The 72,089-nt window shown below is 39.6% G+C and overlaps 1 protein-coding gene across 1 annotated transcript; it reads left to right on the top strand.

Annotated features, from left to right (window-relative positions):
• Positions 1-28,297: 28,297 nt before the first annotated feature.
• LOC131404297 (monocarboxylate transporter 1) lies at positions 28,298-66,644 on the top strand. The gene is made up of 5 exons (XM_058538803.1): positions 28,298-28,371; positions 52,340-52,600; positions 56,930-57,073; positions 61,206-62,072; positions 64,705-66,644. The coding sequence occupies exons 2-5, from the start codon at positions 52,384-52,386 to the stop codon at positions 64,980-64,982; spliced, it is 1,506 nt and encodes a 501-aa protein (XP_058394786.1). The 5' UTR covers positions 28,298-28,371; positions 52,340-52,383; the 3' UTR covers positions 64,983-66,644.
• The last annotated feature ends 5,445 nt before the right edge of the window (positions 66,645-72,089 follow it).

Here is a 72,089-nt window from a genome sequence, read left to right as displayed (position 1 = left end):
CGGATGTTAGCTCAGGGCTGATCTTCCTCACCAAAAAAATAAATAAATAAATAAATAAAAATAGAGGAAGATGGGCAACAGACATTAGCTCAGGGTGAATCTTCATCAGCAAAAAAAAAATTTTTTTATACCATATTATCTGATAAAGAGCATAGGGATCTATGTAATATGTTTTAGGACATTTTTTTTTTTTTTTTTTAAAGATTTTATTTATTTTATTTTTTCCCCCCAAAGCCCCAGTAGATAGTTGTGTGTCATAGCTGCACATCCTTCTAGTTGCTGTATGTGGGACGCGGCCTCAGCATGGCCAGAGAAGCAGCGCGTCGGTGCGAGCCCGGGATCCGAACCCGGGTCGCCAGCAGTGGAGCGCACTCACTTAACCGCTAAGCCACGGGGCCGGCCCAGGACATTTTAAATCTAATATGTATAAATTTGTTGGTACTTAAAGAGTAAGCTTCAAATATCTAGAAATTTCATTTATATGGAAGAGAAAGGACAAAGCCTTCATTTATTCAAGTGTTTGTTCAATGAAGGTTTGATTGCTTATCTTTTATGTTTGTCCCAACCATGGCTTAAAGAACCCATTTATTTACAATTCCTTCAGCTCTAGGATGATTAACTCATTGAGGTTTGCATGGAACTTTTCCTAGTTTTAGCATTCTAAGTCCCACACCCCAAGAAACCTCAGTCCTGGGAAAATCAGGATGGTAGGTCACTCTAGCTTCACAACACAAATGGGTGCTTTAAGGTTGCTTTCGGATGATGGCGATGACTACAAATAGGATCTGATAGGCTTGAGTCCTTTTTTGGGGGAGAAAGACAGAAGTTGTTCAGGTTCTGTTTCTGTGGGAGCACCTCAAGTGATGAGGAAACTTTTTCCTGAAACCTCATCTCATTTTAGTTTTCTGTCACTTTTATCCATTTCTTTTGCATTCTGAACTCAAAATCTATCTCAATGAAGCTTCCACTCACATTTTTTATTCTATCCCTTGCCTCCCTATGGAATGAAATGAATCCTTTCCCCATGTGATTGCACATTAAATATTTAAAGAAATCAATCTTGCCCCCCAATATTTTCATCTTCAAACAACACATCTCCTAACCATTCGACATTTCTCATATTCTTTTACCATCATGATTACTCTTTTCTGAATATAGTTCAGTTTGACCATATCCCTCTTAAATTGTAGTTTCTAGAAATTTAATCAGCAGAGTAGAGTGGATACATCACCTCCTTTGTCTAGAATCTATGCTTCCTTTAATTTAGTTTAATATCTTGGTATTTTCTTAGCAGTCATTAACTTAGATTCTAAGTTCCTATCTACTAAAACTTCCATTTTTCTCATGTGCTTCTGCTAGGCTATACTGTTTATCCTGTACATGCAGTTATTTTTTTCTAGCTTGAAGTACAGGATCTTACTCTTAATGGTGTTAAACTTAATTTTCAATCTCTCTTCTTTTTTTAGGTCACCCATTCCCAACTTTGTTTGATTCACAGTTTTGATGAGCATACTTTCATGTCAATGACAGAACTGTTAAAAGGACAAGACCTTCCTTGGCAATCCTTCTTTACGTTTATATTAATCCACTAATTAGCCTTTAGTTACAATAATTCAATCCATTTGTAGTTAATCTAATTTATTAATAACAATACAGATGGTCCCCAACTTAAGATGGTCCGACTTAATTTTTTTATTTTGCCATGATGCGAAAGCAATATGTATTCGGTAGAAACTGTACTTCGAAGTTTGAATTTTGATCTTTTCCCAGGCTAGTGATATGCAGTCCAATACTCTTCTGTGATGCTGGGCAGTGGCAGTGAGCTGCAGCTCCCAATCAGCCACGAGACCACGAGGGTAAACAACCGATACACTTATAACCATTCTGTTTTTCATTTTCAGTACAGTATTCAATAAACTACATGAGATATTCAACACTTTATTATAAAATAGGCTTTGTGTTAGATGATTTTGCCCAACTGTAGGCTAATGTAAGTGTTCTGAGCACATTTAAGGTAGGCTAGGCCAAGCTATGATGTTTGGTAGGTTAGGTGTATTAAACGCATTTTTGACTTACCATATTTTCAACTTATGATGGGTTTATCAGGATGTGACCCCATGGTAAGTCGAGGAAGATCTGTACATATTCCCTTACTTCATGCCATACAAGACCAATGTAATAGGAAAGTGAAGTCAGCAACAATAGAAAATGCTTTGAGGTGATGAAGTATTTGCTACTTCTGTCAAAACTGTGGAATTGCTTTTTAGGCCACATGTTTTTCCACCAAAGATGGCATTTCCCACTGTAATTCTCCACTTTATTTACTGGGCTTGGCACCGAGTAAGTCTAAGTTATTAAGGAAGATCAAATCTTCTCTTAAAGAACAAAGATTTGCCCTTGGTAAGGATGTTCAAAAAATATATAACAGATTTCTCAGGTAAATCCAAAAGAGGAGTTCCAAATAGGCTTAGGAATAAGTATACGGTCTTCAGATTTATTCCTTTAAAGGAGACAACACTTTTTAGAAGCGCAAGTTTTGCTGTGTTTGTTAAACCACCAAAGACGGTTTAACCCAGTAGTCAAATACATTAGCTTTGGCCTGGTTCAACTCCCAGTTCTACCACTTGCCATCTGTTTGACTTTGGGCAAATATATCAATACTTAGCACAGTGCCTGGCATCTAGTGAGAGCTATAAAAAAATAAGAGTAACTACTACTTATTAAGCATCATTTTGTGTTAGGTACTACATGAAAGTGCTTAACATACTGTCTCATTTTTTCCTAACAATTTTATGAAGTAGATACTTTTGTTATCCCCAAATTACAGATGAGAAAAATTGAGGCACAGAAAGATTATGTAATTTGCTTAAGTTAAAAATAGAAGAAAGGATATACATGATGTCTATCTGACTCCAGGATCCCAAACACAATTCTATCCTGCCAGTCCCTAACTATAGATAAAACCTTCACTAGGCCTGACAACTTTAGGAACCTGAGCAAGAAGGATACTGACCACTACCCAGTCAGGGAGTTCCCAGGGATCCTAACAGGTCCTCCACAGCATGGTCTTACCTTGGTGATTCACCAGGGTGAGGTTCTGGCCCTCAGCCCTATAGGCTTAGAAATCCAATCTGTCTGGGGCTGGTCCCATGGCTTAGAGGTTAAGTGTGCACATTCCGCTGCTGGTGGCCCGGGTTTGGGCCTCCGGCGCGCACCAACGCACCGCTTGTCTGGCCATGCTGAGGCGGCGTCCCACATACAGCAACTAGAAGGATGTGCAACTATGACATACAACTAGCTACTGGGGCTTTGGGGAGAAAAAAGGAAAAAAAAAAAAAAAGTAGGAGGATTGGCAATAGATATTAGCTCAGGGCTGGTCTTCCTCAGCAAAAAGAAAAGGATTGGCACGGATGTTAGCTCAGGGCTGATCTTCCTCACAAAAAAAAAAAAAACAACAAACAAATCCAATCTGTCAACACATAGATTGTGGATTCATCTCCCAAAGCAGACTCAAGCTCCCAGAGACTGGTATTCAAAATCAGAACACTAGTTTATTCATAATATAAATTATGAATAGAAAGAGAAAGAAATATAATAGCCAAGGGCCAAAACATTCATGTCTTGTGACCAGCACTTGGAAATCAGATGGTAAAAGTAGATTGCTTGCCGAGCATGGAATGAGAAACAAGGGAATCTGTTTTATGTATAAATGTTTGATAGAACCAAACTCATCCAACTCCTAATCAGCAATTTACCTGCCCCTAGAACTGAAAAGCCCAGTGTAACCTCTCACCTAAAAACACTTGGATACACACCACCAGCATTTGGCTCTCAGATCCTCTTTCTTCCTAAGTTTTCAGGGCTGACCAGCCCTGACTCTGATATATTCTTTCTTGAATTTAGGTTAGGAATTTCAGGTTACAACATAATTCTTCTTTACTAAGATTTTGAACAACTATACCTTGATCCATTGTGCATTGTTTTGAAGGTTTAAATCCAAAAGGGTAACTTTAGTTTCAGCTTCTTGGTGGACAGTCTTTTGACTGAGGCCCCAAAGTACCGACAGCAGCAATAAGAGACAAGACTTCTCTAGTGGAAGCTGCCTTCTCCTTTCTGAAGGTTCTGCTGGTTGGCTCTCCAGCTTCAGAAACAGAAACTGTTGCCATCAATTTTCCCCCATCTACTGAAAACTAAAGGGTAACAAACACTGTTGCTGTAGCTACTGAGGAGACAGTCCACTTGGAGGAAGATATCCGTGGCTCTGCAGACTCCCTGGCTGTGCCAGCTCTGGGGGAGTCAGTGCACATGGTGCGAAGTGATTTTTTTTCTTGGCTCTTTGCTGTAGGTCCAGGCAGCTACAGCAACAGCAGCAGTTCCTACTCTCATGCAGAGATTCCAGAATGCCTGGGAGTCTCCTGCTGATAACAACAAGAATGCCTGGAACTAGTCAGAAAGCAGCCAAGACTTAAAGGAGGGCAGCTGCCCCCCAAACCTTTGGGTCTAGGGTAACAGCAGAACTTAAAGTGAAGGAATGGATGCTTCACTGCCTGCACGTGCTACACAACAGCCGTGCACAGCAGATCACAGGGAAAGAACAGTGTGGACAAACTCCTCTCCTCTCCTTCTGCAGGTGAAGGGTTTATACAGCTTCAGTGTAAAAGGAAAAGGAGGAGGGTCCTGGGGGAGCAGAATTTTTCCAGCATTATTGGGAAGGCACTGATTTTCAAGGCCCACCATTCCCAGTTTCTTTCTGCAGGATGGAAAGAATCTCAGGCAGACCAGAGCTCCTGGTATCTGGATACAGAACACTGGATAGATTCAATTTTACCCACAGCCTCTCCCTGGAGATCCCTAGATGATGCTGAGAGAGAGGGGTAGCGTTGAGCCAGGAAGTCAAGCTACAGTTACTGATTGTCTTCACTGAAGGCCAACCAGGGGACTAGACTCTCAAGTCCACTCACTCAAGATACAGTGATTTCTTACCATACACCACCTCTCCCCAACATTCATACATTAAAAAAAGCTATCATCAGTGTTCAGGGGTTAACAAAGTAGGAAGACTTGGCCCCTTTATGACTCCAGATTCTTGCAAGAAGTTTGTTTTCTGAACATTCCCCTCTGTGCACTCCCCTCCTGTCTTAATTGGCCCTATCCATTGAGGGAGATTCCAGCTCTTTCTCCTGTATCTTTGGATTGGCTCAAGCCTCTGACCCCTCCACTGCAGAGTCTGAAAGCAGGGAGATGGCCAAAATAGGCAGTCAAGGAAGAGCACAGGCATTCCTATTACATCTGCTCAGTCTCTCAGCAATCTTCATGTCAGGGAACGACTCAAGTTTACAGGATGGGGCCAGAGAGAGTCTCCCCTTCCTCAATCACTGTGTGAGACACAAAGCAAGGTCTCTCGGAGGCTGTCTGCTGAGTGCTGAAAGTCAGAGATACTGTTATTGAATGTGGGTGTTCTTCAGTGACTCCGCTCTGGACGTAATTCTTCAGAGCTGTTTCCTGGGTCTGTTCAAGCTAGAGTCTGGATGACTCTGCTCCCAGCATGACTCCTTGCCCTTTCTCTTGTTGTCACTGGCTCTCAAGGGAGTCGCTATTCATGGGTGCCACAGGTAACTCCTACTATTGTTGTCGTTGTTATTTTTAACACTTAGCAAGCTGGCACACAGAGTTGAATGACTTCCACAAAGCCAGGCAATAGTGACAGGTTACCACTTTAGCAAGGTTTGCTTCACTGACTGATTCAAAACCATTTGTTGAGCATTGACATGTGTAATGTACCACTTGATGATGTGAAAGGGAACAAAGGTGAATGAGAAAACACATTCTCTCCTCGAAAAGGCCACATTCTAATGGAGACACAGGTGCACACATAAATCACTGTAATGTAAGGTAAGGAGAGAAGCTACACTCTCCACATCTGGAAAAGTTGAAGGAGAGCGTTTTCACCTACCAGGCCACCAGCCAGATGCCTACCAATCTCCTGGGGTAACCTGATTCTGTTTTTGCCTACACCAAGATTAATTATAACATGTTAATAAGTACCATAAAGCCAGCCCTGGTGGTCTAGCGGTTACGATTCAGTGCTCTCATCCTTGCGGCCCAGGTTTGTTTCCAGTCAGGGAACCACATCACTCGTGTCAGTTGTCATACTGCAGCAGCTGCATGTTGCTGTGATGCTGAAAGCTATGCCACAGGTATTTCAAATACCAGCAGGGTCACCCATGGTGGACAGGTTTCAGCAGAGCTTCCACAGTAAGACAGACTAGGAAGAAGGACCTGGTCACCCACTTCTGAAACACTGTCCATGAAAACCCTGTGAATAGCAGTGGAGCATTGCCTGATATAGTGCCAGAAGGTGAGAGGATGGTGCAAAAAGATCTGGCAGGGTCCTGCTCTGTTGTACACAAGGTCACCAGAAGTCGGAATCAACTTGGCACTAACAACAAAGCACCATAAAGTAAATACTTCCTAATGCCCTCTGTGCATATAACAGGAGCTCAGTGTGTTATCATTTTCTTTTAAACGGATTTCTTTTAAAATAATGAAACAGTTGACCGCCATTCGCTTCCCTTTAATAGTAAGAGAAATAGAAGTGGCACTTCCCTTCTCTGTTCCTCAGGGCAACTAATAAGAGAACAAACAGGGTTCAGTCCCAGGAATAAAGTTGACTCATACTCTTAGGCTTTCTCTCCTTTTAGAACACATTGATTGAAGACTTGGAATGGGATAACACTCATTCTCACAGGGAAACAGATGAAGTCGCCAAGAGACAGAGGGTAGGGAGGGAACAGGGAAAATGAGGTGAAGGAATAGGAGACAGTGGCTAGCTATTACACTGCTTTCAACAAAGTCTCTTCACCTCAGAAGGAAAGGCTATTCCAGGCAGAATGATGAGGATGAGTAGAAATCATATATATTCTGGCCCAATGTCCTAGGAGAAGAGAGTAAGTCTTGTGACAACATGAATAAATATATCTTTGTGGTCTGGTCCCACAAAGGTCCCCAGGTCTAGGAAACTTAAAAACAATAAGAGTATAGGCTCTAACATACAGAATTACTAGTAAAGAGAGGAGGTAACTCTTGCCCAAGGCAGGAATCTCAATGTGTGCCACTGACTAACCTCAGGTCAAGAGGTGAGAATCTAAAACCCAGGAGGTGGCCCAAGGCACACAAAAGCTTTGTATGGGACAAGGACATATCTTTTCCTTAAGTGCACTTCAAAATAGTGACGAAGGGAAACAGGACATGCAGAGCTCCTATACTGGGCTCTTGGCTTTCTAGATAGAAGGGGTAGAAATAATGTCTCATCCTCCAGTGAATTCTTATAGTCATTTTTTCTGTGTCACTGCCTTCTCTATCCCTTCTACTATGCATAACTGTCACTTAAGTCTTTACCTGATATTTAAATATTCATGTTTGTTTTTATACAAACTATAAACTAGTTGAGGGCAGTGATCATATCTTTATACCTTTGATGACAACCAGTTCAGTGCCTGTTCTTACTAGGTCATTAAGAAATGTTGCTTCATTTGATGTTACAGGAGAATTGGACTTCAAGGGTCAACAGCTGCAAGGGCTGGCAATCCATAGGTCTGGCCAAGAATTTTCATGAGGCAAGGCAACATTTGGCAATTACAAGGGCATTCCAGTGAAATGGAGTGTCATATTTTGAAATAGTTCTGCAAATAAGATAGATATTCTGGAGTGGCTGGGTTTGTAGAAAACCGTGCTGAATGGCAAAAAGTAATCTGGGTTCTCACCCTTATAGAGATCATGCAAGATATAATCTCTGCCAGATTTAAACAGGAAGGAGTGACATTAATAAATTTTCTTAGCACCATATAGCATTATGCTAGGTATTGCATACGCAGAATATTAAAAAATGATGCTATTACAGCCCTCAAGCTTAAAATCTCAACAAGAAGTCAATGTGTATACACATAAACTAATCAGAGAACAATATGACTGTTATATTGAGTCACAAATTAAACATTATAACATTGCTGTTGGGCAAGCCGTCCTAAAAAAGGTGGCCTTGAGATGGGTCTTGGGAGTCTCCCAATTTTTGTGGGTCTTTGCCCCTCTGAGGCTTCACAAAGTCCTCTATCCTGTGGACATTTGAAATATAATAATGTTTATTGCTTTAAACTCCCCACCCACCTCACTCCCACCTGTTAGTATATCAAGACAACATTTCCTATACCGGGTATAATACTGAGTTTAGCTCTTAATCTCATATCCCTCTGGCCTTTGAGCTGGAATTAATAACCCTAACTTATAGACTAAGCTTCACTCCAACTCAAGGACTCCAACTCTTCCTGCTAGAAAAACATGAGGAGTCTAGGTCACTAGTTCAAAGAGTCAGTCTTAAAGGTAATCAGGCTTTGAGGGGGTTCATGTCTTATACTTCCATTCCTCAGCACTAGATTTCTTGCTGGTACCTTTTCCTTCAACGAATAGAGTTACAGCCCCCAAAACTATCTCCTTGTCACTAGGGCCTCTGGTTTCTATGGCCAAGTTTTTGGATGACAACTTTCTGTGCACTTGAATCCATATAAATTATCTAATGCCTGTTTAGATCAACATCCTGAATCTTGGATTCATTTTGAACTTTTTACCATAAGTAAAAACTTTCTGTATGGTCCTCAAGGGCTAGTTTTGGCACCAGAGTCACAAAAGAGGTGGTACACTAATAGCCTAAGGGTCTCTTATTTCAAATGTTTCAAAGGCAAGAGCAAGTGAGAGGTTGCAGCTCTGTGATGGACTCACAGTCCTCAACTTGTTTGTGATCCAAACAGTAGCCACAGATTTCTGCTTTAAAGTGTAAGGCAAGGAAAGGGGTATTTTGGAAAAAAAAAAAAATACAACAGAAAATGGATTAGATAGCAAGGTGACCATGAAGACACTACATGCCTTAGCATTTACATCAGATCAAATGAGATAATGCACACAAAGTATCCACCACAGTTCCTGGCACTTAACAAATGTTAGTTCTCTTCCCTTTGCATACAGATTTTATAGTTTACAAAGTGCTTTTGCATACATTAAATTCCCCCAAAAACTCTGTGAATTAGATTTATTTCCCCCAGATATAGATTTGACTTGACCTCAAAAGTAGTACATCTGAAAAATTGCAGGGCTGAGAGTGACACTCAGGTCTTCAGACACCAAAGCCAGTCCTCTATACCCCCAATTTTTTTTTTTTTTTTTTTTTGCTCAGGAAGATTTGCCCTGAGCTAACACCCGTTTCCAATCCTCCTTTTTTTGCTTGAGGAAGATTAGCCTTGAGCTAACATCTGTGACAATCTTCCTCTATTTTGTATGTGGGACACCTCCACAGTGTGGCTGGTGAGTGGAGTAAGTCTGCGCCTGGGATCCGAACCCATGAACCCGGGCCACCGAAGCAGAGCATACAGAACTTTAACCACTTGGCCACGGGGATGGGCCCCCCCAAACTCTTCTTATTGCATTGTCCTAGATTTAAGATTGTGAAGACTTGGATTAGAGTGCTAACAATGGGATGGAGATCAAAGAATGATCTGTGGGCTCCTGGGTAGCTAAGCTTCTTGGGGCCTTATTATTGTATTTCCTTACTTGTAAAAAACCAATACTTTATTCCAAGATACAGATATTTTCACATTTTAACATCTCTGAAATCAAGACAACTGATGGTGTTTTTCAGTTGTTTCCGCGGCTCAGCAGTTTCAATGTAGTTGCTATTGTCTGTTCATCAGCAAACTTAGTTGTTATTCTTTGTAAACCCATGGACATTTCAGTCAACAAACCATTTAAGCACCATTTGCACAACAAATATGAATCCTAGTTGTTGCCTGAAAATTTCCCATTGACACTTTTCGGTAAGATCAAGAAAGCACCAGCATCAAAACTTGCAGAATGGATGTCAGAAGCTTGGAAGAAAATCTCAGAAAAAAATGGTGGAGCCTTGCTTAAGGAATGCTGCATCACCAGTGCTTTTGATGGCACCGAGGGTAATACATACTGAAAAATACAGACATCAATGACTCAGAGTTAAAAAGTGATTCAGGGGGACGGCCTGGTGCCGTCGTGGTTAAGTTCACATGCTCTGCTTCAGCGGCCTGGGGTTTGCAGGTTTGGATCCCGGGCACAGACCGACGCACCACTTGTCAAGCCATGCTGTTGGCAGTATCCCATATAAAGTACAGGAAAATGGGCATGGATGTTAGACCAGGGCCAATCTTCCTCAGCGAAAAAAAAAAAAAAGTGATTCAGAGGACAAACTCTGAATGTGAAGACATTCTGAACGACCTTAACTGAATTATTTCTCTTAATGCACAAGTGTGATATATGATATATGTTTAAATAACCTAAATAAACCCTTTAATGAGGGCTGAGTGATAAGAAAGCACTGTATCATAGATTAACTTGTAGCATTATTTTCTTTCTTAATGGTATATAAAATTATGGTGTGCCCTACAATCAGTGGTTTCTTAGATTCAATGAGAATGGTCATATTACATTTGTATAAACGCTTCACAGTTTATATATTAACTCCTTCTGGTCATCATAATAACCTTATGATAGTAGGATCAAAATATTAGGCCCAATTTTATCTATGGGAAAAATAAGACAGATTAAATAACGTAACCAAACCACAGTCATAGAATCAGGATAAAGATTCATCTTAATTCATTCCTCTAGAATAAGCGTAAAATTCTTTTTCTCCCTCTAAAATCACAAGTCTTGTATCAATCTTAGGGCTACTGTTTTTTTGTTTTTTTTTTTAAAAAGACGCAGATCTGGGCCGGCCCAGTGGCTTAGCGGTTAAGTGCGCGCGCTCCGCTACTGGCGGCTCGGGTTCGGATCCCAGGCACGCACCGACGCACTGCTTCTCTGGCCACGATGAGGCCGTGTCCCACATACAGCAACTAGAAGGATGTGCAATTATGACATACAACTATCTACTGGGGCTTTGGGGAAGAAAAAAAGGAGGAGGATTGGCAATAGATGTTAGCTCAGAGCCGGTCTTCCTCAGCACAAAGAGGAGGATTAGCACGGATGTTAGCTCAGGGCTGATCTCCCTCACCAAAAAAAAAAAAAAAAAAAAAAGAAGCAGATCTGGTGAGAATGAATATGGTAGTTCAGGATAAATATTGAACATGCCTCCCTTTTGGTAAGGAAAGTGAATTATCAAGGTTTTAACAACAATAAATCACTATTATAAACAGCCTAGTACTGAGCCCGACACTTAAAGGGGTTAAGTAATAAGAGTTGTATTACTCAGGGTAGTTAATGCTCGCTGTCCCAGCAGTCAAACTCTGAATTCTTAGTGGTTTCACCAATAAAAATCTATATCTCACACATGTAATATATTAGCATAGGTTGGCAGGCAGTGAGGGTTGTGTGTTGCTCTACTCCCCTCAGTAACCAAGATGACTCAGATTCCACCACCTTGTAGCTGTACCATACGGAACACGTAACCTTTGAAGTTGCTGTGACAGGAAAAAAGGATTAGGAAAGGCACATCAGCTTATACCTTCCTCAGCCTGAAAGTGATACAAGTCACTTCCTTCACAGGCCACTAGCCAGAAGTGATCACATGACCCCAAGCTACCTAAAGCAGGGCTGGGAAAAGCAGAGGAGCAGTAGAATATCTGGTGAGTTGTGTCTTTACCACAGTAGTTCTATAATTATTTCCTTGAGGGTAAGAACCTGTTTTCTTTACTGATATTCCCAAATATATAGGATAGTGTCTGGCTTATAGTGTTCACTAATAATTCCTGAATGAATAAATAAGTGAATTAATAAATGGCATCTTAAGCTGGTTTTCCTCCTTTCAACTATGAATCTACTCTGAAAAGTTTCTAGATATAATTAGATACTCAAGTTCAGTTAATATTCAGAAACACCTAGTGTTAAGAGGTATTTTGGTAAGAATTTATTTGAAGTTGGCAAACGTTCTCAAATGTAATTACAGATTACATGATATCTTTTCTATGGGAGTTTAATGATTCTTTAAATTGACTAAAATATGAGGAAACACAATACTCAACTCTAAAAGCCAGTTGGATTCTTGGTTTCATTTAAAAATGAACACAGGGCCGGCCCCGTGGCTTAGCAGTTAAGTGCGCGCGCTCCGCTGCTGGCGGCCCGGAGTTCGGATCCCGGCTGTGCACCAACACACCGCTGCTCCGGCCATGCTGGGGCCACATCCCACATACAGCAACTAGAAGGCTGTGCAACTATGACATGCGGCTATCTACTGGGGCTTTGGGGGAAAAAAATAAATAAATAAATAAAATTTAAAAAATAAAATAAAAAAAATAAAAATGAACACAGACTGCAATCTTCCTAGACGTGATTGCTTAGGGAGTTGGGAACAACTTGCTATGATGATAAGAATTTAGATTATGGTGATATGAAAAGGCAAGCAGCCAGGCATGAGGAATTGTACAATAGGTAGCAGTCCTTTTGACTCTAATTCAACATCTGTTCTTAATATTACCTGCCTGATTAGGAAGGCACATAGAGTTCACTATTGCGTTTGTACAAAGGAATCTTAAAGTGATTATAAGATGTAACTCATCATTCATTCAGTCAACAACTGTTTATTTAGCACCAAATAGGTGCACAGCTCAATGTGTGGTGCTGGGGATTCAGGTGCAAAGACAGATACCATTCCTACCCTAATGGAACTTATAGTCTAATATGGAAGATAGACACTGAACAACTATCATAATAAGCATGACATAGGTTGCAAAAAGGGAAGTACCAGGTGCTATGGAGTGAACTGGGGGACTTCCTGGTTTTGAGCAGTTAGTAGGGCCAGAGAAAATCTCCTCAAGAAACTGATGTTTCAACTTAAATCCAAAGGATTAACGAGGATTTGGCAATGGAAAAGGGAGGGGAAGAGAGTTCCAGACGGAAGAAATAGCTTGTCTTTACAACCCCACTATGACATCACACAGGATTACATGCTTAATTGTATAGCTGGAGAAGTGTTAGAAGAAAAAAGTGACTTGTTCAAGGGATACTGTTTAACAAGTAACTTAATTAAGACCATAGGTCATATTCCTTCCCTTTCAGGGCAGGCACACAATTGTCTCTCTCACGTAGACTCTCCCTCTTGACTCAAACAGGAGCTGAGCCAGTCACTCTTATAGCCCATCAAGTACATCAACCAGCCACGAACTAGACTGATGTAACAGATACAAATTTACAGCCAGTTTCACAGGATGCAGGATGAGAACTAAAGAGCTCTAAATGGCTTTCCTACAGGAAGAGGGTAGGGTGCAGTGGGAGAGGAGGAAGCTCCATCCACGAGAGCCAAACACTAAAAGCAGCTGCGTGTGACATTTCCATCAGCAGTCCTCCCTCCCTCATTGTGTATGAGACACACATCAGATGTTCTGGTTTATGATTTCAGCTTCAGAGTACGTACCCTTTGAGATCCAAGCTCATGTATCTCTTCCTGGAGTGGTGCCTGCTCATTAACTGGACTCTAAAGCCCATCTGAGAGTGATAACCAAATGCTGAGGATATTGGGACTCCTTTCTCCTACCCTCAACGAGGTCTGGAATCTCATGGATTGCTTGAGTCTTAGGCCCTGGTGCCTAGTTTCTGTACTTGCTAGAAAGTGACAAAGACAGGCTACCAAAAAGATTCTGTCCAGACACCAGAACCATATCAGAACACAAGGTCAGAAACAGCTGCTGTCTTCCCCTGTTTATATCAGCCCAGAGGACAATCTATTCTCTTTCTCGTGGAAGACACAGTAGACGCTAACTCTTGGAGGTCTCAGGTAAGCGCCACTTTATCTATTAGGTACAACAGACCAAGGGAGGGCCAAGTCTTTGCCTTTCCTTACTGTGTTTACCTCCCCAGGTAAATTAAGGTAGAAAATCTATTATTTATAGGGAAGATAACAGGAAAGCCCTTATAGGCTTCTGCTTCTTTGATTCAAGACCCTGACTTGACTGAGGTGTCAGCAAATCTTTGGTTTGCATGCCAATTAACAATCTCCAAAAATTTAAAAGCTCCTGATATTCTGATCATTTAAAAATACATTACTTTATAGGGGCTGGCCCGGTGGTGCAAGCGGTTAAGTGCGTACACTCCGCTGCGGTGGCCCGGGATTCGCTGGTTTGGATCCCCAGCGCACACCGACGCACTGCTTGGAAAGCCATGCTGTGGCGGCGTCCCATATAAAGTGGAGGAAGATGGGCATGGATTTTAGCCCAGGGTCAGTCTTCCTCAGCAAAAAGAGGAGGGTTGGCAGATGTTAGCTCAGGGCTAATCTTCCTCACAAAATAAATAAATAAATAAAAATAAAATAAAATAAAATAAAAATACATTAAAGATTTCCGTTAAGTAATGGGGTTGAAATCTGTTACTTGCTTCCAAAAATGCTGGATCATATATAATCTCTCAGATTACTATCCCAAATTATCTCATGCAACTTTGAAACTATTGTAAAATAAATATCAAAGGGTTTCCTTTTTAAAGAACAAAATTACAACAATGATGACAATAACCTGTTCTAATCTAAATGATAGCAGTCTCTGACCACCAAGGCTGCTTGATTTATCATTGGGTGGCCAAATTTAAATGAACTTTGTGTCTGAAATCTTTTCCTAACCAGATATTAGACCCAATTTTGGGTGACTTGAATGATGGGCTGGCTTTGGAAGGAGCATGCTAAAGTCAGTAGTGAGATGATATCAGGGCTTCTTAGTCCACATTATTTTTCAACTCCCACAAGTACACGTCAGTGGTAATAATAACCAGTTCTTAGTTTAGGGCAAAGTAACCCTAGGTAAATTCATTCACTTAGTCTACAAATATTCAAAGAAAATCTACTATATTCAGACCGACCAATAAGACATGATTCCTACTTTATAACATATAATTCAGCAGAGATTATTATACACTGGACTGAGCTCTAAGGTCAGAGTTTGGGTCTGTTTCGATTACTACTTTATACCCAGGCACAGCACAGTGTCTGTCTCATGGTGGGAGCTCGATAAATATTGGTTGAATAAATAAACGTATGAAAAAATATGTACATGGTGTTACCTTTCTAATACAAGTGTGTGTTACATTCTTTGACAACCACATTTTATTTGCTGATTAAAATTGCATCAAACATTTCAACATCAGCCATTAATAACTCAGATTTTAGCAGGGCCCATGGGAACAGTTGATTTTAATTTTTACTTCTTGTAATTAGTCTGTGGTCTTGAGGAAGATTAACAGCACTGGCTGGGGAAAAAGGGAGGATGTTAAGAAAGAGAGGGATATTTATTTATTTTTTATTTTTATTTTTTTGTGAGGAAGGTCAGCCCTGAGCTAACATCCATGCTAATCCTCCTCTTTTTGTTAAGGAAGACCGGCTCTGAGCTAACATCTATTGCCAATCCTCCTCCTTTTTTTCCCCCCCAAAGCCCCAGTAGATAGTTGTATGTCATAGTTGCACATCCTTCTAGTTGCTGTATGTGGGACGCAACCTCAGCATGGCTGGAGAAGCGTTGCATTGGTGCACACCCCGGGGGGGGGGGGGGGGGGGGGAGGGGGGGCGGGGATCCCGGGCCGCCAGTAGCCGAGCGCGCGCACTTAACCGCTAAGCCACAGGGCCGGCCTGGCCCCGGAGAGGGATATTTAAATCAGCATTATAAAGTTGTATTTAGAGGTTTTATTTCAAATTTTTTATTTATTTATTTTTCCCCCAAAGCCCCAGGAGATAGTTGTATGTCATAGCTGCACATCCTTCTAGTTGCTGTATGTGGGACACGGCCTCAGTATGGCCGGAGAAGTGGTGCGTCAGTGCGCGCCCGGGGTTCCGAACCCGGGCCGCCAGCAGCAGAGCACACGCACTTAACCGCTAAGCCACGGGGCTGGCCCTCGAGGTTTTATTTCAAATGGGTTATTCTGAAGACGAGTACAAAGTGTGTGTATTTTTTTTGTTTGGCCAATGCTAATTCAAAAATAGGAAGAAAAGCTGTTACTATTTTTTAAGATACAATTTTTCTCTTTATCCTAAAATTTTTCCATTTCTTTTTTCAGACTTAAAAGAACACAGTTGCCAACTACTGCATTATACATAAGTAGAAAGGAAGAAAGCTGAGATAAAAATTCTAGGAATAAAAAAATCCAGTTATTGTTTGGATTCTAAACACTATCTGTGTGGCCTTGGATAAGTTTAGACTTTATTTTTTCATCTGTAAAATAAAAGGAGTTTGATTAAATTATTTCTAACGCATCCTCCAGTTTGAATATTCCATGATTTCATCTGACAAGCAACCTTTACCCTTTGTCATCCTTGTTGTCTGTGGAATGTTCGCTCTTTTCCAGTTAAAAAAAAAATCACCACAGATGCTTAAAATAAAATAGCTTTCTCCATATAGAACGCCTGCCTTTTTTTTTTCAGGTAGTCACAGCATCACTTAAAAATTACAAAAAATATTCAAATAAAGATATAAAAAAGAAAATAAATACCACCCTATAATCCCACCACTGAGGGATAAACATCCTTAACATTTTTAGTTATGATTTTCTAATTTTATGCCCATACTTTTATGCATATTTACTGAAAAAATAAAATTATGATCATTTCATACTTAAATGTTTTGAAACCTGCATTCTTTATTTAATAATGCATTATAAACATTTCTCTGTATTCTTCTAAAGCATGATTGTTTTTCACGGCTGTATTTGTCATCCATCATTTAGAAATACTACAATTTAACTCACCTATTATTGCTAGACATCTAGGTTATTTAGTCTTTATTATAAATAACACTGCAGTGAACAAATTTGTACAAGAATATCTGATTACTTTCTAAGGATAAATTCTCATAACTAGAATTACTCCTACTAGCAATGTATGCAAGTGCCTGCTTCCAGAAACCCCTGAGGGTTATAAAACTGGTTTTAGAATTTAAATAAATCTTTGCCAAATATGCCAAGTGAAAAACCCTTGAGGGCCTGGGCTTTATAATTTAGATAAACCCTTGTCAATATCCATGTCTGATTATTATTCAACATTTTTCTGTGTTTTGTTTTAATCATTTGCGTTTCTTTTTTTTGGTTAAATGTTTATTTCACCCCTTTGCCCAGTTTTCCACTTGTTCACCACTTTTCTTTTTGAGACACCTCAAATGCCTCATTATTTTTGATGGGGTTGATTTTACAAGGTGCCCTGCAGATTCTCAAAGTTGTTTTTGAAGATCAAAGTTACCATAATTATGATCCCAGACCAAAACTTCAATTAACATCCTTTCTTTTACAGTTTTCCTCTGGCCTATCCACAAAGCATTTTATGATTTTTGTTTTGTTTTTTAACTCCTAAACCTTCTAGTAAATCATTTTAGGGCTCTATGCTGGAGCACCTTTTCCACCGTTATTTTAATAATGAATATTATTATTCATTTGAATAATAATTCAATATTTGAATAAAATATTAAGACCATTAATTTTATGCATTGAAATGTTAATAAATCTTAAACATTGGTAGGCCAATCTTGGATAAATTGGCAGAACATCAGCATTGCAGGTATTCAATTTTTAAATGTACAACCTACTAGAGTATATATATCAAAATTATGGTGGCAGAACAATGGATTTACATTCAGATATGTCTCTACAGTTTGACTCATCAGATTCTGTGGGTGGACTAGCCAGGTAAATAAAAAGGTGAACACCTTCAAGTGACTACTGTATTCGAACTTTCTAAAAAACAAAACAAAAAGCCTTCAGTGGTCTGGACAGATGTGGTGCTCTTTACAGCCCTTAGAAGAAACACTAAGCTACAAACACTGGAAACCCACGTAACATCGTTGTGTCCCCACCCCCCCGCCCCCTCAGCAGGTTATTGTTGATAGTCGATCATTCAAAAGAACAACTTGTAACTCGCTGGCCATGTCCAGAGTAACAAAGCTTATCTTCACATAATTTATTGCCCCTTGACCTCTTTCTGAGCCTATATCTATTCTTTTCTGAGCATATAACTGTTATTATTCTCTTTTAATTTCCCTTTTTTGTTTTTGCATTGTTGTTTCATGTGTATAACTATTTTTAGAATTCGTTTTTTAGAAAAGGTAAAAGTTTGTGACAACTTTTTGGTTCTGCAACAAACACCGTCCTTATTGACTTTAAGGAAATCACTTCAGGGTCTTTTCCGGGGCATCGTTTTTTTTTAACTAACATTTTAATATTGAAGTGTGTTGGTTATCTAATCTAATGTACCGAAAGAGCAATAAATCTTAGAAACTGTTAAGTGAAAAAAGAAGAGGTTCAGAACACTATGTACAGTATGCTACCATTATATGCAAAACATATATATATCTATGTATATACTTATCTCTTGGATGTAAAAGTAACATAAAAATGTTACTGGTATGTGGAAGATAAACCAACACATGCACAGATAGAACTGTTTGGTGGTTACCAGGGGCTAGGGGGATAGGGGGTGGGCACAAGGGATGGAGGAATGCACTTATATGGTGAATGATAAACAATAATGTACAACAAAAATTTCACAATTAAAAAAAACGTTACTAGTAATACTGGTTGACTCTGGGGAGGTGAGGTGAATGCGTGGGGAACTGCAGTGCAAGATTTCCTTTTCAGTGTATATTCCTTCATACCTCTAAAATTTTGTTCCATGTATAGGAATTAACAATTTTAAAATAGAATTTAGGGCCGGCCCCGTGGTTTAGCAGTTAAGTGCTCGCGCTCCGCTACTGGTGGCCCGGGTGCGGATCGCAGGCGCGCACCAATGCATCGCTTCTCTGGCCATGCTGAGGCCGCGTCCCACATACAGCAACTAGAAGGATGTGCAACTATGACATACAACTATCTACTGGGGGCTTTGGGGGATTAAAAAAGGAGGAGGATTGGCAATAGATGTTAGCTCAGAGCCGGTCTTCCTCAGCAAAAAGAGGAGGATTAGCATGGATGTTAGCTCAGGGCTGATATTCCTCACAAAAACAAACAACAAAATAAATAAATAAAATAGAATTTAATAATAAAAATCATACTATACCTAGTAGGTATTCAATAAACAGGGCTGAATAAATGGATGAATTAAGTAAAATGAATGAGTATCTTAAACTCGCACTTTGATTACCACAGTCTTGTGGAATCCATGAGGTATAGCAGTGGCGTTGTTAGGAATAGGCAAAACTGTAGCAAACTTTAAGGCTATAAATGATCAATATCTGTAAATGTCTTCAGTAATGGCAGACGTGTGATACAGCTAAAAGAGTTGTGGTTGATAGAAGAACAGTATTTTTATAATTGGTTCTAGGCTAGCACTTTAAAAATTCCTAAGTAAACAAAGCCAGATTATGCTTCATTCCCTAAATCTGTGGAAGAATTACTACTCACTGGCAAAAACACCCCGTATGGTCTAGAAGAAAATGCACTATTCTATTATTAAAAAGTCAGGTGCCAAGCTTGTCTAATGGCAGTTTTATCAACCTTCCTCTCACTGCTAAATATGTAGTGAAATTTCATAATTGCATGACATTAAATGGCTTTTTAAGAACAGAAATAAAGTCTGAATTGAGAAATAACTATTGTCACTTTGTTAGATTTCTAAATTGAACCAATCCATTACTCTATCACATTAGAAGGGATAAGGAAGTTTCATATATGTATATATCTATCTATCTCCCTACATCTGCTGAGGGAGCTGGTCCTAACCAATATTTTTCTGAAAAATGAGGAAAGATAGAGCAACCAGACTTCAAACCAACATTTTTATTGCACCTCTTACTTCAATGAAGCTAATCAAGGGTTTACACCAAGTGCAAAATTACTCCAGGTTTTTTTTACTGCTTTATGTCCTAAGATAAGCAAAGCAGCTACCTGTTATACATTCAGGTCAATCCTTGGGGACAAGCACGGATCTAAAATGTGACAGTTTCTTGGAGTCAAAATAATAAAAGGAAAGACACTGGAATTCTAGTAATTCTTGTTGGGGAGGTGAAGGCTGAATTTTGGAATTTACTGCAGCACAGATTCTTAGAGTTGTGCCAGAAAAATAAAGACAACCAGATAAAAGTAGTTTTACATTGAGCAACTCTATGAAATGCTTACGATAGTGCAATGTTAGCTGCTATTTATCATCATCATTATTATACTGACACCTCTTTGAAATAATCAACACATTTTTATTAGCCATACAGAGGTGTATCTATACAAAGCAATCTGTATGATACCAAGAGAAGAAATAGTCCCTGTTTGTAAGGAGCTTATAGTGATACATTTTGAAAAAGAAAAGATAGAAAGTTAAATTGTTAAAGGAAAAAAAGACTTAGTTTCTTAGACACAATGTCCTTTGCTAGTTCAGCTGGAGTCCTGCATCAAAGGTTGAAAAAAGTTCATAGTCTACTCTTTCCCAAATGAGTTAAAAACAGAGGTCATTAATATTTAAAATAAACAGAAACAAATTACACAATAATAATTTATCACTTTTCAACAATTCTGGTGTCACAGAATTTAACTGAACCAAACTCCACATATACTTTGAATACAAGAATCAAAATTCCCAGGGAAGTCAGGAACTTGAGCGGGGGCATATAATCTTTTTTTTTTTTTCCTGATAAGTATAGAATGCCAAGAGGAAAAGGCCAGGAGGAAGACTGCTGAATATGTAAGAATATCCTTAGCCTTCATCAATGTGTGCCTCCATTTCTGAACACCTTTATTTTTGTATACCTTCCAGTCTACAAAAACAAAGGTAGGAGAGATAAAAGGAACTGTACTACCGTTGTACTGGATAATCGAGAGTTGGGAAATGTTCTTCGGTGAGTTAAAATTGTCCTGCCATCTCTTTGAAAAGGAGTAGGCAAAAATCTTTTTGAAAAGAAAGTCTCAATTTCTAGTAGAGATTGTCCTAGAAAGGTTAACTTTCCAAGTTGACAGGAAGTCATACCAAACACTAACACATAATTTAAACTTCTCTCCAACATATAAATAGGAAATCTACCCTTGGGGCATTAGGCCTTTCTTATCTACCTTAAAATATACCCTTTCCCTACCCCCCCTCCCTCCAGCTTTCTCTCCTCAAGTGAAAGTAAAGGAGAAATTCAATTTGCTTTGCTAACCTGAGGAAAAGTTTTCTACATGGAGAATGTTTGTTAGATCACAAAATGTTTATATGGCTATCCAATACTCAAGATAATTTCTGAATTCTGCAGATTTTGCATTCTTAATATAGTAGACACATTAGGAGTTTGGAATGCCTGAATTTTATGTTATTTTTTTTGTGAGGAAGATTAGCCCTGAGCTAACATCTGATGCCAATCCTCCTTTTTGCTGAGGAAGACTGGCACTGGGCTAAGATCCGTGCTCGTCTTCCTTTACTTTATATGGGACACCGCCACAGCATGGCTTGACAAGTGGTGCATTGGTCCACGCCTAGGATCCGAATCTGCAAACCCCGGGCAGCCAAAGCAGAGCGTGCACACTTAACCGCTAGGCCACCCGGCCAGCCCCCGGAATGCCTGAATGTTAAAGTACAAAGACTGCATACAATTTTGCTTGAGGTCCTTAATACTTCAGGAGATCCACTAATAGCCTAGAAGAGCCCTTCCCAAGGATTGGTAATGCTTATGAATATGTAATGTTAAAAAAAACAAAAGGAGAGAGGGACCCATCCGCTGGCGCGAGCGGTTAAGTGCGCGCACTCCGCTGCGGTGGCCTGGGGTTCGCCGGTTCGGATCCTGGGCGCGCACCGACGCACCGCTTGGCAAGCCATGCTGTGGTGGTGTCCCATATAAACTGGAGGAAAATGGGCATGGATGTTAGCCCAGGGCCAGTCTTCCTCAGCAAAAAGAGGAGGATTGGCAGATGTTAGCTCAGGGCTGATCTTCCTCACAAAAAAAAAAGGAGAGAGAGATCTAGGTCTTCCAGATGAGGTAGAAAAAGATAGGGAATTTAATTATCAAGCCAATGCTTTTTCAAGTACCATCGGGAAGGAAATAGGAAATGAAACACATTATATTTAATTTGGATTTGGAGGTGGCCTTCCTAAGCAATTTATTAAAGTGTAAACAATAATTATGTAGGAAGAACCTGGTTAGTAAATATGATAATTATGAAACCTTATTAATTCACATTAATTAGTGGGGAAGCTAAATTGGATTATGAAGAGGTTTGAATTATGTAACAGAATTACTAAAACTGCTCCCTTGTTAATCTGCCTCTCTTTCATCTCCATGTGATTCTGTACACAGCTCACCAGGTAGAAAGTGCTTTCTATGAAGAAGAAACAGCATGTACAAAGGCTAAAGATTCAGGGTTGGGACTATGAAACAGCCCTGCATTTCCTGCCTCTCATCATCCTCCTCATCCCCATCGTTCCCTATGACCTCAGGATTTTGAACAAAATAAATGAATGAACAGGGGCTGGCCCGGTGGCGCAAGCGGTTAAGTGCTCGCGCTCCGCTTCGGTGGCCGGGGTTCCCGGGTTCCGATCCTGGGCGCACACCTACGCACTGCTTGGTAAGCCATGCTGTGGCGGCATCCCATATAAAGTAGAGGAAGACCAGCACAGATGTTAGCTCAGGGCCACTCTTCCTCAAGAAAAAAAGGGAGGATTGGGATTGGATGTTAGCTCAGGGCTAGTCCTCCTCACAAAAAAAAATAAAAATAAAAATAAAATAAATGAATGAACATAGCCTAGCATTTAGGAGCACAGGCTATGAGTTAAGTAGACCTAGGTTTAAATCTCAGCTTTACAGTACTTATAAGTTAAAAATTACCCAATTTATGACTAACCATGAGAATAGCTTAGTCACATACCCATATATTTAGGGAGATGGGATGGAATTTCCCTAGGTTCTTGGGGAAAGCCCTTTGTTTAGGAGCATGATTGCAGCAACTGAGAGTTCCCCTAGTAACTCCTGTAATCCACCAGATTGTGTTAAGTGGGGTTGGTGGTCAACATAGCATGAATTATGTACTCCTACGTTATGGTTGAGGCATACCTGGGCTGTGTTTCATGCATGATGTGGTCTTGCATGGGTTGATAAAAGGAATGGCTGGTGGAGGCCAGCCCGGTGGCATAGTGGTTAAGTTCACACGCTCTCCTTCGGCCGCTGGGGCTCACAGGTTCAGATCCCTGGCATGGACCTACGCACTGCTTATCAAGCCACGCTGTGGCAGGCGTCCCACATATAAAGTAGAGGAAGATGGGCATGGATATTAGCCCAGGGCCAATCTTCCTCAGCAAAAAGAGGAGGATTGGCAACAAGGGTTAGCTCAGGGCTAATCTTCACCAAAAAAAAAAAAAAAGAAAAAGGAATGGCTAGTGAACTAGAGGGGATATACATGATGGAGTTAGAAGGCTCCAAGATTAACTTATCTCTTCATGGGAAACAGGAGCAAAAACCCATTATCTACCCTCTCTGGACCTAACAAAACATGATATGATACCCAGTCTCCTACTTGGATGGCTATCCTGATGTGTGTTGCCTGTTTGCAATTTATGGTTTTGTGCCTCTTGTTCACCTCTTGTGTGGCATTTAACTTGTCCAGATTCTGGTTCCCCTTGATGTGGCTAAGGCAAGTATACACAAGACAAAATAATGAGGTGTGTCTGCATGGGGGGAAGAGGGAATGGTGAAAACAATGGCTGCAGTAGAATGGTGTATTCTGAGCTTGGCGAGAGTTAATATGCTTTTGGCTTTGGAGCACTGAGTAGGCCTGCTGTCCTGGAGGTAGGTAGCACACAATGAAGGGTATTGCTCTACTATAGGATTTTCCAGTTTCTTTCTTGCTACTAGATTAGAGATATACTACATATACTTCTCTTGCAAACAGTGAGAGGTATATGTACATCTAGATTTAGGGGTCAGCATGGTGGTTAAGCCACTGTGCCAGCACTGTGGCATAGTGGTTAAGTTCATGTGCTCCGGTTCAGTGGCCTGCATTTGCGTGTTTGGATCCTGGGCATGGACCTATACTACTCGTCAGCCATGCTGTGGTGGCGACCAATATACAAAATAGAGGAAGACTGGCACAGATGTTAGCTCAGAGCAAATCTTCCTCAGCAAAAAAAAAAAAAAGATTTTAAAGAGGACTTTCCAAAGCAGGATAAAATGAAAGCTCTCAGTCTGAAACCACGAGTTTAAAGACACTAGAGAGAAAAGAACTTATCTATAGCATTGGCTTGGAGTCTGGTGTGGTAGGCTGTCTACTGCAAAGGATGAAGTGGGCCATTTCAGTCACTGTGGCCATGATGACCAAAATGGAACCATGGGCCTGGGATGGGAGAAAATTGTGGATGAAGTTGTAAGGAAATCCACTGGGTCTCTTAAACTTGAATCCTAATCTGCCAAAGGTGACAACGGAAGAGAATCTCCACATAGGGAGGGGACTGTCAAATTGTTACTAAAACCCTTGTTCTGAGGTTAAACTTTTCCTTGGGGATCTTTCATAAATCACCACTGAGACCATGAGAACTCAGGGGGGAAGCACTCCTCTTTTTGTCTGCTTCTTAAATACCGTAGCAGAGACCAACCTGGAATAGACTAGGCTATTTGTTTGCCCCACTCTCTATCTGCCTACCTATTCATTTTCTAACCCCCACACAATTTTCTGTCGTTGTTTTCCCCTTTATATTGATTAAAAATAAAGTGTTAGGAGTTTAAACAACTCTATTTCCTTTGGAACTACTGAATAATGTATTATGTAGAAATGTCAAACACACTTGGATTGTAGTTAGTGCTGTATGGGGAAGTGCTTCAGGCAGTACATTTGAAACATTTGAATGTGGATACCTAGAAGGGTATGGACTCCCTTTCACCATACTGCTCACCACTCATTATCTTATGCTGGGCTTAACTTTCCCCAGTCCTTGAAAGCTTTTCAATGTGAATCTTTGATTTAGATTAAATTGGACAAAAAGTTCAGGGATAAGTAGAATGATGCACCAATAAACAGACTTACATAACATTAATATTTACCTTCATTTTTAGGTCTCCAGGAAAGCGTCTTTGCTTGGCTCCTACTAGGCAGTTCTGTGGCAGATGCCATTTCCCCTGTATCAGTGAGGAGGGCTCTCAACATTTCTTAACTTATCTAAGTCCAAACCCTAAAAAGGTAAATCCAGAAGTGCTACCTTCTACCTGTTGTGTTCCAAGTTTTTCTGTTTAAAGATTCTCTTCTTCAAACGACTGATAATGACAACATCTACCTTATTTAGGGAAACCTTTATACCCTACCCAAAGGGGTATGGTCTTGTTCTACGACTGCAAAAATATAGTCCTCTCAGAGTACAATACAACAGGCATAATATCTGAACTCATGATTTGCACAAAAGGTAAGAGGGAGAGGCTTCATTCTGTTAATATACAGCTCAGAAGTGGGGTAGGTAGCCCCTGGACCTCACCCGGGAACTGGTATCATCAGTTCTGCGTATTGCAGGGCACTGTGGCAGATTCAGTGTTCTCAGATTCAGGGTGTCACAGATTGAGTTCTGTGATTTATTTACACCTCAGCTTGTTCACCAGTGCAGCAAGAGCCAGTTAGAACACCCAGATCTGGCTCCCCAGGCAGGGGGATATATAAAGCTAGTCATTATGATCTACGAGGCCTCCTTCGTTGCATGCACCCCTCTCCTAAGTCACACTGGGCTTGAGGTGCAGTTGCTCAGGAGTTCCAACTGCCTGCTGCTGCTGTTGGGTGAGGGCCATAAGATCCAAGTTCTCACACTAAAAGACCTCTCAGCATGAAATATGGGTGCCAAGACACCCAAAACTTCCTGGAATGTAGGTGATCTTAAAACTAAGTTGTTCAAAAAACGTGCCTCAATGTCTCTGCCCCAAACTTAGCTGCCTAGAGATTTAGAACTATCTGAAATTCAGATAAGCAGAGGGTAGCTCCTGCAGTGCACTTTCTGGCTTTCACGGCCAATAGCTTTAGTCATGATTGTTTAGCTCTGCCAGGGATAGAAGGAACCTAGATCAGGCTCTTCCTAAGTCAAGATGACCTTCAAACTCTGTGGATTAGTCTCCTATGGTAGTAATAGTTATAAACAACAATTTCTACTCATGTATTTTTGGTGAGAACTAAATGATAACTACTTCCTGATGATTCCAGACAATACCGATTATGTGACCTTGGGCAAGTTATTAACCTCTATCTGTATCTGTCTGTAAAATGGGAATTTTAATAGTACCTAGTTTATAGCATTTTTATGAGTAGTAAATGAGTTAGTATGTGTAAAGTGCTTAGATCAATGTCTGGCATATAGTAAATATTCCCTAAATCCTAGCCTGGAGAGGTAAAATGGTTTGCCTAAGGATACAGAGCTAGTAAGTGCCAAGTATCAAAGTTGGAACTCAGGCGATCTGGCTCCTGGGTCCACATTGTGAACCTACCACACTCTGCTCCTTTATAAGCCTTCTCCTGAGGTTTCCTAGGAAACCTTATTCTACTACTTACCACTGCATTCTATAGTTCAGGCCCTGATAAGTCCACATCTGAGCCAGTCCTATTTTGTCTTCCTAACTTGACTCTCCTACCATCTACCCTGAATGCTACTATGATCTTAAGAATCCTAAGCACTGTTGTTCTAGGTCCTGGCCACCCCAATGACCTGAAGTGCCTTCCTCCTCTGCATTTATCAAAGGTAAGAAGCAGTTACCAAGTACTCATAAGCAGTACTGGGCCACAGATCCCATACTGTCTTCTAATGTGTTGAATTGTTGCTGAAAACTGTTGTTGTGTGAAACAGGCAGAGTTGGTGAGAGGAAAGCACATGGGAGCTCTCAGAACCTGATCCTTCAATCCCCACTTGACCACAATCTCAGGTTTTTCATTTGCAAAACAGGCCAGGCCAATCTCACAGGGTAGTTACGAGGGGGGAGAGGGAAGGGCGGGGAGGGGGGAGGGAAGGGCAGGGTTGGGGCATGCAGCAAGTGCTTATCAAATGTTGGTTGATTTCTGCCTGACTCAATCTCCCCAAAGAACTTGTAAGCTCTTTGAAGGCAAGAGCCTTGACTCATACATCTTTGGTATTTCTCAGAAGTCCTGGACATTAGAGGCACTTCATGAGTATTTAATCTGATCACTTCAACAGCTACACTTCGGTATCTGGGCTTGCTCAAGAACCTACAATGGCTCTTATGACAAAATCAGGCTCTGGAGTCTGACTTCAATGTTGGTCACTTACCAGCTCCGTGACCTCTGGAAAACTACTTAATCTCTCTGAGCCTCAGGTCCCTTATTTGTAAAATGTTAACAGTAGTACCTACTTCATAGGGTTGTGAGGATAATTCAGATGAACTGCTAAATATATAATCAGCCCTTTAAAACAGTTAGCTATAATTATATCCTGTCCCAAACATTCAGTGTCCATAAAAATCTGGCTTCTCTGCATTCTCCTTTCTCCATGTTTCCGACACACCCTCCCCCTTGGGACCAGTCTCGCCTCCCTCTGACCTGCTTTCCCGACTTCTATGTTTAACACCCACCATTCATCAAATGCCACAGGCCAGGCTCTGTAGTAAGCAAGTTCCCTAAATTCTCGCATCAAAACCACCAAAAGCGCCTTTGAGGTCGGTTCTATTACTGTTGCCATTTTAGAGAACAGAAAACAGGCCCGGAGGGGTTGAGCGACTTCCCCGAGGTCACTGAACTCAAGCGGCGAGGCCACCGCCCAAGCTCTTAACCGCCGGCCTCTCAGCCTCTTCCCGGGTCCCAGATGCACCCGCGTCCATTCAAACCCTGCCCAGTCCCTCCACTTCCACTCGCTTCCCGGCTCCTCCGCGCGCCCATCGCCCCCCACACCTGAGTCAGGCCCCTGGGGGCACGCCCCATCCGTCCTTGGCGGCTTTTCCCTTTTCTCCGCCAGAAACTGAGGGTGAGACTGACGTCGGTGTCCGGGACGCGCCTAGGTCACCGCGAGCTCCCGGGACGGCGGGGCCGAGACGCACGTCCCGCAGAGGAGCGCTGCAGCTCGGGCCGCGCCGCATAGCGGGGGCGCCGCGCCCGGCTCTGCCCGGCAGCCGGTCACGTGGCGGGGAGGGGGCGCGGCGCGCGCGAGCGACGGAGCGACCGAGCGGGCGCGCACGCCTGAAATCGTGTGGAGGCGCGAGTCCCAGTTCGGGTGTATGTATAGGGGGGAGGGGGCGGCGGCCGGGAGAGCCGACTCCGCCTCCTTTGCGCATGCTCGGGCCCCAGCGGGTTATAAGGCAGACTCGCGGGCCCGGCCCGACCAAGTGCTGGTGAGCGGCTACGGAGTAGCCGGCCGCGTGGGTGCCGGAGCGAGCGAACGAGGCAGCGAGCGAAGGACGCGACCTGGACCTGGGGTCCCGCGGAACTCTAGCCGCGCGGCCGCGTCACGCACGCGCTCGGCGCCGTGAGCCGCGCATAACGGTTAGTTGGGTAACGGCCGGCGGCGGGGCTTGGCGCGGACCCCGCGGTGCCCGCGGTGCCCTCGCTGCCTCGGCGAGGTCGGAGGGAGCTTCGGGGAGCGGAGACCTTGGCCTCTGGGGGAGGGAGGCAGCCCGGCGGGGGCACGTTGGCGGCGGGCAGCCGCGTGGCCCCAGAGTCAAGCGTTGGTGAAGGAGACCTTGAAGCGCTGGGGACAGCGCCGCTCCCAGCCGAACTACGGCCCGGTGGTCAGGTGCCGGCCACCGGCCTGGCGATCGTGGTGCCGGTGACCTTGGGGAAGTCGCTTCCTCTGTAGTCTTCAGTAGGCTCCCCATGAGATGCTTTTGATCTGGAAAAGGGACAACGTGGGGCTGATTCACGTGGTGCCTCCTGGCGGCGTTCTGCTCCAAGGGAAGGGACTCGGGGCTGGAGTTATTTTGGACTCGTGGCATGCCCGCCCCAGCCTCCTCGGCCAGCCAATCCTTGTCCCACTGGTGACTTGCGATAGTGGTTTGAGGAGCTGCAGTCCCCGCGGCCAAGGCGTGACTGCAGGGTTCGAGTGGACTTTGCCGAGGGGACCGGGCACCTGGCAGACTCCCAGGACTGCTGCTGACGGGGGCCCTTTGTCATTCAACCTGTGGCTGCGGCACGGCTGCCGCAGTGCCCTCAGGTCTCAGGCGGCCCTGTTGGGAGGAATCTGAAGGATAGCGTTACACTTGGTCAGATGCACGCTGTGTGTTCCAAGTACATCGTTTTTCCCACGTGCATTTTAACATTTCATTTCTTTGTCTTGACTTATTTGGTGTGACAAACAGTTGCCAAAACTAGTTTGTGATTAATCTTAACCAGAAAACAAACGTTATTACTACTTTATCTGAGTTTCCAGTGTCTGCTTATAAACTAGGCTTCTACTGATAACAGTAAGATGTTTAGGAGCTACGTTATTCACCATAACTAGTTTTGAAATTGAAATTTATTTTCACAAATTATTCTGGTTTCGAAATAAAAGATGGACATGTCAGTGCCCTGAAAACATGTGGGATTAGTAACTCCTGGCATGTTATGATAGGGTGAACTCTGAAGTGTGTGAGAGTTTGGAAGAATGTGATAAGGAATTAGCCATTAATAAACAGTTTTGATGTGAGCTACCAGCCCAGTGAGGGGAAGCAGAGGCTGTATCTTTGGCTTTTTAGTTAGGCATTAAATAGTACCCCTAAATCCAAGTTTTATACCCTGGGGTACAACTTTGTCCTTCAATTGCCGTAGAAATGATAAAGAATTCAAGACATCTAACCCTTAAAACTAGTAGTGGATGTGTTATTTAAACAAAAGTTGAACATACTTCAATAGTTAATTCAGTGTTTGGATAGATGCTGTTCTTTCATAGGATTGCAGTGACTCTTTTTAAATATGCAGGTTAATGGTCTGGGGAGCATTTTGTGAGATTTTATAGCTGAATAGGTTTAAAGGTTTAGTAGTAAGCTTAACATAAGAGGCTATAACATACCTAAACAGATTAAAAAGGAAAAAAAAAAGATCATACCACCATAGGATGAAACCAACTTATTAGTGTTTCAATAGTTGACATATATTTTGACCTTTTAAATATTAATGCATATAGTATTAACTCTGGAAAAGATCTTAATGACAAGCTAGTCAGTTCCCTTATTTTACAAATTAGGAAACTGAGGTTGAAGAGGTTAGGTAACTTATCATCTTAGGTCTGAAAACTTGTTAATGATTGGGTGGGAATTATATGTGTCTTTTGACTCCCATTTAATCAGATTGGCACTCCTGAGCTTTGTCTAAAATTATAAATACGGATATAAATGATTTCCTGCTCGGGAAATCAAATCATTTGAACATAGATATTTTGAATAATAACTTTTCCCAACTTTTTGAGTCTTTCATTCCCCTGTGTTTTCATTTCACTTCGTAATATGCATTTCTGTGGAGATCTTAGGTCCCTGTAAATGCCTACATGGCCAATCTGTTTTTGTTGCAGGTGAGAACTAGGAAGATGGGACTTGGATATGAGAAAAACAGTCCAGAAAGTTGTGAATTTTTATGTATTCAGCAGTTTGTTATTGGCTACCGGGCACAATGAGAGACTTAGGATTCAGCAGTGAACAAGTTCCAGAACTATGCCTCCTGGAGTTTATAGTCTAACTGGAAAACAAATAAATATATAATTACCACAAGTTCTTTACAAACAAGTATAGAGTGTTATGATAGAGGAAGTACAGGTTCCTATGGGAACAAATACTTTATTGTGTAGGTGTGAGAAGATACCCAAGTTAGTGTAGAAGCAATCTGGGTAGGCCTCTCTGAGGAAATGCTATTTAACCTGAGACTTGAAGGATGAATAGGAGCTAGCTAGCTAGGCCAGGGAGTAATGATGGAACGAGCATGCCAGACATGAGTGCTGAAGCTACAAAGTACAGTACGAGGTGCACTGGAAAAACTGAAAGAATTTCACTGAAGTTAAAGCATAAAGAGGGAGCAGAGAGAATGGGGAGAGATGGAATTTGGAGAAGTAGACAGTATCAGATAATGGAAGGCCTTATAAGTCAATTTAAGGAATTAAGGAAGGGACTAGGTCAGAAAATTTAAGAAAGCACTCTTGTCTTGAAACTAATCAAAAGCAGTTTAAGGGTTTTAAATGGGGCTGCGGATAGCATGATCATATTTTGCATTTTAGGAATATCTCTCTGGCTATAATGTGGAGAACAGGTGGGAGGGAGGCTCAGAGTGTTGTGAGACCACAGTGACGGACAAGATGGACAGTAGTGGGAGGAACGAAGAGAGAGGGGAACAGACAGGATTCATTGGTGGACTAGATGTGGGGGACTGGGGAAGCCAGAGGACTTGAAGATATCTCCCAGGTTTCTAGTTTGAGCAAATATGAGTTTATGAGTTTATTAGGTGGTATTTGTCTCCATTTAACCAATTGTGACATTAAGGGGTTGGGTGCCTAGTCCAGGGCTGCTCAGCTTGTAAGGCTTGGAAACAAAACTGTAGTCCATTCCTGTCCTCTCTGTAGCTTTGTTGGTGTTATTGATAGTGATTTTTTTCTCATTTTTTTTCCCTTCTAAACAATTTATTCTGGAAAATTTCAAACAATTGAGAGCCACTACTGTTTCATCTATACCTCTACTTACCCCCCCCCCCACCCCCTACTGGATTATTGTGAAGCGAATCCTAGGTATATAATTATTTCATCTGTAAATATTTCAGTATATCTCTAAAAGATATGACTCTTAAAAAAATCATAACCACAATACCATTATCCCATCTTTAAAAATTAACATCACCAAATACCCAGGCAGTATTCAAATTTCCCTAAATTGTTTTGAAATAATTGGTTGGTTTAATTTGGAATCCAAACAAGGTCACGCATTGTGTTTGGTTGGTGTGTCTTTTAATCTACAGGTTCCCCTTTCTCTCTTATTTTCCTCATAATTAATTTGTTGAAGTAACCAGGTTATTTTTCCTACAGTTCCCCTCATTCTGGATTTTGTTGAATGTGTCCCTCTGGTATAATTTTAACATGTCCTAGTTTAACATGTCCTTCTAACTCCTGTATTTCCTGTAAATTGATAGCTAGAGTGAAGACTTTGAGCAAGCTTAGATCAATTCAGGTTTGATTTCTGAGAGTAGGGGTGGTATGGGGGAGAGGGCAAATATAATTCATAGGTGGTGGTGTGTATTTCCATCAGGAGGCATATGTTATTTGGTTGTCTCTCATTCTGCTATATTAACAGCCTAGTTCCATTATTTCATTAGTGGTTTGCAAATGACAATAATTTAACTGTGCCTTTAATTCTAACATTCCTTCTTTTCTTTTCTTTTCTTTTTTTTTTTTGTGAGGAAGATCAGCCCTGAGCTAACATCCATGTTTAATCCTCCTCTTTTTGCTGAGGAAGACCGGCTCTGAGCTAACATCTATTGCCAATCCTCCTCCTTTTTTTTTCCCCCCAAAGCCCCAGTAGATGATTGTATGTTATAGTTGCACATCCTTCTAGTTGCTGTATGTGGGTCGCGGCCTCAGCATGGCCGGAGAAGCGGTGTGTTGGTGCGCGCCCAGGATCTGAACCTGGGCCGCCAGTAGCAGAGCGCGCACGCACTTAACCGCTAAGCCACGGGGCCGGTCCTCTACCATTCCTTCTTAATTGATTAACTAGAATACCTCTATAAAGAGAAGTAGTTTGAATAGGAAGAACAAGTTAAATTAAAGTTTGTGTTTTTTAACACAATATCATATATGATTGAGACACTATCTTTTTGGAGAAATGTATTTAAATGTATCAAGATGTATCCTCATTCAAAGCCAGTAGTGTATTAAAATGTTTTTAGGACTTGATATTAACATTTAAAGTAGCTTTTAATATTTGTAATATTTAGAATTTCTGTTCTTAAACTGATAGGATTTCTTTCGGTCTTCTCTGTTCTTTCTCTCAAAGAGCTTATCTGTTCTCATTGCTTTGGGGGAATTTCTGGTAGAATCACTACCAAATCTAAATCTCTAGCTGTAACCAGATTACAGATTTTAAGTTCCTTGAGGACAGGGGTTGACTACCCTTATCAATGATCTGCTTTTCTAGTTATCTCTTGGACGTTTCAAACTTAATATGTTGCCTAAAACTCATTATATCTGCCTGTTCTCAACTTCCCTTCATCCCCCAAACCTAGGTTTTTCTTCTGACTACCATTCTAAAACATCTCTGAATCGTCTTAATACTTCTCTAGTGGGCCCCCTGCCCTACTAAATGCAGTTATGTGCCAAACCTTTCTCCTCTGTGTTATCTCTTATATCCATTCCTCTCCCCCTTTTTCATTCTTTTTTTTTTTGTGAGGAAGATCAGCCCTGAGCTAACATCTGTCACCAATTCTCCTCTTTTTGCTGAGGAAGATTGGCCCTGAGCTGACATCGTGCCCATCTTCCTCCACTTTATATGGGACGCCACCACAGCATGGCTTGACAAACGGTGCATCGGTGCGTGCCCGGCTCTGAACCCGGGCTGCCAGCAACGGAGCGCAAGTTCTTAACCGCTACACCATGGGGCCGGCCCCCCCTGTTTCATTCTTATTACCACTCCCTAGTTTAGGCTGCTGCCACGATTGGTAGAGTGGCCTTTTACCTTCTTTTACTGTCTATCGTTGCCATCCCCCTTCTCCAGTCTGTCCTACAGTGTGCTGCCGGTTCCAATTGTGTCATTTTGCTAACCAAAACTTTTTGTGGCTTTTTGGAACAGTGTGGATGGTGAGGCACAGCCCCCATCCTGTGCACGTCCCACTTTGGGTTCTCCACCCTGCCCCCCCCACCACTGCCACCACGTGCCAGAGACTGCTCAGCCTTGCACTGGCCTTTCGTTGTTGTCCATGTGTAGCATGTAGACGCAAGGACACGTGATCAAGCGCTACACATCAAGTCCAGTGTACATTGTCACCCCCATTCTCCGCTGCAGCCTGAAGAACGGAATTCTTGTCTCAAACATTGAGGCGAGAGCTTTGACATTCTAGAAACTTGGAGTGGGGGGGCTGAAATATTAGGCAATACACTGGATTTGAGAATTTCCTTGGGGCCATTACTAAGCTGAACATTGATGGTCTACTGTAGTCCATCGGATTATTCTTTTTTGATTGGGGGGGGTGAAGGATGACTAGTGTTAGAGCCTGAAACTGTGGAAATGCTGCTAAAATTTTATATTGACAAACATTTTCTCGGTACTTCATTGTGATTTTTCATTAACTGACCATATTAAATTTATAATAAAAAATGCCCCTCAAAAACAAATAAACAAACTTCTCATGGCTTTCTAGTGCCTACCAAATTTAGTATTTGTCTGGATAGATTTAAGTCTTCTACAATATATGGCTCCAAGTTACCTTTTTAAGTAGTATATGTTTTTCCCTTAATTTGCTCTGGCAAACTGAAATTTTTCTCCATGTCTTCTACCCTCTAATTTTTTTCTCTTTTGTTTTCTTTTTTTTTTGGTCATAGGATTCATTTTATAATGGGTCTATATGGCGGGAAGACTACTATAGGTGACATGTTTGAGCCCGTCTGTCATGCAGAGTAATGATTAAAACAGCAATAGCAATCTTATGGAAATGGTGATATCTCTTCTGGGGTCACAGTACACACTGACAGCATGAGTTCACATCCACCACGACAGTGAGACTAGCTGCAAGGGCTGAGCCGTTGAACAGTGTCGCTGACCTTTTATGCAGAAGCACTTGGCTCCAGCTCTGTTGGTTGTCCACGCTACCCTATTGCTAGTCACAACTCATAGTATTGTTGAATCCGATTTGATTACAGTGACTTAGCCTTTGTAGAAAGGAGATATTCCTCAAAATATACAGGCATTATAAACTGTATTTGATCATTGGTTGAAAAATATTTCTTCCCTGTGATTTTGTTCTTCCTATGCAAAGGAAGACGGTACTGCTCTGGTATGTTAAACTATTTTGGATATGGATAGGAACAGGGCTTTTGCAAGTTTCCTTATTGAGTTTTGAGAACCAAAGCTAAGTTTTTGCTTTATTAACTTTCTCTTCTGTTCTATCAGGATTTTTTAACCTGGGATCTGCAGATTGATCTCCATAGTGGATGGATTTAGGGAGTCTGTGAACTTGGTTGGGGGAAAAAATTACATCTTTGCATTAACCTCTAAGTAAAATTTAGAATTTATTTTAACTATGAATGTAGGCAACAAACCATAGTAGTATTAGCAGTATCTGTGACTTTATCACCAGTAGAAATCATATATTTTCATATCCTGATACAGTGGTTCCAGCTATCTTGAAATTGTTCAAACTCATCACTACTTCAAAATTATTGTGGTTACTAGACCTTAGACCAAAGAGCTTATCTAATTTGCTGTTTTTAAAAGCACATTATTATGTCCAATTAAAAATATTTTGACAATTATCCCTTTGTATTTTATTTTACGCATTTAAAAACATTATTCTGACAAGGACTCCTTAGGTTTTACCAAACTGCCAAAGGAATCAGTGGTACCAAAGAGCCTAAGGACCCTTGCTCCTAACTCCTGTACTTCTGTTCTGATGTGAGAGTGAAGTTAGCCAGAACCTGGAATGCAACATAGCACACAAATCGTGATGTCACAGGGTTATGTAATCATGTCACAGGTTGTGTACATTCTTTGGCTATTGACTTTTGTGTATTAAATCATCATACGTTCTGACCTCACGAATGAGAGGGAACAAAATGCTTGTGTGTATGCTAAGGGAGAATAAAATGATTTTCACAAATTCTGGCAGAATAATTTTCCTTTGTATTCAAGGAGTGTATGTTTCTATAACTTAAAATTACTGTTTCCAAAGGAGTTTTATTTTAAGTGCCATAAGTTAAATGGAACAGTGGATATCTTCATTAACTCGGAGGGTTTTCTTGCTCTCTTTGGGGGTGCTTCAGGAAAGGTGCTTGGAATTGCTTCAAATCTTGTCTTCAGCAGCTCGCTATATTAGATCTAGGCCTATATTATACTCTACTCGGGAAACCCCTAAACAGGTCAGTGAACCTCAGGTTTGAAATACCTGCTCTGTAGATTGGAAATACAGATCCTTACTTCTGTCTATTGTGGTTGTGTAATGATGTTGTTTGTATTTACTCTGTCACCTAGAAAACTACTTGAAGGAGCAGAGGGAAGAAGAGTGGTTTAACAATTACTATAGTTTCCAGGAAAATAAAACAGTCATTTGAAAATTGTATATTTCTAATAAAGGAATTGATAATTATCTTAATGACAACATAGTCTAAGATTTATATCGTCAGCAATTAAAAAGGCTATTTAAGGGGCCGGCCCAGTGGCGCAAGCGGTTGAGTGCACGCGCTCCACTTTGGCAGTCCGGGGTTCACAGGTTCGGATCCCGGGTGCCCACCGATGGACCGCTTGTTGAGCCATGCTGTGGTGGCGTCCCGTATAAAGTAGAGGAAGATGGGCACGGATGTTAGCTCAGGGCCACTCTTGCTCAGGAAAAAAAAAAGGGGAGGATTGGTAGTGGATGTTAGCTTAGGGCTAGTCCTCCTCACACACACACACACAAAAAGGCTATTTAAGTTTAACTGTAGTGTATTTTGAGGTAATAATGCTGACTTCTTTTTGATACATCTTTAGTGTCTATGAATATATTCTAAAAAAGCTTTGCAAATAAACATTTGAGAATGGTGGATAATGCTTTAATGCTAGACAAACAATACTCAATTTTAACACTCTTGTGGTTTGTCTATTACTAATAAAACAACAAAACAAAACTTAGTTCTTTATTTGAGATAATGAGGGTGAAAGGTAGCATAGTAATGAAGTTTAGACTCATTCAAGGGATATTTATTAAACAATTACTATGTACAAGAAATTACTAGAAAGTGATGAAATATATATTTAAAAATATGATTTGAAACTTTTAGAATGCAAATAAGGCTTTGAAATGAAATGTTAGTATATTACTGTGTTGTCTCTAGTCCTCAAAACTTAGGATATTTTTTATGTGGAACTAAGTATGGAGTTAATTATTTCTGTGAATGAATAGTTCAACTCAGCTTTTTTTGAGAAAATGAAAAGCTTTCTTTGTTGTTGATCTTGTAGTGAATTATAATCCACTTATTCTCCCCATTAGGCTTCAGAATACTGGAAGTGAAGTAGATTCTAGCAGAAATACCAGCTATCATGTTCAAATACTCATTTTTATTCAAAATAACATAAATTTCACAACCCTGACAACACATCTGTCTGTAATTTTAATCCAGCCACTACATTTCTTCTTCACATTCTGGAGCAAGGTAGGTCATATAGTGATAAATTGAAATGGCGCACTTAGATCTTGATGTGTTGAATATATTTTTGGATTGCTGTAGAAAACAGAACATATACAGGTATTCCAGAATATAACCTAGAATTCTGCCAGGCAAAACCTGCCATTGAAGGACATTCCCTTTCTTCACTACTACTCACATTCTTATGTTTTATAAAATGTGAAATGGGTCTATATTTGGGAACAGGACTTGGTCTTAACATGGACAATAGCTAGTTTTTCAGTCTGTGAGAAGCAAGCAAAAATGAAGCATTAAAGAAGGCAAAATCTACTGGTGTAGTAATAACTCAGAAAATGAGACTGATCAGGTAAGTTCTATGTGCCAGAAGTATTCCGTAATTTTTTTCTTTATTTAAAAAAAAACAAAAAACAAACTTTCCCACCTGTTTTTTTTTCTGTAGAGGTCCAGAAAGAGTAACATTATTGGAGGCTTTTTCCTGGTTTCATATTTTTCTCTACTTCTTAAAAACTGGAAAAATCAGATTTCTTGAAGTTCATCTAGTACTAACATTTGGTCATGGGGGAGGGGTTAGTTTTTTAAAAGTAGAAAGAATAGCCTCTGTTCTTTCTTTTCTTTTTTTTTTTTTTTTGTGAGGAAGATCAGCCCTGAGCCAACATCCATGCCAATCCTCCTCTTTTTGCTGAGGAAGACTGGCCTTGAGCTAACATCCGTGCCCATCTTCCCCCACTTTATGTGGGACACCGCCACAGCATGGCCTGACAAGCCGTGCGTCAGTGAGCGCCCGGGATCGCAACCGGGCCACCAGCAGCGGAGCATGCGCACTCGACTGCTACGCCACGGGCCCACCCCACCACAGTAGGTTTTTTTTTTTTTTTTTTTTGTGAGGAAGATCAGCCCTGAGCTAAATTCCATGCTACTCCTCCTCTTTTTGCTGAGGAAGACCAGCTCTGAGCTAACATCTATTACCAATCCTCCTCCTTTTTTTCCCCAAAGCCCCAGTAGATAGTTGTATGTCATAGTTGCACATCTTTCTAGTTGCTGTATGTGGGACGCCGCCTCAGCATATAGCGGGACAAGTGGTGCGTCAGTGCGCGCCCGAGATCCGAACCCAGGCCGCCAGTATTGGAGTGCGCGCACTTAACCGCTAAGCCACGGGGCTGGCCCAACACAATTTTTATAGAAGAAAAAAAGTAACAACCTAAGTATGCAACAATAGGTAATTTTTTAAAGTGTGATACCTCCATAGAGTAGAATACCACTATTCAAAGGTAATATTATAGAACTAGACACATCAAAAAATGTTTCTGGGGGCCTCCCGGTGCTGTAGCGGTTAAGTGCGCACGCTCCACTTCAGCAGCCCGGGGTCCGCCCGGATGCACACCGACACACGGCTTGTCAGGCCATGCTGTGGTGGCCTCCCATGTGAAGTAGAGGAAGATGGGCACAAATGTTAGCCCAGGGCCAGTCTCCCTCGGCAAAAAGAGGAGGCTTGGCATTGGATATTAGCTCAGGGCTAATCTTCCTCACCAAAAAAAAAATGTTTCTGATATGGAATGGAAAAAGCAGGCTATAAAACAGCATAAAATAAAACTGATGTTTATATTTATGCTTATGCACGACTATCCTAGAGGGAAGTTGAAGACAATTTACGTCAAAAGGTGAATAACTGGGCCGGCCCCATGGCTTAGCGGTTAAGTGAGCGCGCTCTGCTGCTGGCGGCCCGGGTTCGGATCCCGGGCGCGCACCGACGCACCGCTTCTCCAGCCATGCTGAGGCTGCGTCCCACATACAGCAACTAGAAGGATGTGCAACTATGACATACAACTATCTACTGGGGCTTTGGGGGAAAAAATAAATAAATAAAAATTAAAAAAAAAAGGTGAATAACTTACATGATGATGGTAGAAGACAGGTAAATTTTATTTTCTATTCACATATGTGTATCTTCTAATTTTTCTATTCACATATGTGTGTCTTCTAATTTTTCTATAATAAGCATGTATAACTTGTCATCTTTTAAAACTTCGCTACTTTGTGTTTTCTTTATTATAATGTAATATATGTTCATTGGGACAAGTCAAACAACGTAAACATGGAAAGAGAGGATATTATCTCCCCCTCCCAACTTCCACACAATGTAAAGTTTTATGTATACTTATTAGAACATATTCATTTAGGGCTGGCCCCGTGGCTTAGCGGTTGAGTGTGCACGCTCCGCTACTGGTGGCTCGGTTCGGATCCCGGGCACGCACTGAGGCGCGCTTCTCCGGCCATGCTGAGGCCGCGTCCCACATACAGCAACTAGAAGGATGTCCAGCTGTGACATACAACTGTCTACTGGGGCTTTTGGGGAAAAAATAAATAAATAAAATTATTTAAAAAAAAGAACATATTCATTTAGTTTACTTAATTTGTTTACCTGTTTATTTTCTTTCTTCCCCTGGAATCTAAGCTCCATGAGAGCAGGGACCATGTCTGTCTTGTTTACTACTTTCACACTAGGCACTCAAATTTTGTTGAATGAATGGCAAAACAGTTTGGTGTGTGTCCTGATATAATTTTTAAAAATAATTATACAGTCCTACGATGTGTAATTTTTTAATCTTAATTGCAAAAACACTTGAATGAAATTTGATGGTTTAGGATATTGACAATTGATCCTCCTTGGGTCTCATGGCCCTAAAATCCTGCTTTTGTATGAATCTTTATTAGTTAACAAAGTTATACCCCTTTCTTATTGCACTAATAAAAACTAACCCTTGTTCTTTGGACTGTACAGTTCACAAAGAAAGTTACACCACAGTTTGTGCTTGGATAGTAGAAAGGAAGAGTGAAATAGCCAAGGAATGCAGTGTGGCACTTAGGAAGTTGTTATAGACAATAGTAGAGAATTAATCTGCTACTATAAGACTATTACTTTTTACCTTGGATGGTGTATTTAATAGCTAATGGGCTTACTCTTTTTTTTGAAGTCATAACTCACTAGGAGCAAAGTTATAGTTGCTAGTTTCTTGAAACCTTTTCATAATAAGCATGTTAACAACTATTTCACAATTTTTCCTGTAATCTTAACTTTCAAGTTGAATTATTAAAGGGAGAAATATTTTCATTGGAGTTTGTTTATGTTTATAGTTTGCAAATCAGACTTAAAATTAAGAAGTTTCTTTTTTCCTTATTTTGAAAACTCTTGTTCTCAATTAAAAATGCATATTAATTAATATATACCAATATTATCTATTCTATAAGTTTACAAATAGATTACTTCCTTTTGAAAGAAATTGCACTGGTGTGGGGAGAAGAGATAAACGAAATATTAAAATTAACCCTCAACAGGGAAATCAGAACCCAAATTGGGAGTTCCTACGTGTTACTGGGACCATATTTCTCCCCCTTCCCCCTTGTATAAAATCATGCTTATTTGGATGAATAGATATCAAAAGTCATTGTCCTATAAGAATAATTAAGAGTGTTTGTTACAGATTTAGGTTATTAAATATGGCTGAGATTGACAAGAGGATTAAATAAGTATATATATATATATACACACACACACACTCATATGTACATATATATGTATATTCACTACCTTTAAGTTTGCATTAGTTTTCCTATTTGCAAATATGATCAGCTTCATCAGTTCTCTATACTACTTATAAAACTTTAATCCTCATTTCTAAAACAGCTCCAAGAAAATTAGGATTGACATTTGTAAAATTGGGGTCACTATAGCAGCATCATAGGGCTATTGTAGAGTATTATACAAAGTTAAATTAATTGGAATTATGCATCAACATAGGCCCAGTCAAGCAGAAATACAAACAAAAATTGATTCTTAATATTAAGTCTTGGACATTCTGTATTGTCTTAGGGAATTTAGTTGCAGTTGCAAATAGCCAGAATTTCCCATGTTTGTCATTCATTGAAATAGCTTGCCTGACTTTGTTCAAAGTACAGCAAAAGTAGCTCTAATTGTTGCTATATTGATATAAAAGGTGATATTTTGATTGCCAGGAAGCCCTGTAGGAAAACTTAAATAAAACCCGTTTCATTAAACAAGCCAGGAATATGTGTGATGCATGTCACTTGCTAGTGGCACTAAATTCCTTTCTCTGGAAATCTTTTTCAGTGCTTATATCCACATGTTTCCATGTTCTTGGTAAATTTGTGTTTTCTGCCTTTTCAAAAAATTTCAGCCTTGAGGCTTTGCTCATTTAAGCAAAAGGCAGCTGACTAATATTTAGCGAAGATTCTTCATAGAAAGCTATCATTTACGAGGTAGAAAATTGTCATACTTGAACAATCTAGATGTGAGACAGCAGCGGACAGAGAGGTGGCAGAAAGGCTGGAAATTAAGGAGTGTTAGTTGTTTATGTTGGGGAAACTCTCCACCCTCAACCTCTGACACTGCCTTCTGCCTTATTTTAGGTGGTGACAGGCCCTGAGATGTAACAAACACCCCCCATTTCATCACATGTCCTTTGGCGTATGATAAATTTACATGAGACAGAGCAACCCTTTTCTAGATCACAGTAGAAATGAGGACAGTTACAAATGTTAGATTTCATCCGTTTCGTGGTGGTGTGGGCTCCTGATTAGTATGTGTTATGAGCTTTCTTGTTGGGAATAACTTTGAACGAATTCCTGGTTTGGGTAGAAAATACTCTTTGGGTATACATATGGTATTCAGGACTACAAGAAAATGTGAGGACTATAGGAAATACCTTATAAGCCAAAGAACTCTTAAAGGAAAGATTATTATTTTGTTCTATAATAGAATTATTGCATGTTCATTTTCTTTTTAACCGACTAAAAATAGCAAAAACTGACATCCTTGATTAAAATTATTTCAATAAGAGGTTAAGGGGCCGGCCCCTGGCTTGGCGGTTAATTAAGTGCATGCTCTCCGCTACTGGCGACCCGGGTTCGGATCCCCGGCGCGCACCGACGCACCACTTCTCCGGCCATGCTGAGGCCGCCTCCCACATACAGCAACTATAAGGATGTGCAACTATGGCATACAACTATCTACTGGGGCTTTGGGGGAAAAAAAAAAAAGGAGGAGGATTGGCAATAGATGTTAGCTCAGAGCCGGTCTTCCTCAGCAAAAAGAGGAGGATTAGCATGGATGTTAGCTCAGGGCTGATCTTCCTCACAAAAAAATAGATAAATAACTGTGTTAAAAAAAAAAAAAAGAGGTTAATAAATAATTACTTTTTTTTTTTTTTTTTTTTTTGCTGAGGAAGATTTGCCCTGGGCTAACATCCCTTGCCAATCCACCTCTTTTTTTTTCCTTGAGGAAGAATTGCCCTGAGCTAACATCTGTGCCAGTCTTCCTCTATTTTGTATGTGGGACACAGCCATAGCCTAGCTGGTGGTGAGTGGAGTAGGTCTGTGCCCGGGGTCTGAACCCGCGAACCCGCATCACCGAAGTGGAGCATGTGGAACTTTAACCACTTGGCCACGGGGCTGGGCCCAAAATAATTACAATTTTTATCAAAGTATAAAATACGTATATAGTATTAGACTTATGACTTAAAGTGAAAAATAGTAGTCCATTCTGCACCGTCTCCTATGACCCTTTCCCATATACATATGCATCAGCTTTTTTCTGTAATTAATAAATCCAAGTTATACATCATTATTTACTGTAGCACTTAAAAACATTGCCTAACCCACAGAGATTCTGATTCAATTAAATGCACCAAGATGATGTACAATCTGAATGAATCAGTAGGTATCAATTTAGTCACTTTTGTGATCAAATAGAGTTAATGGTTTAAAACAACAACCGTTCTCAGTGTGGTTTATGGACCCCTCAGGGACCTGAAGACTCAGGGTTAGAGTCCTTAGATTCCACATTGTAACTAATCGTTAAGAAACTATCACTTACTGAGTTTTAATGCAGTGTTAAAGAAGAATATCCACAATTATATGAAAAAGCTATTAGAATACTCCCTTTTCCAACTGCGTATCTGCTTAAGGTTGCTTTAGACCAAAAACTTTGAGATCTGTTGTCTTAAAAAAGAAATAGACGTCATATTTATTGGTAGGATGGTGTGACCATGTAAATCATAAAAAATCTGGAAAGTATTAAGTAACTAAAAGATTGGTATTTTTAGGGATTGTAAATATGAGCTAAATAAAAAAAGGTCTAGAATCAATTTTCACATATTCTGAAGGATAGATCCAAAATCCTTCGAGCATTCTGTTTAGCAAATTGTTAATTTCTCTTCAAGGATAGCATATCTAACTTCTTGTAATGTGGATTGGATTTACCCTGAATGATAAGGGAGACACAAACAGTTGGAAGTTTGCAGAGCCAGGTTTACATTTTTTTAGGTTCTTTATATGCAGTTTGATCAAAATCATGCATTTCATAACTGCTGGGTGTTTGGCTAGCCAGCTACAGTAGTTATATTTCTTTCACTGGTGCTTTCTGTTTGGTTTTATTACTGTTTTGTTTTTCTTCACTCTGTTCAGTTTTAAAATGGAAAAGAAGGCAAAAGAAGGTAAGATTTCCTAGACTCTGGGATTTACCTTGAGGCAGGTGGTTCTATAAGCCATGAAGCTGGACAAGGGCCAGTTATAAAGAGCAGTAGATTAGCTACCTCAGCAGTAATGGCTTCAGTAAATCAGCCTTTCTGGATTTGAATGTTTCCATGTGAATTTGAAACGTAAAACTGGTCTACACTTAGTAACAAATTCTTTTAAGATTATCGATTTTAGATATTTTCTGCCTCTTTTAAGTTCACAAAATGGCCATTATCATTTTAGCAAATGGCAGTGGCTTTGTTTTAAATGTTGATGGAGAAAGTGTAGAGAACATAATGAGTACTATTTCCAAGCGCTTTTGTAACCCTTGTAACCCTTCTCTTTTGGAGTGAGGACAGAGCATGGGGGGTATAGAGCACAATTTTGACTTTCCAGATTAGTTTACTTGCACAATTCCTAAGAGTTATGAGAAAAGGAGAGAAATCAGAACATCTGGATGGTAATTCTTGTCACCACCATCATCGCCCAGAAAAGTTAGGGTTATTGTTTCCCACTGCAGATTGATGAAGAACTTTCTCATCACCCTATCACTTTTTTTTAATCTCTCTCTCACTTTCAGGCAACTACTAGAGGGTCATAAAATAATAGCTAAGCTAGTAGGAAGACTACTGTGCACATTGTAAGGATTAAAATCTTCAACTTGAATCTCTTTTAGCCTCTTGCTTGGCTGGAGTATTCCTTCTTCTCAATGGGGCTCTGAATACTGTGCAAGGGGGCCTGCTCTCATAATTTACTTTTTGAATGAACCCTTTTGTTTATAGCTGAGATTTGGTCAGTTTAAAATAAAATAATATGTGTAGATAATGACATTATACACTCTTTTTCTATTATGTACCAACAGAATTTTTAAGTTAATAAGGACAGCCATTTGTCAGATGGTGGCAAAATTGTGTTGAATCCGTGTCTAGTTTTTCGAAGTGTTCTTTTTTTTTCCCAAAATTTGGATACTCTTATTTCTCATATTTTCTTTTTGTTTCCTTCTGAATCTTTTTAAAGCTTCTTGAAGTTTTAAATCTAATTTTGACACTATGGAATAAGGTATTATTAACTTGATGAGGCAAGTCTTGGTGACTAAAAATTGTAACTGCCTTAACTAACTGGGAAAAATCATAGCTGGCAGCTAAGCTCAAAGTTTAATCACGTCCAGCACGTATTAGCTGTTCGAGTCAGAGCTTGATGTGTTAAATAGCTGTACCGTCTGTGCGTGGATGTCTCTCTGTAAACATTCTTAGGCGAATTAATCTTTTTAGTGGTTATTTGATTGAAAAATTTCGAGTGCTTTTCTCTTTTTTCATACTTAGATGAAGGAAAAACTCATAAAGTTAATGCCTGGAGCAGTTCTATTTAACACAATTTTAGAATCTAGACTGTTTCCTTTAGCAGAACTGAGCTGTTAAATAGCTTTTTATTCTATTCATTCCAGTAGAAATTTCAGGAAGCTTCAACTTGTAAATATTTTTATCCTACCTGAATCATAGGTGAGTAAAATGCCCTAGGACAAAGAACTTTAATCTTTAAACTGGGTTATATTTTTAAGAGAATTATTCTCCAGATTCTCAGATTCAGACGTACCCTTAACTAAAAATCATCTCTCCTGAGAATAGATGCCTGAGGTCTTGTGCTTCTCCTTTTCCAATTTGCTTTATGCAAAAGCCCTTACCCTCACTACAAAGGCAAGGTATATCTCTCATTTATCGCAATTCTTAGCGTGGTTCACTGCCCCAGGCTATAAAAATCTCTGGGGCCCCCAAGGAAGGGAAAGTTCCAGAATGCATAGGAGTTAGGTCAGAAATATTGGAGGAGGCATAACCTTGTTCTATCTGGACAAAAAACTTCTGCCTTCTCTGTTTTCTAAGTTAAAATTAGATTTACAAAGTCATATAGTTATCACAGGGATGAGTATCAACATATTTATTTCAATTAAAATGAGATGACTTTTACAAATCTGTTTTGCTTGATTGGTTTAAAATGGGCTGGCCAGTTAGATTTTTATATAATAAGTATTTTTCATAAATTGGACAAAATCTTTAGTGCCAAAGTTTTGATAAATATATTTAAAGCACATAGAATACAACATATAAAATGCCAGAAATTGTATTCTTTGCAACTATTATGCTTAATAACAAATTTTAGATGTCAAATTAAAATACAAGGAGGGGTACATATTTTTTCTGTCTACACAAAAACCTGCGTATAGAAGTTGATAGCAGCTTTATTCATAATGGCCAAAACTTAGAAGCAACCAAGATGTCCTTCAGTAGGTGAATGGATAAATAAACTGTGGTACATCTAGACAATGAAATATTATATAGTGCTAAAAAGAAATGAGCTATCAAGCCATGAAAAGACATGGAAGAAACTTAGATGCATATTACTAAGTGAAATGCATATTACTAAGTGAAAGAAGCCAATCTGAAAATGCTACAGTATTGTATGATTCCACCTATATGATTCTGGAAAGGGCAAATCTCTGGAGACAGTCAAAAGATCAGTTAATGCCAGAGGTTGAAGAGGAGAGAGGAATGAATAGTGGAAGCACAAAGGATTTTTAGGGCCGTGAAACTACTTATCATGATACTATGTTAGATACATGTCATTATAAATTTGTCTAAACCCACAGAATGTACACCAAAAGTGAACCATAAAGTAAACAGTGGATTCTGGATGTGTCATATAATGATGTGTATGCTAAGAGTAAACTTACTAAGGACTATGTTCCAAGGAAAAGAATATTATTTTAGGATGTGACGCTGTTTTCATGCAGAGAACAAGCTAGGGATCCTCAGATGGGCCAAGTGCCTGAAATCAGGACAAGCTAGCAATTCTGGCTGTGCAAACCGTATTCTTTGGCAAGGGAGAATTATGCTTCACGAGATTAGGACCTATCTGCAACTCTGGTGAGGTTGGGGATAACCTGGCAATGTCTTCTCTTACTGACTAAAACTGTTCCACAGAGAAAATGGAGAATATGTTTTCTATTCCCCTGGGGACTTCAGCTTTTTGTCAGCCATGTTTGTCTGCTCCATCCATGAACAAGAATAGGTCGAGAATTATATTTTAATATGGCACAATTTCTCCCATCCTGATGAGATAATCAAGGGGAATTCCTTATAGGAACAAATTTATAATTTCTGTGATGGCCTCCAGTCCATATTTGATCCCATCAGTCTTGGCTCGAGCATCCTCTTGGGAAGTTCCAATACCATGAGGATGTGGGTGAAATGCCCTTGCCTAGCATTCTTGAACCATTTCTCCCAGGTAGTTCTAAAGGAGCACTACGGAGTATGGCCCACAGATCAGTGCTGGTCTGCTGTGCATTGCCTGTCCATGATAAGTACGAACATTGAGTAAGCATTTAGAAACTTTTATAGCAATTTCTTTTCTTTTTTCTCTATACCCAGTATGTCTCTATAAAATAGTATCAATATATACTCTTTATAAAGACATTGGTATAGGTATATGTATGTATATACCTATGTGTGTCTATAAACAATATGCTATTTTGCATGATTTAAAATTTTATATAAATGGTGTCATACCGCGTGTGTCTATGGTGGATTTTAGAAATGGTGTTCAACATCCATTACATCCTCTTCTATATGTACTTATATTCTTCTCTGTGTACTTATATTGCAGAGGCTTTAAAGCTAAAGACTACAGTTCCTAGGTTCCCTGGCAACTGTATTTCTGGATTTGATTTAAATTCTGCCTGTCAAATGCATTCGTGTAACATTTGTAAGGCAATTAGAACAGAGGTCTCAATGTCTAGTCACTGACTGAGATTTTGAGAAGCAGGACACTTTGATGGTGCTGTCATAGGAGGCACATGTGGTTCTGGAGCTAACCACAGAAGTTAACAGCCTCTGATTGTGGTGACTTCCTGAGTTTGATGATTACCTGATTTGGTCAGCTTCTTCTTTTGCTGGCTTCCTAATTGTGGCAATAAGAGATATGATTATGGAGATAGTGGCTTTCTGGTTATAGAAGGAGGAGCAGCTCTCTTGGTGGCCTGATTAGTGCTTTGGAAAGCTTTTTGGGTCCAGGCGAACAAATGTGGGAGTCTTGGGATCCTAAAGGGCTGTGCTGTAGAACTAAGAGTGAATTGGAGGTAAACCAGTCCTCAAATGAACTGCAACCTAATTTCAAGTCATCTGGATGGGCAAAATAGATCCTTAAAATATTCTTTTTGTGTGTGTGTGTGAGGAAGATCAGCCCTGAGCTGACATCCATGCCAATCCTCCTCTTTTTTTGTCGAGGAAGATTGGCTTTGAGCTAACATCCGGGCCCATCTTCCTCTACTTTCTGTGGGACACCGCCACAGCATGGCTTGACAAGCGGTGCATCGGTGCACGCCTGGGATCCGAACCCAGGCCGCCAGCAGCGGAGCGCACTCACTTAACCACTACGCCAAGGAGCTGGCCCCCTTAAAATATTCTTAAAGAGAATTCGGGTTTGTATAGCCCTAGGTAAATGAAAATCATGACTGGAGAAAGATAATATCCTAGGCCCAAAGTCTTAGTACAGAGAGACAAAAGGATGGGAAAACACAGAAGAGAAAGAGAATAGATACCATGGGAAGGTCCCGCTTACAGCTAGTTGGGGTCTCAGAGGAGTAGAAAGAGGGAATGGGGAAGAAGCAATATTTGAAGACATAATGACTGAGAGGTTTTTAAAATTGGCGTGAATTCTGTTTTGTCAGCATGATTATCTGTTAGTTGTGTAATCTCCATTTTCTCACTAGTTTTTTAAAAATATTTTTCTCTTTATCTTGGGTTTCCTCAAACTGTAGGTTCATACTATTCATCAAATCTGTAATATTCTTAGCCAGTAACCCTTGAAAATTGCCTCTTTCCCACTCTTCTCTTCTTCCAAAGTCCCATTAGATGTACGCTGGATCCTCCCATTCTAAACTACGTGTTTCTAAACCTTTCTCTCATAGCTTCAGAATAAAGGTCTCCCCTGAATTCTGACTGTTTTCTTCAAACCTATCCTCCAGGTTCACTGTCTCTCTTACCAGCTATGTTCAGTCTGCTAGTTAACCAATTATTAATTTCATTGAGTATACTTTTCACATTTCTAAAAGTTCTGTTTCAAATCAACTAGTGTTTTTGTAGTATTTTGTGGGGTTTTTTTTTTTAGTGTTTTTAATGCCTTATTTCATGCTTTTAACCATTTTAAATATCCATATATCCAATGTCTGTAGTTCTTGAGTGTCTAATCCAGCTGTGTTGGGTTGGTTTTACTTCACCCATGGTTAATTGATTCTTGATGTGTTTTGAAATTTTAGTTTGTCAGCTTGTGTTTGGCAGGGTTTTGTGAGAAATGTTTGCTAGCAAAATCAAACATAATATATCTGGAAGAACAACAGAGGTTTCCCACAGACATTAGTATAAGCTCACACAGGCCTGTAGTTGTGAATTCTCAGGAGAGAGTCTTCTGTCCTCTTCCTTTTCCTCTTCTTCCCTTTAACTACTCTGATAGCCAAGACAGAGAAATTTGCCTGCCATCTCCTTTTGCTTCTCTGTTGTCTCCCTTGTGCCACTGAACAGATTTTATCTCCCTTGTCACTATCCTTGGACTTTTTTTTTTTTTGATGAGCTTTATTTAGGTCTGATTTACATACAATAAAATTTGCCAATTTTAAATGTATAATTCAATGAGAACTACTGCCACAATTATAATAACAGATCATTTCCATGACCCAAAAAAGTTCTCTCATGGCCTTTTGCAGTCAACCTCCTCTCTCCGATGCCTGATCTGTTTTCTATTACTAGAATTTTGCCTTTTCTACATCCTAAGGTAAATGTAACCATACAGAATATAGTCTTATGTCTAGGCATTTTTCACTTAATGCTTTTGCGATTCATCCATGTTCTTGCATGCATCAGTAGTTTGTTCCTTTTTATTGCTGAGTAGTATTCCATTATATGGCTATACCAGATTTGTTTATCCATTTACTTGTTGGACATCTGGGTTGTTTTCAGTTTTGGGCTATTATGAATAAAGCTACTAGAGGATTCTCATATAAGTCTTCGTGAAGATGTATGTTTTCATTTCTCTTGGATAGTACCTAGGAGTGTAATGGCTGGGTCATATGTTAAATGTAGGTTTAACTTTATAAGGAATTGCCAAAATGTTTTCCAACCTGGCTGTACCATATTGCTTTACCACCAGCAATGTGCGGGTTCCATTGGCTTCATATCCTCATCAACTGTTAGTATTACCAGCTTTAATTTTTGTCATTCTAGTAGATAAGTATTAGTATCTCGTTATGATTTCAATTTGCTTTTCACAAATGACTAACAATTTTTCATGTACTTTGTCATCCATGTATCTTCTTTGGTAAAGTATCTGTTGAAATCTTTTGCCCATTTTTTAATTGAATTCTTTGTCTTTTTTGCTATTGAGCCATAAAAGTTCTTTTTATGTTTTGGACATGTCTTTTGTTGGATATATATTTTGTATATATTTTTTCCCAATCTGTAGCTTGAAATCCAGTTTATAAACTTTTTGATAAAAGTGCTGTTATGTGCCTTCAGAAATCTTTGCCTTATTTATTTATTCATTCATTCATTTATTTAGTGAGGAAGATCAGCCCTGAGCTAACATCTGATGCCAATCCTCCTCTTTTTGCTGAGGAATATTGGCCCTGGGCTGGCATCTGTGCCCATTTTCCTCTACTTCATATGGGACGCCACCACAGCATGGCTTGACAAGTGGTGCGTTGGGGCGCACCTGGAATCTGAACCCGCGAACCCTGGGCCACTGAAGTGGAGTGCACACACTTAACTGTCTACCACTGGGCCAGCCCTAATCTTTGCCTAATTAGTTGAATTTCTTAGTAATGTTTCGTAGTTTTCAGAGTACAGATCTTACACATCATTTGTCAGATTTACCCCATTCAGTTTTTTAAATGGTACTTTTTAAAATTTCAAATTTTGGTCGTGTATTGCTGGTTTATAGAAAGATAGTTGATTCCTGTTTGTTAATCTTGTATCTTGAGACATAGTTAAATTCATTTTAGTTCTAGTAACTTATTTGTATATTCCTTGGCATTGCCTACATAGACGATTATGTCATCTGTGAATAAAGACAATTTTACTTCTTCCTTTCTCGTCTTTATTTCTTTTTTCTTTTTCTTGCCTGCATGCACTGACTAGAACCTCTAGTACAATGTTGAGTAGAAATGATGAAACCTATATCCTCGCTCTCAGGAAAACTTCCGCTAGGGGCTACTTTCTTCCTACCCCTACAATGTCATTGTCCTAAATTGTGTTTGAAGTGTTTAGATGGGTTGGAAGAAACAGTATTTAGGAGTTAACTACTATACTATGAAGCTAGATTTGTGTTTTAGACTAAGGAATGTTGTAGCCAACAGTGAGCTTGTCATCTCTGACCTGTTTTTATTACTGTAATATAGTCTGAGTGGAGATAATTTGAAATGGACATGCTAACAAACTATTGCAGGATGAGTTGTAATATAGGGTGGAAGTTGGCTTTAAATAAATTAAAGGAGACCTTCCTGAGAAGACAGGTAGGACTACCACCAAACCCTCATCCCATCTTCTCCTTATTCATAATCTAATAGGGAGTTTCATTTTCTAACTTCTGTTCATCAGTACTAGGTGGCTTCAAGAAAAGGGATAGTCTTTGATTTGAAACTACCATCTTTTAACATCATAGTTCAATTTGTGAGTTTAACTCTATTGACTAGCTGTTGTTTAGGAGTTTTTCTTGTCCTATAGTGGAAAAAATACCTTGATCAAAGCCATAAGATAGATAAAAGGAAACTTTTCTGAGAAACTTTTCCAGCCCATTAAATGAAATTCTTGTGTGTTCAGCATGATCTTCTATCTTGCAAATTGCTACATATCTAGTGAGTCAGGTACACGTTTCCTAATACTTTTTTCAGCTTATAAATAAGAGAAAGGGGCCGGCCCCGTGGCTTAGTGGTTAAGTGCGCGTGCTGTGCTGCTGGCGGCCCGGGTTCGGATCCCGGGCGCGCACCGACGCAGCACTTCTCCGGCCATGCTGAGGCCGCGTCCCACATACAGCAACTAGAAGGATGTGCAGCTATGACATACAACTATCTACTGGGGCTTTGGGGGAAAAAATAAATAAATTGTTTAAAAAATAAATAAATAAATAAGAGAAAGTATAAAGAAAGTAAGGATTGAAGAATATGTTTTGGGAAAAGGGAAAAACTTATAAAACCTATATTAAAACCTGAAACTTTTGTAGGGTATGTGTTATGTGAATTTTGCAAGCAGATAAGTCAAACGAGGCATTTACTTATTCATGGTAATTTGAGGAATTATATTAACTACTAAAACTAGTAGGCTTATTTGAAATGCAAAGGCTATATTTATTGAAAAGGATTTAGTTCGATTATGGTTTCCTAAATGGTGAAGAGCTATTTTCCTTTTACCTACTAAAAACTATGGGCAATACAATGGCTCTAAAACTTGTTCTGATAATGTCCTTAGAAGATAATGTCTATTGGACAAGTAACATTGAAAAACAATTCAGTTACTTGAGAGCTAGGTGTAAAGGGTAGAAGTGCTTTGTTGTTGGGAGTGCTTTATTGTTGACAGACTGTTTTAATTTTATATCTTTCAGATATTTGGATTTGAACTGCATTTTGGAATTCATCTACACTTAAAATGCCACCAGTAGTTGGAGGTCCAGTTGGATACACTCCCCCAGATGGAGGCTGGGGGTGGGCAGTGGTAGTTGGAGCTTTCATTTCCATTGGTTTCTCTTATGCATTTCCCAAATCTATTACTGTATTCTTCAAAGAAATTGAAGGTATATTCAATGCCACCACCAGTGAAGTGTCATGGATATCCTCCATCATGTTGGCTGTTATGTATGGTGGAGGTAAGTACCCACTAAGACCTGCTATTTTAATTTTCATTAAGCAGCCAAAGGATCTGTATTAAGTAACTTTTTTTTTATGTCTTATGAGTTTCGAAATGTTATTTCTTGAAGCTTTATGTTTAGAGTCACGTTTTTCATTCCCATTAACAATGGCAACTGAATAACATAGTTCATAGTCTCAGGTGAAATCTTTTCATGGTGTTAGAGTTAAAGAACTGAGTAAAATCTCCCCCTTGTTCCTTTTGATGTTATTAGTCCTAAAAGCATTTCGGCTACACCTTAAACTTAAGTTTTATCATTTTTTCCCTTCTGTTTTCTTTGAAATGTTGTGAAGGAGATGAGGAGAGTAAGTTGCTTACTTAACATCATTTAAAGTATTGGGCTGGCCCCGTGGCCTAGGGGTTAAGTTTGGCGCACTCCACTTCGGCAGCCTGGGTTCGGTTCCCCAGGTGCGGACCTACACCACTTGTCAGCAGCCATGCTGTGGCGGCGACCCACATGCACAATAGAGGAAGACTGGCACAGATGTGAGCTTAGGGAGAATCTTCCTCAAGCAAAAAAGAGGAGGATTGGCAACAGATGTTAGCTCAGGCCAAATCTTCCTCAGCAAAAAAAAAATAATAATAAAAAAATAAAATACTATTGGTTTCACCTTGAACATCAAATCACAATTTAACATGTCAAAGTCAAAGCCTACCATAGTACTTAAAATATGTAGTTGCTTAGCAGAGATTCTAAAGCCAAGTGTATTTATTTACTGGGATTGACAACGTCTCACGTTGCTTATTTAGCCAAGCTTTTACTTCTCTCATTCTTATTTTTGGGTGGCAGTTTAGGACCTGAGATTATTTTCACATGTGGCTTTTTAACAGCCAGTAAAAAGACTCTATATTTTGACTGTAAAACCTTATAGCCTTAGGCTTCTAACCTGGTGGCAGATTCAACCAATATTCATTAAGCCCTGTGCACATATTTCACATGAGGCTAGGTGTCGTGAGTGATAGAGAACACTGATCCTAATCCTTGTCTTTGAGAAGTTTATAATCCTGTTGAGACAATAACATAAACTCATGAAACAGGAATAAGTAGTTGAAGTTGTAATTTAATTAAGTACATAATTTTATTTGCACAGAAGAAAACAGGTAACCTGGTTGCCTTAGAGAGAGATAAATTGGGTGACTGGCAACAGGAGTGGGAATACTTATTTTTCTCCACTGTATATCTTTTTGTGTCTTTTAAATTTTGAACGTATGCCTGTTTTGTCTATTAAATTAAGTACTTTTTAAAAGAACACAAGTACTAAATTTTAGTACTTATTTTTTTTAATAAGTTCAGAGAAATCAAAAGGGTCTTTGGACATTATCTAGCTTCTGAGAACCAATAATTTTGGAGGCTTTGACTTCTATCTACTAGGATTTCTAGTCAGGTTTTGACTATGATGGCTAGAAAAAAATTGGTATAAAAATTATCCAGGGGTACTCCAGATGCTCAGTGTATCTTTAAGCTGACTACAAACCAGAGGGTTCACATGTTGCAATTCTGAGCTGCCGAAGAGCTTGAGAGCCACTTGTATTTTGCACCAAAAGTAAGTGATGTCAGTTGTGCTAATGGCACATGACACTTTCTTTTGGGAAAACAGTTCCTTCTTTGTCCTCGCCCAGAGATAACTAGCACATTTCTCTGAATTTGTGTTATAATAGACCTATAAACTGTACCCCTCCCTATTTTTAATGATAGCTAATTGGGGCCATCCTTCCTGAAATAATTCTGTAAGACAAATTGTCTATCATGAGCTTTGCGGCAGAATTTTCACTAAATGGGTTATTTTGTTTTGATTGGCTCCTAAGTGTATGTCCCCTAAGAATTATCATCACTTTTACAACTGCCATAATCCTTTAACTTGTGCATTTGAGCTATACCCTCAACACTAATGTTTTGAGCTATGAGTGGTTTAGTTTTCTTTTTTTTAGTGCTTTGCTTCAGAGATACATACTGATGCTTGTTAGAGTGTGAGTAATACTGCAAACTTTACAGCATTAACTTCTACTTCACAAAGTCAACATTGTGGCAATATTTTGATCTTTGTCATTCTGACCCTACAAAATCTGTTTCATGACTAATTTATATGGAAATATTTTATGAATAGTCTTTCAGTATTTAATTCTCTCGTCTTATACAAGCTGTAATTCAGATTACTTCCAAACCAGCTGTGGCCTAATATTTTCATGAAGTGGCTTATAAGGTCAATGAAAATTTCTTTATACATGTCCTTGGTTAAGCCTAAAGTCTCTCATGGCATTCAGTTCTTGACCCAGCCCTTTAGAGAGATTTGATTCTCTGAGACACTAAGCTTTAATTCCCTCTTGCATGTTTATTATATGTAAGTATTCGTCATATATACCATAATTTGATTTTGGATCCCTGAAACCAGAGCCTGTCCTTTTAATCTTAGGACACCGTACTGCAACTCTGAATAGTAGTACTAGAATATAAGTAACTGGGGAATTTTCCATAGTGTTTCTGGAAATAGAATATGTCAACATATGATCAGTAGTATATTCTGAAAATGTCAATTCTGTATATGTTTTTAACAATAGACTTACTTTTTGGGAACTAAGTATAGAATAAACAGAATAGGGTCAGAATTTACTGTGCTAATAGAAGAGAAATATGATTTGTATGTCTTCTGCTTTATAATTTAGTTCCAAAAATACAGAGTCCATGTAATGGGGAGAAAACGGGCTGGGTTTGAAACTTGGTTCTTACTAGCTTTGTGACTTCGCAAGTTCAAACATCAGTTCTTTTCCTTGTGTCCCCTTCCCTACTGATGCATTGCAGTGACCCTTTCTTATTTTTAGTCATCTACCTTAACCAGGCAGACAAGTTATGGTGTCATGTAAACAAAGTTGTCGTTTCCACAAGTCCGTATCCATGAAGTAGAGACATAAGTGTTATAAATAAATGAAATTCAGTGGCTGTCATTCAATTTGTAATCAGCAAATATTTAGTGTACTTAAGAGTTGTGTACTTACAGAATGTACTTAAGTTGTACTTACAGCTTTTACAATACTTTGGATAAGGCTTTCCTATAATTAAGACTTAAAAATTTAGAAAAAGAGAATTACAGATTATACCTATATGTAGCAAGTAAGAAGAGGCCATTTGATTTTTGTATTCGAAAACTGATACATGAAATGCATAAAATCTTCTTCCTGATCCTTATAATGCTTCACTTTTTATTTGGTTTCTTCTCTTACATTCAAGAAAAACTGACTATTTTGTACACATCTATTTAGCTGAGGAAATTTAATCTGGTTTTCTTAGATAACACTCTATTTCCTATCCTCTTGAGTTAGACCCAAGGATATTTGACTGTTATATGACTTAATCTTCTCCTACAAACATTTTTTCACAGTAAAAGACAGTAATATAGGCATGGAACCAGGTTAACTCTAAAAGACATATTCAATTCAATACCTGAGACAGCTGGATGTAAATGGGACCGGTTTTTTTGTTTTATTTTAAGTTTAGATGTCCTAATTGCAAAACTACTTAAACTTGGAAAAAATAATTATGTATTTTTGTATTTGTTCTTTTCTTCTTCTTCTTCTTCTTTTTTGTTTTGTGTGTGAGGAAGATCAGCCCTGAGCTAACATCTGATGCCAATCCTCCTCTTTTTGCTGAGGAAGATTGGCTCTGGGCTAACATCCATGCCCATCTTCCTCTACTTTATATGGGATGCCGCCACAGCATGGCTTGACAAGCAGTGCGTCGGTGCGTGCCCAGGATCCAAACCTGCAAACCCCAGGCAGCCGAAGCAGAGCGCAGGCATTAACCGCTGTGCCACCAGGCCAGCCCCTTCTTTTTTAAAAACGTGAAACAAACCACATTTATGATAATGTGTGAATAATGCTCTAAAATCATCTCATCATGTCAGTGTACCTGTTCAAAAATTAAAACAGAGCAAACTTAGTAGATATATGTTGATCATATCCTGGCTACATCAAGAAGCCTATTAACATCCATTACCAAGGTGTTTTCAGCCTGTTCTGCCTTATAAGAGAAAGATTAAGGACAAACTAAAGTCTTATGTTTTAGTAAAATTCTATTCAATATTTCTGGATATAGAAGATACACAATGTTTTTTAACATCATCTTTTTCCAGTACACATACCTATGACTATGAAATAATTATAGAAAGCAATATTCTTACTATTGCCTTTTGTTGTGTCTATTTTGAAGGACTTGTCATTTAGTGTCACTAATGCCTTGTGTAGATGTGAGGGAGTAGGTTCCTTCTATACTACTAAATTTTTGGTTATCTCTTAGGTCCTATCAGCAGTATCCTGGTGAATAAATACGGCAGTCGTCCAATCATGATTATTGGGGGCTGCTTGTCAGGCTGTGGCTTGGTTGCAGCTTCTTTCTGTAACACTGTGCAGCAACTTTACTTGTGTGTCGGCGTCATTGGAGGTGAGTTGCTATTGATTCATTTTCAAGCATTAGTTTATTGATGGCTGTTTGGTATTCCCCTGCATTCGTCTTTCAGATCTTTTGAGTAAAATTCCTTCCTTATAGAAATTACTTGATTATCATTTTGAAGAGCTGTAAATACATTGAGTACTAGAAAAGCAAACTTTTAAAGAAATTGCTCTCATACAGTAGGTATTCATTTCTTGTTAAATGAATGAATGAATTGAAAGAGATGATTGAATCCCTTGTCCTAAGAATAGTCAGTGGTGGTAGATAAAATGTGTGTAGCAACTTTTTGCAAGGGTGGTCATTGGTTATTATTCTCTCTCATTACTTCTTCCTCCCACAGGGAGTAGGCTTCTATTGGAGCAGGAGAGATTGTTAAACGTAAAGCAGGAATTATCTAGTAGGATGTCCAGATACATTTCTGAGGGATAGAGGATTCACTTGATAATCTCCCCCGCTTTTTTTCGGTAGCCAAATTAATGAACTGCTGATGAATATAATAAATTAAGATTACTCATAGCTTCACAATTCAGATACTATCACTATTAGCGTCTTGATGTATATCCCTCTAAACTTTTTTCTATGCACAAACATATAACCTTTTTATAGAACAAAAAAGGATCAGATTATGTATAATGTTTTGTAAGTAGTTTCTTCACTTAACAATATATCATGAACATCTTTACGTGTCATTAAATATTCTGATAACATTTTTAATCTCTATTATTCCATTGAAAAGATATACACCATAATTTTATTTGACCTCTTAGTTAATTGTTGAATATTTATGACTTTGTTTTTGGTTTTTTTACATTTTTTTACTATCAGTAAACAGTATTGCATTGATAGCCTTTGTGAACATGAATACTTTCTTAGGATAAATTTGTAAAAGTGGAACTGCTGTGTTTTTTTAAATATATATAAACTAAATTTCCCACCAGAAAAGTTATACTCATTTATAGTTCCACCACAATATATGAGAGAGGACACACCCTTGTCAACAATGGAATATTATATTTTTTAATCATTGCCAATTTAACAGGTGAACAGTATCTCCTGGTTTTAATTTGCATCTCTTTGATTATTAGGAAAGTAAATGTTTTTTATATGTTTGTGGCTATGTATTTTTGTTTTGTTTTGTTTTTGTTTTACAAAAGGCTTATTCACCACCTTTGTGTATTCATTTTCTTATTTAAGAATAATGTGTAATAACTTTACGTGTTAAATTGTTATTCCTTTGCATGAGAGACAGTTATTTTTCCAAATTAATTTTTTCATATTTAATTGTGGTAAAATACACATAACATAAAATTTACCTTCTTAAACATTTTTAAGTGTTCAGTTCAGTGGTATTAAGTATATTCACACTGTTGTGCAACCATTACCACCATCCATCTCCAGAACTCTTTTCATCTTGCAAAACTGAAACTCTATACCCATTAAACAATAGTGCCCCATCCTCCCATCCCTCTGGAGAACCTGGCAACCACCATTATACTTTCTGTCTCTATGAATTTGACAACTCTATAAGTACCTCATATAAGCGGAATCATACAGTTTTTGTCTTTTTGTGACTGGCTAATTCACTTAGCATAATGTCCTCAAGGTTCATCCATGTTGTAGCATGTGTCAGAATGTCCTTCCTTTTTAAGGCTGAATAATATTCCATTGTGTGTATATGTCACATTTTATTTATCCGTTCATCTGCCGATGGACGCTTGAGTTGCTTCCACCTTTTAGGTATTATGAGTAATACTGCTATGAACATGGGTGTACAAGTATCTATTCCCAATTTTTTATTTATTTATTTATTTTGTGAGAAAGATTAGCCCTGAGCTAACGTCTCATGCCCATCCTCCTCTTTTTGCTGAGGAAGAATGGTCCTGGGCTAACATCCATGCCCATCTTCCTCTACTTTGTATGGGACGCCACCACAGCATGGCTTGACAAGCAGTGCATCGGTGCACACCCGGGATCCGAACCCGTGAACCCTGGGCCACTGAAGCGGAGTGTGCAAACAAAACTGCTGAGCCACTGGGCTGGCCCCAACCCCATTAATTTTTTGCTATACAATTTTGTTTGGGGGCCAGCCCCGTGGCTTAGTGGTTAAGTGCACACACTCTACTACTGGCGGCCCAGGTTCGGATCCTGGGCGTGCACTGATGCACTGCTGGTCTGGCTATGCTGAGGCAGCGTCCCACGTACAGCAACTAGAAGGATGTGTAACTATGACATACAACTATCTACTGGGGCTTTGGGGAGAAAAAGCCAAAAAAAAAAAAGAAGAATTTTGTTTGAAAAAAATTTGATTTAGTCTTTCTGCTTTTTTCTCCTCATTAAATGTCTACAATTTTCAAGTATTCAAAACTCTCAGTCTTTTATGATTTCTGTCTAGTATATTATTCTTAGAAAATGCTCCTCCAAGATTATGAGAATATTTGCCTACTTTCTTAAATACCCCTCTTTTTTACATTTAAAACTTCTGGATGAATGACAATATTTGACATAAAATGAGAAGAAAGAAATATAACTCTATTTGTTCCCATGTAGTTAGTCAGTTTGTTCATTTGCTCTTCTATTCATTCATCAAATATTTATTGAGCAACAACTATATGTATGTTAGGTGCTGTGGGGATAGAGCAACAAGTCAGGCGAAGTCATGTTCTTTAATGGGAGGAGGCAGACAGTAGTACTCACAAATATATGAACAAATAAGAAAAATATCAGGTAATGATAAATGCTATACAAAGCCTCAAAACAAGGTGTTCTGACAGGGAAGGACTGGGTAGTCAATGAAGGTAAGGGCTCATTGAAGAGATGACTTTAAGAGATCTGAGTAACAACAGAGAACTAGCTTTGTGAAAATCTAGGGGAACATAGGCCCTAAGTCAGCAGCAGGCTTATTAGCACAGGTGGGAATGGTCTGGTATGAGATCAGGGAGGGAGGTAAGGACCAGGTAAAGGTTATGGATAGGAAGCCATTAGCAGGTTTGAAATAGTGGAGTGACCTGCTCTGGTTTATTGGTTTAAACCTCTGTGAATAGCTGAAACATAAATAGTAGGGAGCAGGAGGGGGCCAGGGAGAGCATCTAGAAGTTATTTGAATATTTACTTATACTAGCACTATTTATTGAATAATTCTTTCAGCAGTAATTTAAAATGTCACTTTTATCTTACATTAAATGTTTATATATATTTCAGGTCTGTTCCTGGACATTCTGTCCACTTTCATCCATCAGCGTTTACCTATTCCTAAGTCAGAGCCACACTGTTCTAATGACTGTAGCTTCCATTTAAATATTTGTTGTGGTTAGTCCCACTCTTCCCCCTGCACCACTAAAAATTTCCTCGTTGACTCCCATGTATTTGTTCGCTAAGTATGTTTTAGTGTCACTTCATCTCCAAATGAAATCCACTGATATGTTCATTGCAATCACATTAAATTAGTACATTCATTTGGGGAGTATTGACATCTTGACAGTGTTGTGTTTTATTGTCCAAAAACTGTGTGCGTGTGTGTGTGTGTGTGTGTGTGTGTCGTTTTTAATTCTCCAACCCTTCAGGAAAGTTACACAATTGTAGGTATATAAATTGCACATTTTTTGGTTTTGGGTACTATTGTAAGAGGAATAATTTTGTATTTCATTTTCTATTGTAAAACTTTTCTATTTGATAACTGTCTACTTGATGACCTTCTCTGGTTTTAATCCTTCAGGTAATTTTGCTAGATTTGACTAATAGACAGTTATTTACCTTCAAATGATATAAACAAAAATAATAAAAATAACTAACATTTATTGAGTGCTTACTACATGCCAGGCACTGTTCTAAGTGCCTTATGCACAACAGTACCGTGTGCCTGTTTTACATATTAGGTAACAGTCACAGGAGGGTCAACTTGTCTGACATTACACAGCCAGTAAGTGGTGATGCTAAGATTTGAACCTATGTAGTCTGGTTTTAGAGTCCACACGTTAAACCACTACCCAATATGCCCTCTGATTATGAGGATTTTTGTCTCCTTTCCATTATTTTTACCTCTTATTTTTATTTCTTTGGTTGAGTAATTCCAAATCTATTTCTGACGTTTATTACAGTATGTGATTATTTTCTCTCTCCTCCCCAGGTCTTGGGCTTGCCTTCAACTTGAATCCAGCTCTGACCATGATTGGCAAATATTTCTACAAGAGGCGACCATTAGCAAATGGACTTGCCATGGCAGGCAGCCCTGTGTTCCTCTCTACCCTGGCCCCCCTCAATCAGGCTTTCTTTGGTATCTTTGGCTGGAGAGGAAGCTTCCTAATTCTTGGAGGCTTCCTACTAAACTGCTGTGTGGCTGGAGCCCTGATGCGACCAATAGGGCCCAAGCCAACAAATGCAAAGAAAGACAGGTCTAAAGAGTCCCTTCAGGAAGCTGGAAAATCTGATGCAAAAAAAGGGGCAGGTGATGCAAATACGGATCTTATTGGAGGAAACGCCAAAAAGGAGAAACAATCAGTCTTCCAAACAATTAATAAATTCCTGGACTTATCCTTGTTCACGCACAGAGGCTTCTTGCTATACCTCTCTGGAAATGTGCTCATGTTTTTTGGACTGTTTACGCCTTTAGTCTTTCTTAGTAATTATGGCAAGAGTCAGCATTACTCTAGTGAGAAGGCGGCCTTCCTTCTTTCCATTCTGGCTTTTGTTGACATGGTAGCCAGACCTTCTATGGGACTTGTAGCCAACACAAGGTGGATAAGACCTCGAGTTCAGTATTTCTTTGCTGCTTCTATCGTTGCAAATGGAGTGTGTCATCTGCTAGCACCTTTATCCTCCAGCTATATTGGGTTCTGTGTCTATGCGGGATTCTTTGGATTTGCATTTGGGTGGCTCAGCTCCGTATTGTTTGAAACGCTGATGGACCTTGTTGGGCCCCAGAGGTTCTCCAGCGCTGTGGGATTGGTGACCATTGTGGAATGCTGTCCTGTCCTCCTGGGGCCACCGCTTTTAGGTATAGTATGTCTTCCTACTTCTGAGGTTCTGTTAACGTAAAACATGCATAGAAGATTGGGAAGGTGATAGAAAGCAGAGATCAGTGAGCTCCTTGATGGCAGAGAGCAAGTCTTTCTCATTTCTATGCCCTCAGTGCTGGCACAATGCTTGGCACAGCATAATTGTTCAAATACTTATAGGATTAAAGTGAAGCTGAAAGGAGAATCAAAAACTGTTATAAACTTAACTATTTATTAAAATAATTTTTTCTGATCATAAAACTAACATGTTTATTATAGAAAAATGTATAATATACACTCTACCTTTAAAATACTGTTGGTAATTTCATTTTAATTATGGAATTTATCTCAGTAGTAATATATAAAATAATGACAGTAGCTAACAGGTGAGGGCTCGGGTGTACCAGGGACTGTCCTAATCATTTTATGTATCCTGTCATATCTCACACGTCTCTATGAGGTAAGACTGTTATTGTCTCCACTTTATAAATGAAAAAATAGAGGCTTCTAAAAGTGAAATAGGGCCGGCCCCGTGGCTTAGCGGTTAAGTGCGCACGCTCCGCTGCTGGCGGCTGGGGGTCAGATCCTGGGCGCACACCGACACACCGCTTCTCCGGCCATGCTGAGGCCGCGTCCCACATACAGCAACTAGAAGGATGTGCAGCTATGACATACAACTATCTACTGGGGCTTTGGGGGAAAAAAATAAATAAATAAATCTTTAAAAAAATAAATAAAGTGAAATAACTTGCCCAAGATCACACAGCTAGTAAGTGACCGTAACACTCGATGAATTATTCTCGAAGAATACCAAATTGTTTACATTTTAAAATTATTATTAATACAAATTACAATAATAATTTGGACTTCGCCTGGATATGACTCCTGCTTTTGAGATTATGCATTATAAGGGAAGGAAGGATACATAAAAGAAGATCCACTACTGACTTTTCCCAACTTCCCCACCCTCTCTCCTCCCTATACCCGATGAGATTCCAAGTCCTGTCAGTTTTCACCTCCTAAATCTCTTCCTAATCTGCCCATTCTCTCCATCACACCGGCCCCCTTCTCCACATCTCCTGTCTCCTACCTGGGCTGCTCCTAACAGTAGCCTTCTAACTGGTTTACCCATATCCGCTCTAGCTGTTCTTCAGTCTCTAAGGGCTCTCCAGTTCAGAACTCTTAGAATGTTGTACTCTCCAGTTGCTTGCATTGTTCACAGGGTGAAGATCAAATTCCCTAATGTGGCCTACAAGGCCCTGCAGGGCCTGGCCCACCTCTCTCTCCTGCCTCATTTCCTACCACTCCCCTTTTGCTGTCTCTGCTCCACACCCCTCACACCCTGTGCTTCCTCCTACCACCTGCCTTTGCACTTGCCCTTCTCTGCCTGGATTCTTTTCCCATCCCCTTTCTCCTAGATGACTCCTATCCTCCTGTAAGTCTCAGCTTAGTTTACACTTTAAGAGAAGCCTTCCTGACCCTGCGTACTGGTCCCAACCCCCTATTTTCTGTTTTCAAACCCTCCTTGTAGCCTTTGTCACAGTTGGTGTAAGAATTTGATTAACATTTTTCTTCTCCACTGAACTGTGAATGTTATCTCCTTTGCTCACCCTTATCCTCAGGGGCCTAGCAGAGCCAGTGATGGTGTTTGTAGGGCTCAATAAATATAGCTGAGTGAACCATGCCCTGAGTTAGAAAACCATGTAGAATCATATTTGAATTGGTTATATTAAGTCCTTCATGGATGTGGGGTAGGGTCTTCCAGACTTTATTCCTTGAGATACCAATTTTAAGAGATGCTAATAAATTTTACTATAGCAAGGATTTCATGGCCAAAAAAATGTTGGAAACATTAAGTTAAATAGGTTTCTTTACTATAGGACCTCACAAAGCCTTTAATATGCTAATAGGCATTGTGAATCTTTTATAGAAAAGAATAAGATACACCATTTCCTAAATTTATTTGACTTTGGAAACATTAGGGAGGAATCCTTGTAGCACAGTGGTTATGGATGGGTACAAGCTTCAGAGTCAGACTTTCTGGGTTTAAAGCTAACCTATTTCACTTACTAGCTTTAATGTATCTCTGCTTCAGCTTTTTTCATCTGTACAGTTAGGATGATAATAGATAGAATCTCCTGTTTTGAGGATCAAGTGCTTAGAATGGTGGTTGATGTTAGTTAATTTTTTAGCATAGCACGAGTGTTCACAGGAACGTTCTTTGGGAAATGCTGCTGTGAGAGAAGGAGCATTGGTCTGGGAACCTGGATAGCTCTGTTGCCTTAGGCAAGACTCCTAAACCTCTTTTGAGCAACAAATTTTTCCATTGTGTATTGAGAGAATCGATTCTGGGTGAGCTCTAGGTCTTTCACAATTCAAATTTGCCAAAATTCAATTACTTTCAAGTTGCTAAAAATAACAGAATATGCAAGGCCATCCAAAATCACTGTGACATCATAAACAAAAGATCAGATCATTTTTAGAAATTCTTTTTTAGACTAATTTGTCATTTGTGGGCTCTTTGAGGATTGGGTTGACGTTTTCTTTCTGAGTGGATCCTTAAGCTTTATTTGGGAAAGGATATACTTGTCTACTTATACCCACATAACTTTTTTTTTTGGAACTCTTTAGGTCGTCTCAATGACATATATGGAGACTACAAATACACATACTGGGCATGTGGCGTAATCCTAATCATCGCAGGCATCTATCTCTTCATTGGTATGGGCATCAATTATCGACTTCTGGCAAAAGAACAGAAAGCAGAGAAGAAGCAGAAAAAGGAAAGTAAAGAGGAGGAGACCAGTCTAGATGTTGTTGAGAAACCAAAAGAAGTTACCAATGCAGCAGAATCTCCAGAGCAGAAAGGCACAGAAGGAAGCCCCAAAGAGGAGGAGAGTCCAGTCTGAACCCGTGGGGCTGAAGGGTAAATGGAGCAGCCTGTGACCCAAGATATCTGAAGATATTCTGCTGGCCTGTAATCTACCAGTGGTGCTCAATGCAAATAGTGGACATTGTGTGGAAATCATACCAGGTGTTCATTGATGGAATTTTTGTTTCACTCCTTACCAGTTGCCTGAATTAAAAATGCCATATCTTTTGGGGAGGAAGTGGTTGGCAAAGAATGAGGGAGGAACGTCTTTTTTTTTCTTTTTTTTAATCTTAGCTTTTAACAGTGTCAGAAAGATTATAATATGTGCCTTAAGTTTTAGTCTTTAGAACTCTTTAGGGAGCCTTAACTTTTTAAACCATTCTGCTGAATTCATCTATTTTAAGTGTCATGTTAAAGGAGAAAATAACTAACTTGTTTGAAGCAAATCTAAAATTTAAAATTATTCTTGCTTCATTGTAATTTGTAATATATTGTCAGACATTGTTACTGGAAGATTTATGAATAGAAATATTGGTTGGAAGTTGGGGCTTTTATAAAATTCTGACTAAAATATTTTCCTAGCATCAGTAGTTAGTTGCCTGGCATATGTGCCTGCTAGCTATATATTTAGGAACGTAAAGCATAAAACTTTGGAAACTTCTTGGCTGTTCTAGACACATTGTACTCATCAGCACCCCTCTAGTATTGTTTCTTGGGATGCTTATTAGAAGCCAAGTGCTTGAGAGTTAATTTCATTAAATTATATTTTTGTTTTCCTTTTCAGAGACCTATTTTGAGTGGTTATAGATCATTGCCCTTTTGAGATCACTTAGTATTATTTTTTTCGCTGTAAAAGTATTAAAATATACAGAACTATATATTTATGCTTCCTTGGTAAATACAACATATCTAATTAAATGTAGACAGATATTTCAAACAGCAGCTGGATTCAGTTTAGGTTTTTCCAAAACCTCAGTTAAGCTGTGAGACTTGGAATCTTTCTGTTTTCCCTGGAATTTTCCCCCTTTGATCCGTAGTAGTTCCATTTATATCTGCATCTAGCTTAGAGCTGTGTGTGAGATACTCAGTCTTTGTATGTTTAAGGTTTTTTTTTTTTTCCCCCAATGTTTGCTAATTAAAGAGAGCCAGAGAGATTTGGCCCCAGGCAAACCAATGAGGATAAGATTGGGAGGGAAGTTGCTAAGTGTACTTACTTTTAATAAATAACTCCTTTTCTTTTTTCTGAGAAGGCCTTAAAAAAAATTATGTTTTGCTTAGAATTATTGGACACATTCTTACTCTCCACACAAATCTAAAGGGTTGTGACCCTTTTCACTTACCTGAAAAGTAGAGAAATGGGTTTATTTTAAGGATAGGAGGGAGGATGGACCAGAATGAAACTGTATTTCTTAACCTAATATCTTTTAAATTGAGGCAGGAAGATAATGATAGACATTCAATGAATTATATTCAGTGCATTTTAAAGTAGCATTGTAATTGACAGCGAAAGTATAGATACAAAACCTTGTATAAGGGGCTGGCTTTTCCAAATAAACTTTTTTTTTTTTTTTTAAAGAAATGTTTCTTCTTTAAAATGTGTATTTTCTTAAGGAAAATATTGCTGTCTTCATTTTCTTTATCAAGATTCAATTTGGCCCTTGCTGATATTAAATTAAATCATTCAGCTTATGTGCTTTGGGATTTGTGTATATGGCTTGTTTTATTTTAGTTTTTCTCCTTTCCTTTTCTTTACCTTAAGATAAGCAGGAGAATTTTAAAACCACCTCTCTGAAAGCAACCAGAGCAGTTAACCTTAAGGACACAATGAAAACTCCCTTTCTGTGCCCGAGTGTCACGGCAGATGGAGGAGGAATTTTGGGGGACGAGCCCGCTGTGATTGTTGGCAGGTTTGGCTCCAGTTTGGACTCTGCCATTTTCCATGGACCCGAGTCCATAACCTCTGTGTGTCTCTTTCCCCTTCTATAAAAATGAGCTTTACTGTCGGTGAGATAATATGAGTAAAGGAAATGTGCAAAAAAAATTAAGAAAAAGTAAAGCAAGTTGACTCTTGTTAGTGGAGTGAGGGGTTTGTGGTGCAGTTTCACCACCCCTTATGAGAAGGAAGGGTTCTGAAGTTGCTGTATTTGGAAGCAAGGGTTAAAAATTGGCTCAAAGCTGGAACTACACCTTTTATTACCCAGTGCAACCCTGACTTTTTCCCACTGAAGATACAGGCTTAAGGGATGTATTCAAGATCAATTTTGGTAACAGAGCCAACACAAAAATCCAATATAGACCTACTGTGTGCCACCCTTCCTTGTTATAAATCAGTTAATCCTGTGTTGCAGTTGTGTTCAACACTGGAAGCAGCTGGGCTTTCTGATCCAGTCTGTTGTCCCGTATTCCATGTGAGAACTGAACTTGTTTCAGTTCACACAGTTTCACTGGCTGCTTTGGGAAAATAGATGTATGCATGGAGGACCTGCCCATCCTTGCTCATCTCTGTCCCACACCCTCTGTAAGTCACGGAGAGAACGTTTACAGCGCTTAGGTAGTTGTAGTGCCAGTAGTCCAAAGAGGCTTGGGACTGTTCAAGAGTACACTCTGAAACAGGATCCCAAGTCAAAGCTGGAAAATCATTTAAGAAACTAATAGGTTGGACAACTGCAGTCGATCATGGTAACAAACAAGACTGTATTATCACCTTATACTCAAGTCTACTGAGAATTTAAATTAACAAGCCAAAATAAAGGAGTAATTTCTACAAAAAGTATTCAGAAAAGCATGATGGTAAAACAAATTGTGGAAAACTCAGAGATGTATTTTATCCCAGATTTAATCACATTGATGATAATCCTTTGGATTCTTGGGTTGTCTGAATTTAGTAGTTCATTTGTACCATAGATATATATGTCAGTATTAAGCCTGTATTTTTTTTTTTTTTTTTTTTTTGTGAGGAGATCAGCCCTGTGCTAACACCGGCCAATCCTCCTCTTTTTTTGCTGAGGAAGACGGCCCTGGGCTAACATCTGTGCCCATCTTCCTCCACTTTATATGGGACGCCGCCACAGCATGGCTTGCCAAGCAGTGCGTCGGTGCGCGCCCGGGATCCGAACCAGCGAACCCCGGGCCGCCGCAGTGGAGCGCGCACACTTAACCGCTTGCGCCACCGGGCTGGCCCCAAATCCTGTATTTTAAAAGAAAAAAATTTGTTAAAAGCTATTTACTATTTTTGTATGAACCAATGTTTTATTGTATTGAATTTCAGATTGATAAAATGGGTATTGGTTTGTCTGAAAAACCTAGATGTCTGGGTTTTACCTTCCCCAGCAAATGGTTCACAGTATAAACCTAATAATCAGGTGTGTCCCTCCCCTTCCCCCCCCACAGTTTTGCTTGGAAAGATGAGGAAAAGTTAACAGTAAATTTCCACCTTTGCAACCTGTCTTGTTTTAATGCAGGTTAGGCACTTGCCTAGAAGACATGAAGAAAGAGGTAGTGATAGACTGTGTCACTATGAAAACTCTCAGGACTTGACAGGAAGTGACAGCCCAAGCTTGTCTGCTTGCGCAAATATGAGCAATTAAGCCAAGTTGCTTCAGAGTTTAGAAGGATCTAAGGGAATTTTAAGTACATCACTCCTGAAATTTGTTCTAGCTTTAGAGTTTTAGATTCAGTCATCTTTTCCTCCATTCCATCTGGGCCCTGGTGGCAAAATCATTTAAATGGAGTGACTGGTAGAATATCTTTCTCCTCAGCTGAACAGCACTGATTTACTTACTTTTTGCTGACTTTTACCCTGACCTGCCTGGGGAAACTGGGATAGTTTAGCAAACGAATCACAGCCTGCTGCTTGCTTAACAATATACAGTAGTCCTCCCTTAATCCACGGTTTTGCTTTCTGTAGTTTGTTACCTGAGGTCATCTGCAGTCCAAAAATATTAAATGGAAAATTCCAGGAATAAGCAATTCATAAGTTTTAGATTGCATGCTGTTCTGAGTAGCGTGATGAAATCTCGCTTCATCCCACTCAGTACTTGAATCATCCCTTTGTCCAGCATAGCCACACTGTATACATTACCTGCCCAGTCACTTAGTAGCCCTCTCGGTTATCAGACGGACTGTCGCAGTATCACAGTGCTTGTGTTCAAGGAACCCTTATTTTACTTAGTGGCCCAAAAGTGCAAGAGTCGTGATGCTGGCAATTTGGATATGCTAAGGAGAAGTTACTGTTGTTAATCTTACTGTGCCTAATTTATAAATTAAACTTTGTCAGAGATATGTATGTATAGGAAAAACATAGTATATACAGGGTTCAGTACTATGCAGTTTCAGGCATCCACTGGGGGTCTTGGGACATATCCCCTGCAGATAACGGGGGACTACTGTAGGCTGCCTGGATTCCAATTGAGGCTTTGTGACCTCAAACAAGTTACTTAGCCTCCCTAAGTAAACATCAGGTTTTTTTTTTCTGTAAGGGTTGTCTAGGGTTGTCATGAAAGTTAAGTTGATATGTGACAGCTTGTGTTAAGCAAGTGCTTAATAAGTGTAAGCATCTGACTATAAAGAATAAATCAAAGAAAATTAATACTTAGGTAAAAATTGAGCTCTTCTAATTCCTAAGGTAGATCCACACTTGCAGAGGATAGTTTGGGAGTGGCTCTTAAACAGTAAGAATATTAGCTAAATGATCAAATTCTCCTTTTTTTTTTTTTTTGTGAGGAAGACTAGCCCTGAACTAACATCTGATGCCAATTCTCTCTTTTTTTTTTTTTGTGCTGAGGAAGATTGGCCCTGGACTAACATCCATGCCCATCTTCCTCTACTTTATATGGGACACCGCCACAGCATGGCTTGACAAGCAGTGCGTTGGTGTGTGCCCAGGATCCAAACCTGTGAACGCCGGGCCGCCGCAGCGGAGTGTGCACACTTAACTGCTGTGCCACTGGGCTGGCCCTCAAATTCTCCTTGTTGATCACATCTTCCTTTTAGTCTTAAAAATGTAATGGTTTGGGGCTGGCCCCGTGGCGTAGCGGTTCAGTGCATGTGCCCCACTGCTGGCGCCCCGGGTTCGGATCCCGGACGTGCACCAACACACTGCTTGTCAGGCCATGCTGTGGTGGCGTCCCATATAAAGTGGAGGAAAATGGGCACAGATGTTAGCCCAGGGCCAGTCTTCCTCAGCAAAAAAAGAGGAGGGTTGACGTGGATGTTAGCTCAGGGCTGATCTTCCTCACAAAAAAAATAATAATAATGTAATGGTCTTTTTTTGGTAAATAAATGAATGGAACTAACAACTCACGAGGCTGGTGCATATATGTCTAGCTCTTTGCGTAAGATGGACTTGAACCCCAAAGCCCTTGCTCTTTCTACTCGGACAGCACACTGCCTCCGTGGGAAAGAGATGCCTGACGAGTAGCAGAGCAGCTTCCCCTTTGATATCTGTGATGATTCTGAAAGAGAAGAAATATAACTAGTAACCAATCATGACTAAAGTTTTCTGTCCCTAGCAATGTTCTTGAATGCAAACTGAAAGATTGATGAGGTTTTTATTTTTCCCTACTACATAGATGACATGATTTAAATTATAAATTACCATCAGTTGGTGGCTGAATAAATAGGTGTGACATATTGGCAAAGCAATTTCATAATATGTGTCGAGTACCATGAGTTCACATATTTTTCTTAAGAATTCCAGATTTGGAATTTATATAAGAAAGTTATGTCTGTCTTAACTGGAAATTAAAATTACCAATTTCTTTGCAAAATCTTAAAATGTGTATCAATAACTATTTAAATGGCTATGAAGTCCTTATGATATAAACATGGCATGATGTTAAATGAAAAAGCAGAACACAAACTACCATGATATATGTCTGTGTGTGTGCATAATACACATATACACATGCACGGGGAACAAAGGACATACACAAATATGCTGATCACTTTGTGAGCATGGTAAAATTAAAGATGACTTTTTTCTATATATTTTCCATATTCTAAATTTTCTTAATGTGATAGTTCTTTTATACTAAAAGAAAACGTTTAGTGTAGCATATACTACTGGTTTACAGAGTGGCATATAACAGTATACTTGAAAAAACAGTATATTTGATCTAGAAGCGTTCTAGCAGGAGACACATGACTCCTAAGAAAATGAAGCTGATGACTATTAGAAGCAGGTTATTTTTTTATGCTTCAAGAGTTGCATTCTGGTGGAAGGGAGGAGAATGTGACGTGAAAGTCAAGAGCACGGTGGTCTCAAGTCATGATTTTGCTGGTGCTAAACCAAAGCTGTAGAGTGTAGAGTCCACGGGCTGCCTATGCCAGCTGCCAGTGCCTCCTTCCTGGACACAGTGCTCTTGGGGACAGGGTTCCTCTGGTTCCCCTTCTGATCATCATTCAGCTGCAAGTGAATATTAAACTCAGGGAGCCAGAGCATTCAGTATTTACCCATGTCACAGTGTTGCAGTCTTAAATATCTCACTGAAATCAGCATCAGAAAAACACTGATGTCACAAAAAGACAGGAGTAGAATTTGTCCACAGAGCTATCATTTGTTCATTTACCAGCAGGTATTTATTGGACTCTTACTGTGTCCCAAGCATTGTTCTAGGCTTTGAAAATCCAGCCATGAACAAAACACAGTATGTCTTCCCATGCATCGTACTGTCTAGTAGGAGAAAACAATGAATAGTAAATTGTAAGGAAAACATCAGTATTGAGAATAGAGCAATGGATATAAGATCAGGCTTCATTAATTCATTCATCTAAACAATATTATTTGGAGCATCTTTTTTTTTTTTTTAATCATTTTTATTTATTTATTTATTTTCCCCCAAAGCCCCAGTAGATAGTTGTATGTCATAGTTGCACATCCTTCTAGTTGCTGTATGTGGGACGCGGCCTCAGCATGGCTGGAGAAGCAGTGCGTCGGTGCGCGCCCGGGATCTGAACCCAGGCTGCCAGCAGCAGAGCGCACGCACTTAACCGCTAAGCCACGGGGTCGGCCCTGGAGCATCTTCTATGTGCCTGTTTGCTGGATGGAGGGGATATAACCATGAACATAATCCAGTTTGTAGCACCCACAGCTTCTAGTCCAGTGGGGAAGACAGTGTAGTAAGTGCTGTGATGGGGCAGCACA

This window comes from Diceros bicornis, chromosome 4, assembly GCF_020826845.1.
Source record: "Diceros bicornis minor isolate mBicDic1 chromosome 4, mDicBic1.mat.cur, whole genome shotgun sequence".
Lineage (NCBI taxonomy): Eukaryota > Metazoa > Chordata > Mammalia > Perissodactyla > Rhinocerotidae > Diceros > Diceros bicornis.
This window is presented reverse-complemented; position numbering and strand designations above follow the sequence as displayed.

Bases quoted from the DNA above. Each gene is read 5' to 3' on its own strand.
- LOC131404297 (XM_058538803.1), top strand. From the start codon at position 52,384: ATGCCACCAGTAGTTGGAGGTCCAGTTGGATACACTCCCCCAGATGGA. The intron at 52,601-56,929 runs GTAAGTACCCAC...GTTATCTCTTAG, and splicing joins GGCTGTTATGTATGGTGGAG to GTCCTATCAGCAGTATCCTG. The intron at 57,074-61,205 runs GTGAGTTGCTAT...TCTCCTCCCCAG, and splicing joins GTGTGTCGGCGTCATTGGAG to GTCTTGGGCTTGCCTTCAAC.